Here is a 72,089-nt window from a genome sequence, read left to right on the forward strand (position 1 = left end):
GAGGAGCAAAAAACAGTCTATGGTAGCACGCAGAAGGCAGAGGCAAAGTATCGAGCACTATCTCATGGTATATGCGAAGGAGTTTGGATACAAAGACTTATGGGAGAACTAAAAGTGCCTTATACCGGACCTATGAAGATGTCTTTGTGACAACCAGTGTCATTGTCAAGATAGCACATAATCCATGCATCATGATCGGACCAAACATGTGGAAATAGATCGTCACTTTATAAAAGAAAAAGTACACTTAGGAGAAGTATGCATCACCTACCTACCTACAAGACAACAAGTTGCGACATGTTAACTAAAAGTTTAAATAGAAACATGTATGAAGAACTTAGTGGCAAGTGGGTTTGATTAACATCTACACTCCGACTTGAGGGGAGTGTTGGAATAAGGATAGAAATCGATGGTATTGGAATCCTTATAATTAAGGATAGAAATCATTATAATCCTTGAAATAGAAACTAATCTCGATTCTCGATTCTTAGGAAATTAGGATATCAATTCTTGATTCTTAGGAATTAGGATTTATTTCCTTTAAAATGATTATTTCTCTCTATATAAATCAGTAAACTAAAGCGGTAGAAATAGAATGTAATTTTTTCCTCTGAGTGTTTTTTCATATACTATTTTTAAAAATGTATTCATTAAAATTTTTATTGATGATATGTACAGGATATATTATTTATAGGAGAGAGTGATCCTATGAGATTTTTATTTAATAATTTTATTATTTTCATTTCCTTCTATATTAAATTCTTAATAAAGCAAATATACTATTTTTTAAAATGTATTCATTAATTTTTTATTGATGATATGTGCAGGATATATTATTTATAGGAGAGAGTGATCATATGAGATTTTTTATTTAATAATTTTATTATTTTTCATTGACTTCTATATTAAATTCTTTATGGAAAATATGAAGGCATCCATTGTCGTATAAAGCTAATAAAATACAAAAAAGCTTAACATGAATAATATATTGTAAAAAGGGTACTTTTTTCTCCCAATCATCAATATTTTTTGGTAGAAAATAAACAGCAACTTATGCGATTACAACCACTGGTTTCATTACAATTTCAAGGCTTTATTACAATCCTCTAAAAAAATGTCCTTCACTGCATATGGAAGAGCAACAAATAATTGTAAACTAACAAGACTAGTGGCTTTTTTGGCCAAGCAATTCGCAGCTTCATTCTAAGATCTCGATACATGTCATAATCGGATTTCCCATTCTTGGTGCATCATTACATGAATCAACTGTAATTCTACCATTTTACTACTAGCAGCACTACTAGCCAAAAGAGATTCAACCAATAACACATTGTCACATTCAAGTTCTATTCGTTTAAAACCCTTATCCCAAGCTATGCGTAGTCGTTCTAAAACAGATCTAGCTTCAATTTTAAAAATCAATTCCTTACCCAATAACATGGTATAGCCACATAACCACCTTGCATTCGAGTCCCTCAACTTACCTCCATTCGATGCATTCACATTATTAGATGGCACTGCCCTATCCGTATTTAGCTTAATCCATCCATCCTTTGGTGGTGACCAATGATAGTTAGTGACCATCAGATTTGACTTAAACAGATTAAAACTGGAAGTTGCATAACTCTTTGCCCATATGAGACCTGTATCCACAAGATTTTGAACGCAATGATGTCCATTAGAAAAGACAAAATGATTCCTATTCTTCTATAACAACCAACATATTATGGAGAAAAGAGTCTTCCATTCAAAATCCTTACTTCCACAATGCCCCTTATCCTAAATATTCCAAAGTAACCAATCCTTCAGCTGTAATGAAAAGAAAATAGTGTGAGCGTGAATCGGCACAACTGACATCCAAACCGCCCTTGAAAATGGGCAATCCCGCATAATATGAATCCTAGATTCGCATAAAGTAGCACATCTGGGACAATTCCTATCATTTGATATGTGCCTCCTCAATCATTCCCCATTCATTAACAATCTATTTTGCCAAAAGAGCCAAAGGAATACCCGAACCCTTTGAGGTGTCTTAGTTTTCCATATCAATTTCCACATAGGAGAAGCCTCATGACTCACCATACAAAGATTCATATATTTCTTAAAACTAGAGAAATTCTTTTTTAACATCCATTTCCATGCTAGCTGGTCCAGGCCTACATCAGGAGTAAGTGGCAATATTGTTGTTATCTGGTTAACTACGTTATCAAGAATCAAACTTCTCAATCGGGACCAATCCCAATCTCTATTAGAATCAACAAAATCACAAACATGGAATGTGTCATTTGGTTTACCAATCCCTCTAAAGAAAGCTCTGAGCGGACCAATCTGCCGAAACTGTACATCATTCCAAAAATTAGTGAGTTAACCGTCACCAATGGACCAAAAAAATGTTATTAGTTACCTCTGGCCAAACTGCATTCAATGATCACCAAACGAAAGAATAGTTGCTCGTCGCAATTGAGGTTGGAACTAGCCCTTGAACACGATACTTATTTCTTAACACTTGAACCCACAGTGCATCTATCTTCGTAAGTAATTGAAAACTTAATTTCAATAGAAAAACTTTGTTTTGATCCACCAAACTTCGTAGTCTAAGCCCCAAAATCGAGAGATTTGCAATAGTCCTGCCAAGAAACAAGCGTCTGTCTCCTAGCTTCAGAGCTAGTACCCCAAACAAAGTTACGTGCTAATCTCTTGATCTCCTTACAAATTGAAACTGGTATACGTACTGTACTCATGAAGAATATGGGAATTCCTAGTAAAACAGACTTGGCTAACGTTATTCTCCCCGCCAGTGACAATTTTTTTTGCTTCCCAACCATTGAGTCTGTTCCTTACCTTATTAACCACAAACTCAAATGTATTCATTACAGTTCTTTTATAAAGTAGTGGTATTCTGAGATAACTTCCCAGATCATTAACTCGCACAAACCCCATCTCATTGCAAATTGTTGCTAATAAAGTATCCAAAATGTTATCAGAAAAAACACTTGTGATTTGCTTCTATTTACCTTTTGACCTGAAAAGTAACAAAAATTATTAAAGATTCCATTGATAAAAGTTTCCTACCTCTTATCCACCTCACAAAACAACATGAGATCATCGGCAAAAAATAGATGTGATAAACCAAGACCACTCATTGATAATCTCAACAGGGAGCAAGTTTTTTGTTCCACTGTATTATCAATACAATGCCCTAGTCGTTCCATACAGAGAACAAAAAGATATTGAGATAAATGATCTCTTTATCGAATGCCACGCATCGGTCTAAACACATCCGTCGCTATACCATTGCAAAGAACCTGTAAAGAAGATGATGACATACAATTTAAAATAACAATAATTAACAACCGCGGAAAACCAACTTCAAAAAGAGTATCCTCCAAAAAATCCCATCTAACTCTATCGTAAGCTTTCTCTAAGTTGATCTTCACAACCATCTAACATTTCTTTCTTTTGCAATTCTTCATAGTATGGACGACCTCTTGGGCAATGATGATATTGTCAAAGATATTCCTCCTCACTATAAAACTTGCTTGGTTCTGCTTAATCAAGTTCCCCATCAATGAACGTAATCTATTAACAATCATTTTGATAACAATCTTGTACAAGACGGTGCATAGTCCAATAAGCGTAAACTGAGTAACCAACTTCGGACTTTGAATCTTAGGTAATAGGACAATCAATGTTCTATTCAATTAGGATCCAAGTGTTGCCCCCATAAAACTTGTCGAACGAAAGAGCAAATCGATACACCAACCATATCCCACTGAAATTGATAAAATTTTGCATGGAACCTGTCGACACCTGGAGCCTTAAGTGGTGCCATAATAAATACATCTCTCTTAATCTCATCATTTGTAGCCGTTACCAATAAGCCATCTTGCTCACTAGTAGAGAGTGACATAAATTTGCCCCGAAACAGATACAAACCATTGACCCAGTAATCCACAGTATAATCCCTAAAAGACTCTATTGCATGTTGACTTAACCTCTCGTCCTCAAAACATCATTCATCATTTCCTATTTTCAACCCTTCAATCTGTTGCTCCTACGCCTAGCTTGTTGGAAAAAGTGAGTTTTAAAAACGTAGCGAAAAATAAATTTAGAGAAAAATCAATGTTTGAAAAATTTTCCAAAACAAGATCTTAGTTGTGATATATAAAGTAATAAACACTTAAGCAAAATTGTACCTTTTCGATTCGTCTAGGATGAGCGTTTCGACTGAGTAGTCTTCTCCACTATCCTCAAGCTCATGTCTACTGAGTGTGGGCTCGCTTCGAATTAGAATATTTTTCAAAACAAATTACCAGTAGGGTAATTTTACAATTTCTCTAAACTTTTAGGTCAAGTTGTAAATCAGAAAAATATCTCTAGAAATTTTCTAGAATAATCTCTTCAGAGAATTTTCTCTCTATAACTTTCTTTTGAATTCAAGGGTGTGTAAATAATAACCCAAGGTTCTCTTTATATAGGGAGATTTTAGAGAGTTCAACTATAATTAAACTAAATCACTTTAATATTAAATTAATATAATATTTATCAAGATAAATATTAGATTAAATTTAATATTAAATCTTATTAAAATAATAGAATGTTTATCTACAAGATAAAATTAAATTAAATATTAAATTAATTGCATTAATATTAAATTAATAAAATAAGATAAGTATTAAATTTAATTTAATATAAAGCTATTAAAATAATATTATTTTTGAAATAATTAATCTGCAACCAAATTCTCTGGTAGAGTCCCAGTAAGTGTAACTTTTTGTAACGTAACTTTTTGTAACACTCCTAACCCATGTCCGTCGCCGAAATAGGGTTACGAGATAATACCTATCGAAACACAACATTCAGAATTCATTTCTCAATCAAATAACCCAACATTAATAAATATCATTCAATCATACACACATTGTCCTTTTTAGAGGTCTACGAGACCTTAAACATACATTAGAGAAGGTTTGGGACTAAACTGATCACATATAAAAATTTCTGAAACTTGTAAAAATTTTCTAAGTAACAGAGGTCACACAGTCGAGTCATACGTCTGTGTGCTCAGACCATGTTGCACCAAAATAGACTTGGTTTAAGCCACATTTCTCACCTTTCACATTCATACCTAAACCACATCATTTTGACATCAATTTCACATCTAATAAGCAACCAAAAATGACCATTTCATGTACATTTCATACCATTGTATATCCATTTCTTTACTACTCATCAAATGTCCATAAACTAGCTCAAAGCATTCCAACTCCACATGATTCATCATTCACAACTTACTATCAATTACATTTATCACATGCCTTAAATTAAAACTAAATATCCAACCAAATCATTCAATCTAAAACCAAACCAAGGCATACCAAAGTATCATTTCAAATTCATATTTAAACATACCATTTCTTAAGCCACATTGCCACCACATTTGCATTCATTGTCAAGCCACAAATAACAAAACATATACATGTCACTTACCAAATGTCTATTGAGATATTTGAACCATAATCACACATACCAAGATATACCATTTCACAAGGAAATTTACATACCAAACTAATATGAACATAGCTTATACACATTAAAATTTACATCATTATTAAGCCAAATCTCATGGCTCAATACATATCAAACACATATGCATAAATAGCCAAAGGTCACTTATGCACTTCATAAACCAACTAGCCTATACATGCCACATAACCAAAATCATAAAGCTTTTGAAATACCGAAACAATACCTGGATAGTGTGATGAAATCTCCAACGACTTCCAACCCGAACAAGCCTTCGAAACACTATAAACATAGGAAAGGAAACAAAGTAAGCTATACAACTTAGTAAGCTCGTATGATAATATATTCAACTTATCAAATAACACATATTAAGTATTTACAAATTACAATGTTACTCATTTGCTTTCACCGTTATACCATGAATCCATACCATAGCTAACCAAGGGTCTCACAAGCTTATTCATTTCCATGTTCATATAGATCTAATATATTCTCACCAATTTATTCACATTTACATATGTATAAGCAATTTAAGATATCCTACATTCAATCCAATATTCATTACATATTCACATTCACATTTTTGTCAGAGTTGGGAGATATCACACTATCACAGGTTATAAATGGCATTTATAGCTAGACTCACATCTGCTACATTAGTCTTAGAATCGACTAAACCGTAGCTCTGATACCAATCAAATGTAACACCCTTAACCTGCGTCCGTCGTCAGAATAGGGCTACAAGGTATTACCGATCGAAACACAACATTCATCATTCATTTCTTAATTAAATAATCCAACATTAATAAATATCATTCAATCATACACATATTTTCCCTTTTAGAGGTATACAAGACCTTAAACATACATTAGAGAATGTTCGGGACTAAACGGATCACATATAAAAATTTCTCAAACTAGTAAAAATTTTCTAAGTAACAAAGGTCACACGGTCAAGTCACACGTCCGTGTGCTCAGACCATGTGTCACGAAAATAGACTTGGTTTAAGCCACATTTCTCACATTTCACATGCACACCTAAAACACATCATTTTGGCATCAATTTCACATCTAATAAGCAACCAAAAATGACCATTTCTTGTACATTTCATACCATTATATATCCATTTCTTTACTACTCATCAAATGTCCATAAACTAGCTCAAAGCATTCCAACTCCACATGATTCATCATTCACCACTTACTATCAATTGCATTTATCACATGCCTTAAATTCAAACTAAATATCCAACCAAATCATTCAATCTAAAACCAAACCAAGGCATACCAAAGTATCATTTCAAATTCATATTTAAACATACCATTTCTTAAGCCACATTGCCACCACATTTGCCTTCGTGGTCAAGCCACAAATAACCAAACATATACATGTCACTTACCAAATGTCTATTGAGCTATTTGAACAATAATCAAACATACCAAGATATACCATTTCACAAGGAAATTTACATACCAAACTAATATGAACATAGCTTATACACATTAAAATTTACATCATTATTAAGCCAAATCTCATGGCTAAATACATATCAAACACATATGCATAAATAGCCAAATGTCACTTATACACTTCATAAACCAACTAGCCTATACATGCCACATAACCAAAATCACAAAGCTTTTGAAATACCGAAACGATAGCTGGATAGTGTGATGAAATCTCCGACGACTTCCAACTCGAGCAAGCATCCGAAACACTATAAACATAGGAAAGAAAACAAAGTAAGCTATACAACTTAGTAAGCTCGTATGATAATATAGTCAACTTATCAAATAACACATATTAAGTATTTACAAATTACAATGTTACTCATTTGCTTTCACCGTTATACCATGAATCCATGACCATAACTAACCAAGGGTCTCACAAGCTTATTCATTTCTATGTTCATATAGATCTAATATATTCTCACCAATTCATTCACATTTACATATGCATAAGAAATTTAAGATATCCCATATTCAATCCAATATTCATTACATATTCATAATCAATATAACCATATGGATTTCTTAGAATTATCCACTTACTCATCATGTGAAATTTGATACCCTCAATAAGCATTTATATAAATCAAGCACTTGCATAAACTCAAACCTTTCCATGTAATATACACGAGCTCACATCTATTTATCAATCTTCTTTCATTCAATATATGTATAAGTATCGTACGTACCTGTACCACTTATTTCATTTACACTTTTATTCTCGTCTTGACTTTGCCCGTCGAACCATTCGGAATTGCTAAGGATTCTCAGAAATCTCGTATAACTCGCACAATGTCATATCCCAGATATGGTCTTACATGCTATCACATATCGATGCCAATAGCCAGCTATGGTCTTACACGAATCTCATAACGATGCCAATGTCCCAGACATGGTCTTACACGAATCTCATATCGATGCCAATGTCCCAGACATGGTCTTACACGAATCACATAATGATGTCAATGTCCCAAACATGATCTTACACGTAATCACATCAAAGTATCCTAAGCTATTCCTAATGTTCGTACGAGACTTTCGGATGTCGTAACTTTGTCGACTCATGCTCGTACTCATCCAATCAACATTCAATTCAATTCAATGATAAATGAACATTTAGAACACAATTTAAGAACATTATTTAACATACAAACTTACCTCGTTCGTTGAAACGACGAATTAGGTCGACTAATCCAATACGTAGTTTTTCTCTTGTTTCTAGGTCCAAATCTTATTTTTCTCAATATATATAATAACAAAATTTACTTATTTAATCACTAATTCACTCAATTTAACAAAATTTACACATTAGGGAAATTGTACACTTTTGCCCTTATACTTTCACATTTTTGCAATTTGGTCCTTATCACATAAAATCACAATTTCTTGAAATTAAACACAAACCCAAGCTAGCCAAATTTTTATTATTGCCATAACAACCCACATTTTTCATTTATTCACACTTTTACCACACGATTTATCATTTTTCTCAATTCAATCCAAAATTGACACTTTTACTCAAAATCACTTTACCAAACATGTAAACTATCATCAAAATTTCGTATTTCATCATCAAAAATCAATTAAATCATGTATTTAGAAATGACTACTATCAAAATCTTTAACAGTTTCGAAATTGGAGGTACGGGCTAGCTAGATTCCGAAGCAACGATCTAAAAAACGTAGAAATTATTAAAAACCGAGCAAAAATTACTCACCAAATAAAGCACAAAACTTGGCCTATTGAAGCTTCCATGGCTGTTCATCTTTCTCATTTTCGGTGGAAGATGATGAATAGAAAGATGAAATTTGGTTTTATTTTATTTATTATCATTATTTACCTTTTTACTAAATTAACCTTTAAAATTAATCAAATTTACACAAATGCCAAACCAAATATCATCCACTAACTCACAAATGGATTAATTATCACATAAGGACCTTTACTTTAATTTTCTATAGCTATTTGACACTTTTAGCTAATAGAACACAAGTTTTATACTTTACGCAATTTAATCCTTTTTATCGAATTAACCACTTAAACGGTAAAATTTCTTTACGAAATTTTCACACGAATATTCTATCATACTGTAAACATTAATAAAATAATAAAATAATTATTTTGACCTCATATTGTTGTCCCAAAACCATTGTTCCTACTAACCCTAAAATTAGGTTGTTACACTTTTCCACTGCTCAACCATTGATGACCAACCGCCGCAGCATCGGACGCTGTCATGACCACCAAAGATCGGCGTATGCGGTGATGCAAAGTGCGACACCCTTACAAAGACCCGAGCCGATTAAACATCTGCCGATTCAGTCTAGGTCATTGACGATCCAACCAGTCCAGTCTAGCCACTGGTAGGACAATCGGCCCGGTTCGACCAGTTTTTGGGTCTTGGTCTCGGTTTTGGGCTCCCTAGCCCAATTTACGATCTTAGGTCCAATTTTCAAGTTAAATTACCCATTGGGCCAATTGTCTGACTTGAAAATTAACTTTCAAAAATATCATATTTATTTTAATTGGTTTGATTAATTTAATTTTACATGATCAAAATTAATTTTTTCAAAAATCAATTAGATTTTCCAAATTAATTTTTTAAGAAAATTCTTTAATCAAATTCTCTAGTTGAACAATTCTTACGACCACCTAATTTACTTCCACATCGAATAAATCAACTCAATTAAATTATTCTCAAAGTCGTAGAATTTAATTCTGATTCAAATGCAGTCTGATCGAGTTTTTTTTGAGCTAGCGAAGGGACCAATCAAACATATACAATTAGACTCTAGTGATTGCAATTATGTCCGGAAGCATCGTTCCGATAATTCGCAATTACTTAATCATGGAGTCAGTCCACAAGAAGTACCATAATTGAAAACTTCTTATTGTATACTCTTTACAAAAGCAATTCATCCGACTACTTTGTCCAATGACCTCGTCATGTGTGTGTTACCCTCATATGATATCTTTGATTCCTTTGAGTTAAATCCGTTCACTCAATACAATCCTATTTTATCTCATTTTCACCAATGTGTCTTCTTAATAATTAATATGATCACTGTCAACAAATGACTGTGATAAATTGCTCATTCGAGAACAAGCAACCCGTGGCCATGTTCCATATTTATCAATCCACACAATGCCAATGAGAGGATATCATTAACTTTTTAATTGAGCTATGAACTTCATTATTGCTAGTAAAGCCAGGCCATACACAAGTAATGTATCAACATACCAACTATGGGCCCGATCATCTTTAGAGCATAAGCCTCCACTTATATCAAAGCAAAGGAGTTGCATACACATAGTTAGTGATTAACTCAAGATTTAGGTAAATCACAACATGAACGTCATAAGTGAATTAATTCACAAACGGATTCAGAATTAATTCATTTTGGGTCTAGTCCAATGTATCATTCTACCAATGAATACGTCAATGTCTCTACTCGTGGAGTCAACTGCTCCGATAGCCAATACTAATCATCTCCCAATTGGAATTGTAGATGACATGATAATCCTTTTCAGTATTTGAATCAAATAATCACTTTAATTCTTTTACTTGATTACGGACTCATCTAGATTATCTACTGAAGTAAGTTGTCTTCCTCGTAATGTAAACGTTCTTTAGTTTGAACTTTAGACAATCAATGAGCTAATATTTGTTTGTCACAATTTCGCTATACATGTAAAATATAAAAGACAGAAAATTCAAAAGACATAATAGTGAAATGTGAAATTAACTTTATTTATTTATTTATCGTTCAAATAAATAGAAAACAATTACATGTTTTGTAACACCCCTTACCCGTATTCAATACCGGAATAGGGTACAAGGCATTACCAAAACACATGCACTTGTAAACGTATTTAACCGAGTTATAAAATTTCATCTAAATTAAAACTTTCAAAATAATTAACATGCTCCTATAACTTTTCACAGTATATCCTCAAAATGTTATAATCATAATAATTAGGGCTTACGAGACCCGATACATACTCATGCAATTCAATGCTTCATTTCCATTTCCTTCAATTCGCAATTTCTCAAGCTCACGATTTAGATCATATCACTAGCAATTTCCATTTAATTCACATACAATTCAATGACATCAAGTTCAACACTAATACGTATTTACCATTTAACTCAATGTTTATTGATTATAACATTCAATAACACATTTATGAAATTCTCAATTTTGTAATGAAAATATCACTTTAGCTTGAATAACAACATCGTCCTGATATAAATACACTACCACTTATCCATTTACTTTAATTCTTTTGGGCCCATTTGTCACTTACCATCCTTAATCAAATTAGGGAACGGTTACAGACAATTGAGTACTTCACTTTCACTTTGCCATAGAATAACTATGGTCTTACGTATGATCACTTATCACTTGTCCCTGATCAGATAAGTGTAGCTAGGCTACCACTTATCACTTTGTCACTTGGTCAGATAAGTGTAGCTAAGGCTACCACTTATCACTTTATCTCTTGATCAGAAGTACTCAAATCCGGCGTTCCGCTTAATTTGATCATTTATTCGATTTTTCACATTTTTATTTTATTCTCATTTCAAAAATGAATACATTTCATCATACATTGTATAATTCATGAAATTAACATTTAATCATTAAATTTCAGCCATATGAACTTATTATTTCATTATCTTTCCACACTTGTTTCTATGCACATCACACAAGATATAAGCATATCATTCAACCATAGTTGCAAGCTAGTGTATTTAAACATAACTCTTTTTGGAACTAACCACACGATAAACCATTTCAATGCATAACTTATAAATTTAACGTGGCATAGTCTAGCCACTACTTGGCCAAAGTCTAAGCAAATACACCAAATATGTTAGCCAAATACACGTATAGCATAAGCATTATAAGCATGGATGAGCACAACATTTATTCATGTATCAGGCTTACCAACATGTGTTAATTCATAAACCATTCATGACATTATTTCATGCCAAATCATATACCAAATATACCATACACACATACTATGAAACTTTTATTTTCACACATGAGCTTAAACCATGACCAATAATGCACAAATATAAGCATCATTTCTATTTCATCGTTTATCAATTAAAATCAAGCATATGACCAATTATACACAAATCATTCATATATTTCCCAATTTTCCTCCTCCTCCTCTCCATTCCACATCCTTAACGTGTATAACATACTTAAACAACATTAGCTATAATTTCACTATTCACTCACATGTATATTCAAAACTGTTTATCCGAGTCAGAGTCACTAAATTATTTTTATCTGGAGCTACAGAGCTCCAAACTAAGATCTGTTAATTTTCCCTGAAACTAGACTCACATATCTTCAAACCATAAAATTTTCAGAATTTTTGGTTCAGCCAAATAGTACAGTTTATTCTTTAAAGTTTCCCCTGTTTCGCTGTCTGACAGTTCCAACCACTCTTCACTAAAAATTAATTATATCATTGTACAGAATTCGGATGATGTTTTTGTTTGTTTTTTTCTAAAAATAGACTCATTAAGGATTCTAACCATATAAATTATAACTCATAATCATTTTTTTAAAATTTTTAATGATTTTCCAAAGTCAAAACAGGAGAACCCGAATTCATTCTGACCTTGTCTCACAAAATCTATTATATCTCATGATGTACAATTCCATTGCTCACACCGTTTCTTTTATAAGAAACTAAACTCAATAAGCTTTAATTTCATATTTTATTCATCCTCTAATTCAATCTCTAAAATTTTTGGTGATTTTTCAAAGTTACACTACTGCTGCTGTCCAAAACTGCTTTAGTGCAAAATGTTGATTTCCATTTTGCCCCAAATTTCACAGTTTATACAATTCGGTCCTTTCTCAATTAACCCCTCAATTAATCTAATTTTCTCAATTACTACTTTACCTAGACATTATAAGTTGTTACACAACTATTGAAATTCAGAATTTCCACATATAACTCTATCTTCAAACTCTTTTACTATTAGGTCCCAAACATTCACTTTCTATTCAATTCTTTCAATAAAATCAGCATATGAACAATTTAAAGCTCTAATTGCATGCTAAATCATCATATAATTCCAGCACATATTCATATCAACTTTCAACTTCTTTCATAAAATCAAAAACTACTGAATTTAACAAGTGGGCCTAGTTGTAAAAGTCATAAAAATACAAAAATTTCAAGAAATAGTCAAGAATTGAACTTACTTGTAATAAAAATATGAAGAATCAGCTTGAAGAAGCCCTTCCATGGTGTTTTAGCTGATGAGAATTCAGAAAAATGAAGAGAAATCTAGATAATTCCTCTTTGGTTCTAACTTTATTAAGCAAATTTTGCAATATTCCAATTTTGCCCTTAATTCTTCTTACTTTCTTGCTGATTTCATGCCTTTGCCGTCCAGCCCAAATAGACCTTGGGTCTATTTGCCTTTTAAGCCCTCTTCCTTTTATCATTTAATCTATTTAGTCATTTCCCAAAATTTTGCATTTGTTACAATTTAGTCCTTTTTGTTCAATTAATTATCGGAACTTTAAAATTTCTTAACGAAACTTTAATACTAACTTTTAACACTCCATAAATATTTATAAAATATTTATGGCTCGGTTTAAAATCCCGAGGTCTTGATACCTCATTTCGATTCTAATTATTTTAATATTTATTTCTAGTGCACTATTCACTATTTCAAAAATTTTCCTAACTTCACATTTAACTTATACTTACTAAATTAATAATATTTTCTACCAATTTGTAGAATTTAGTGATCTCGAATCACCGTTCTGACACCTCTGAAAATTCAGGCCATTACATTTTTTTTTCTCGTCGAATTTTGGTCCCGAAACCACTGTTCCGACTAGGCCTAAAATCGGGCTATTACATGTTTACTACAATATAAGCACATTTCCCAACACTAGCCATGGTACAATTATGGAAGTACTTCGTGTTCCAATCATCACTTGCAAGCCACTTTGATCTTGACTTTTGAAACCATTACAACTCTTTATGTTTCAAACCTTCATCAATCTCTTGGCGTAGTTCTAATTCAGAAGCTCGGAATCACGATGAAAATCTCAAATCCAGCACTTTTTGCACTCGTTCCAGTTCAGACACTAGCTTCTTTTTTTGCACAAAAATATTGCCATTAAACCCTTTTATTCCACAACTGAACTACATGCTGAAAATGTTATAAATTCAAGCCCACATTCAAATCATTCTTCCAACAATCTCTGACAAGAGATTTGAATTCATAATGCAACATCCAACTTGCTAAACAACAAACAGCTTATTACCTTCGTTATGCACAGGACGAAGTGAAAGCAAAATTAGACAATGATCTGATTTTAGACGATGAATATTACACACCGAACAACTAGGCGCAAACGAAACCCAACGAATTACAAATAGCCCTATCCAGGCGTTGTGATAAATTCCCTCTGTTCCAAGTAAATCGTGGACCACAAAACCCCAAGTCACGTAGACCACTCTAAAAAAAGAATGACTGAAGCCATCTACAGCCCAAACGTGAAGAAGTACTACCCCAACCCTTTCTGAACCATCCAATACAGCATTGAAATCGCCAGCTAAAACCCAAGGTTCGACAATTGACTATGCCAAATTCTCCAAATAAAACCACAATTTACGTCTCAACACAGGATACGGGCTGGCATAAATTGCAGAACAAAGAAAACTAGTGCTGCCTTGCTTGCTCCTAACCTTCATGTGAATCATATGCGGATGTAAACTCAAAATATATATCCACCATAATATCATCACTCCAGAGGACTCAAATCCCTCCTGCAAAGCCATTAGCTTCAATTCGAGAAGAATTAGGAAAACCTAATTTTGCAACGATGCCATCAACTCTACTGCGTACTAATCCTTGTTTCAAACAAACAGACGAGTGTCGGACCAAACTCTCTCCTATATTCCGCCAAAAAAATTATGAAACCAAAAATGTCCAGTTACTTCACAATTCCAAAAAAGTAATTTCAAATCCATAAACAAAATATTGCCAATATATTAACGTTAATCAAAGTAAACTTGTCATATATTACCAATATTAAGGATTATTTTATATGTCAATAAAATTTTGTTTGGCCAGTTAACTTTCAAACATATTACTCTAATTAAATATACAAGTGCACATAATTATAGTGCCAAATGTTAACATATTATGATGACAATTAAGATTATTGTCTTATTTACTTCCATAGCTTTATATATAAAAGTTAAAATGGTATATAAGCTGAATATTATGTTTTCAAATTTTCAAATTTTAAATTACATCAATTAAATTATTTGACCAACATTTTTCGTCTTTGATCGTTACAATATTGATGTGACGTTAACAACGTTGATGTGGTACTTTAAGCTAGTGGCAATTGTTAGTATGGCAATGCCACATCAGCTACCACATGAGCAAAAATAAAAAAATTCAATTTTTTTAAAACTACAAAAAAATATTTGAAATTTTTTATTGGAATGAACCTAGACAAATGGTTGTCCACGTTCATTAATTTAAACTTAATTATTTAAAATTATAAAAAATATTTTTAAATTTTAATTAAAAAGTATAAATTTGTAAAATATTATTCAAATTTATAAAAATATTATATTAAATTAAATTAAAAAATAAAATTAATAAAACTATTTAAAATTAATTCCAAAATAAATTTGCACAACCATTTAAATAGATAACTACAATTTTTTTCTGTAAATTAATAATTTAATAATACAATAACACAGTTAAAAATCCCAACTAAAATAATGTTGTGGGGTGTATTGTAGTTGTCTTGGTTGAAACAAATCCAACCACAACCTCTCCAAAACTCAGTGTCCTAATACAAAATTTATCTCAATTTCATTTTTTATTAGAAACTTTAAAATCTATAACCAAATGTTACAGAGATGATTCACTATGCATATCATTAAGCTTAAGATGTATTGTGTATTGCCAATAGTAAACAGGAAAAATTAGAGCAACTCAGAGAGAAGTCTCATCTTTTTTATGCTAATGGAACTACAACTACATGCATATCAAGATTGTTGGGAGGAAGCCGCAAACGAAGAGGAAAAAGCTCCCCATTCAAAGGACTGCGAGCACACACCACAACATCCTCAAGCCCAGTCTCTTGTTTCAATTTGTGAGTTAGTTCATCTACACCATTACCCTTGAAACTAAAAGAGTGCCCTTCCATTGCCTCATCGTCAACCTCACCACTATCATCTGCTACATGGTAACATATGGTCCTACCTTTGGATTTCGGTGGTGAATCTAAGTAAAAATCACTTGACTGCAATAAGAACATAAATGATTACTGATGGTGTATAATTGTTAGAGATAATTTATAAATTAACTTAACAAATAATTTAAAGGTTTTGTGTCATTTGGTTATTAGTGTAATAACATGAGGAAAAAAACTTATTTATTATGTATGTATTATAAAATAAAGAAATAGTTGGTACAAATTTAAACTTGAAACTAGAAAGATAATAATAACTCTTGTAAAAAATAAGACTCTTTAATTTAAAATAAGTGAAAAATTTTCCTTCTCTTTGCTAAAAATAAATTATAAGAGTATTTAAATATTACCAATTGAATTAATTTATTGTTAATTCAAATATTAAAATATATGTAACAAATAATGCTCTTACTTTAAATAACTGTAAATAATTACAGTGGCCATACATGATGACACATTACTAAAAATAGACACTAAGACTTAATTTAATTTAATTTATTATCTTATTCATTAAGAATTTATATTATAGTGCATCAAATTTAAATTTTAGTATCTATTTCAATATTTTTATTTGAATATTTTGTTAAATTCTCCGAATCAATCAATACTATTTCTGTTTTAGTATAGATAATCAAGTAATTTGATTTTATATTAAGATGGAATAAGAAGCTAAAACCAACAAGTTAGTATTTAATTAAGAAAAAGAGTTAAACCGTAGTACCAATTTGGCCGACTCCCGCGACCCTGTTGGAACCACAGAAGACCTTGGGGACTTCAACGAGGACACGACTGAAACCGGTGACGGAGGGCTTGAAGCTAAGCTATCATCGCTAAAAGCCTCCAAAACTTCTTCAGACTCCGGAAAAAAGCTCGAAGTTGACAACAAATACTCCATAAACACACGAGAATAGCTCAAAGACTCAGAGTACTCTCCTACCTCCACATCCCATAATACCCATTTATTCGTAGCTCCAGTACGAGATTCACCGTGAGTGATGGAGTTCCTCCATGGCGGCGTCCCCCCGTTTGCACGTAAAAATTTCCCGCACCAGCTCTTAAGCTTGATTTTGAACCCTTCTCTTATAGGCTTCCACTGGAGTTTCCAATCCATCTTGTCGGGCACCGTTTGTAGCACCATTTTACCCGTCATGCCTAAAAGAAAAGGAATATCAGTGGCTGCCAGGTACTTCCCATGGCAGCTTTTGAGGCGGATAACGTATGGTTTATCAGGGACAAGCTCGACCAACCACCTAGCTGTTTTCCCTGAGCTGTTTTGGCTTTGACGGACGGTTTCTTGATCATCGTCGGCCACTAGGTATTTCTCAAGGTGGCTCCTCAGTTTCACGACCTTTGCCTCTGTAAAGAGCTCCATGCACTTACAAGACCCAGTTTCAGTGGCTATAACATAAACAAAACAGAGCTCAATGCCAAAATGGCCTTTTATAAAATAGATATGGACCATCTCTTAATTTACTAAAAATAAATAAACTTGTTAGCTTTGAATCAAAACTACAAATAAATTATTTGTTTTAAGAAAAGCATGAAATAAAAAAAACTTTAGAACCTGCAATAATCATGCATCAAATAAAAAAAGGAAAAAAGGTTTCAATCTTGAGCATGAAAGTTCCAAGTCAACGCCCAAAATGTGGAAGAGCGTGAATTGGAGGCACAGGCAGCACAACTACAAGAACTTGAGGACCTTTTGCAACATGTTTTTTGCAGTCAAGATTTTAAATGCTATATAAGAATAGAAATTCTGTAAACAAAAATAATGTTATCCGACTTATAAAGCATATTTTACTACATGAACCTTGCCGTGAAGAGTTATTATATTTTGCATCAAGCTTGTCTAAAGATTTGCTACAAGTGTTTTACTGCAATTACTCCATGAAACAAAAAGTTTACAATTTTGAAATGGGGAAATAGTTGGATTGTTTTTAATAATAAAAGGAGGCCATAAGACTACCAGCACTAAATACCCGTAATTTAGGTAAAATTTATGGAAGTTTAATGGCGATAGTCAGAAACATTCCATTGTTGAATTCATAATTCCTCTATAAAAAGAATTCCTTCAAAATAAGCTCAGATCAGTTGAAGTTTAAGGTATGTTCTATTATAAATCTTTTTCTTTCTGGATTTTAAATATTTATATTTTTACGATTTTGTGTATTGAAATATTTTATTCGTTAATCAGTAATAACATGGTCGGTGAATCTTCTGGCAACTGGATTCGAAGAAATTTTATTCAACAAATATGGCAGAGAAAACTTGATTGAAGATATAATGAATTATTATTTTATTTAAAATTACAAAATGTACAGAATCATTTATTAAATTTTTAGCTTTGAATGCATTTAAAGGATTGTTTTCTCACGTTTTGCAATAACTAAAATTTAAAATATCAATAAAAAATTTTTAGTTTAAAAAATAATTAAAAAATGTTTTAAAAAATATTCCCGAAAGGATAGAATAATTTAATATTAATCATAGCTATAAAAAAAATTCATAATTAAACTAATATTTTTTTTGTTAAATAAGGCATATAGGTCGATTTTGAAATTTATTTAAGTTTTTAGGCCGGTTTTAAAATTATTTAGGGAAATAGGTTGATTTTGAGGGAAAACTCGTCTAGCTAGGCGAGCTTTCTGGAAAGCATGTCCAGTTGGGCGAGCTTTCCATACACGTGTTAAGAAAGCTTGCCTAGCTAGACGTGCTTTCCCTTTAAGTTGTAATTTTTGACTTTTTTAATTCAATTAATTTTTATGATTGGAGGGTTAAATGTTGGTGGTTTTATCCTTAAGTCTTAGGTTTGATTCTTGTCCCACTCACAATTATATTCTTTATTTCATGTTGTTTTAAGTTTCTTTTTTTTTAGTTTCCTTACTTAAATGATTAAATAATAATGATTTCATCCTTCAGATCCCATTTCAATTCCTCTTTTCTAAACACATTTATAATTTTTATTTCATCTTGTTTCAATTTTTTATTTTAAATTAATAAATATATATTTTTAATTTTTATATTTTAATTCATCATTTTAATTAGTAACTCTTTTATTCATAAAATTAAATAGTAAATATGTAATTATATAATAAAATATATACTTTACATATATCATTATGTTAAAATGTTTGAAATTAATAACTCTTTGATATATAATATAAATATAAACTAATTTTTCTGATATATTTTCTTTATATATAATATTTATATGTCAAATATTTATTTTCTCCATGTATATTGTGGGTACGTTGATTTCTAAAATTATAAAATGAAATAATTATTTCAAATATAATATTTTTTATATGTAAAATATTTCAAATATCATTGTTTTTCATCTACATTATGAGTATGATATTTCAAATATTTTATATGTGAAATATTTCAATTAATTATTTGAAATATCATTGTGTTTATATGTGAAATATTTTAAATACACATACAAAAATATTTACTAATTTACTAAAAATAATAATATTTGTATAATTATTTGATTTTATGAACAAAAGAGTTGTTAATTAAAAGATGAATTAAAATAAAAAATTGAAAATAGTATATTTATTAATTAAAAATAAAAAACATTGAAATAGTATGAAATAAAAATTACAAATGTGTTTAGAAAAGGAATTGAACTTGGTCTCTCAAGGATGAAATCATTATTATTTAATCATTTAACTAATGAAGCTAATATGTTAAAATATTCATTAAAAAAAGAAGAAGAAACTTAAAACAACATGAAATAAAAAATATAAACATGAGTGGGAAAGGAATCGAACTTGAGTCGACAAAACTACCAAAATTTAACCATCTAACTAAAGAAATTAATTATATTAAAAAAGTCAAAAATTACAACTTAAAAGGAAAGTCATTTGACTACAGAAACAATTTTAAAATCGACCTAAAAGCCTAAATAAATTTCAAAATTGGCCTATAAGCCTTATTTAGCCATTTTTTAACAAAAGAATTAATTAATTCAATTACTCAAGGAAAACCATAATTACTTGTCAATTCAGCTACTGCACATTTATTTGCCTTCATAGGTGATGCCTTACACATCAGGAAAAGAATGGAACGACATGACAATGTCATTGTCCCTCTGAACTGCAGATTATTCTAAATTATCTAAATCATGGTCATTTTAATCTCAAAGTTGTTTGTATTTATTATCGACCTTTCGATACTGCTTCGCACAACATCCAAATTTGGTAGTGCGTAATCTCGTAGTGTACGTTCTTTGTGAGCCATGGGTGGCTTTATTGGCAAAGATGGCTATGGTGGTGGCTGCTGCTTTAGTGGTTTTTCGTACAACGGGTTGTCACGTGGTGGGTTATTTTGCATTTGTTGTTGTTGTTGCTATGTCTGCGGTTATGATGGATGATTCTTTATGGATTTGATGCTGGGCTCTATAGGGGTGCCCCTAATTCGAGTCATACACTGCAATCCATAGAGAAAAAGAGAAACAAGTTGATGAAAATTGAAATTGTATCTATAGTTCTAAGACTTCCTACTTATCCTATTAAGATGCAAAAGCTGAAGACTAATCTAATACCGAAGCCTTCCGGGCAATAGTGCCAACAACTTGACCGCCTCTTGACATGCTTAAGTTGAGAGTGAAAAATACTGCTACAAAATTTATGGAATTAGGCGATGTCCATAAGTATATGGGTCAGGTTGTAATATATATTGTTACAACAGAACACGGAAGTATTTTGAGGATCGTACCCAAATGAGGCTTAATTAAACTAGTGATTAATCTCTACGATAACAAGTCTAAGCAGTAGTGAATTAAAACCATATTACGATAAAGGATATGAATAGATGGATGAAAATAAAACATGTAAAGAACATTAAATAACAGAAATAAGTGATTGTAAATCTATCAAGGATAAAAACAAAAGACTAACTCACTTCAGTGTTCGTAGCTAACTTCTGACTGAGGGTTCTATTCAGTCAGCTAGTAGTTAACCTAGTTATTACCTCTTGGCCTCTAACTAACCTAACTAGTCGGCAAGAACTACTTATCTTTTGACCCCACAGTTTAGATCGGGACATGCTAAGTGGTGCTCAGTAGACTATTCGCTCGACCTCATCTGCCTAAATGACTTACTAGGATTGTCAGGCCTAGGGTTTAATCTCTTTCAACCCGAGCCAATTGATTCGACAAGAAACCCTAAACAATTGTTAACTATTCCCACATTCGCTCGTTACTCTCCTTCTAATTTTAGTTACTCATGAATCTAATTAACATAATCTCGAAATTGAATTGAAACATTAATAGAATATCATAAGACAAGATAGAGAGGGAGAAAAGAGATTTTGAATATTAATGAAGTCTAAAACTCGAAACTCGTAGCAATAGTTGAACATCACAATTCGAATTAAGAAAATGAATAACTAAACAAGAACTGTAAAATACTGAAAATGAAATTGCCAAGGTAAAAACCTAATCTACGAATTGAAACTTAAATGAAAGGGAAGAAGTCCCCTTTTGAGTTTTGAATAGTCTTATTTATAGGAGTCATGTTAAATAACTCATTTAGACTTAATACAAGTGACTTAATTCTCACCATTTTTCATCACTTTCCATCAATTTCTTTTAAACCCATCATCATTAAACCTTTATTGAGCATTATCCCTCATAATCTCCATCATTCAAGTGTTTAAGGTTTGAGCCCTAATGTGAGAAAATGTAATAGAAAGTTGAAAAGAGGTATTCAATGTATAGATTTTATAGTTTTCATTTCATCCATGCTTAGTCTCATGTTTATTGTGTGTTAATGGTTATTTATTGTTCATGAAAGAAATTGAAGAAAGAAACGAGGGTGCTTGCAAGGAAAAGGAAAAGCTTGTTGATTAAGGTAGATTTAGTCTTCTCCAACACTTTCGAAAATTTTAGTGTTCTAAGATATTTGGAAAACACATTAATTTACTTATTTTGAATTAATATTTCTTCTAATTGAATTGGTATTATCATCAATATGATTATGTTATGGCATGTTAATGTCTCAATGCTATGAATGTGTGGTTAATGACAAGAAAACAATTTTATAAATGATTTTCAAGTTAAGTTTCTTGTAGATAAGTTAATATGAGATTGACACTTGATTTAGTAACTTAATGCTATGATTGGAATTATTATTTCATGATATAGTGTTTACTGCCTCGAATATTGTTTCAAACTATACACTTGGTTGGAGATTTTTAACACTGGTATTCCAGAGATTCTGAAACAAGGCCCTAGTAGCTTAGTTAAATGGTCTGGATACGATTGGCATGACAATAGGGGACTTCTGTTACTAGTGCTATGATGTTCTGTTATTAGTACTTTGATACTTCGATTACTAGCACTTTGGTGCGATTCTGATCTGGTCTTCGAACACTCACGCTTTAGCATTTCTGTTATAGTGGCTCTGCCCAATTAGTCCTTAGCATCCCCTCTTTATTTATCTAGGCTTACTATGGGCTGAACTCAAACTGTTTCTGTCATTGTATAAATGATTTCTTGAACTTGGCAGATGTTATTATTTATAGACTATCATTTTGAAAACTAATTAGGTTTTCTGATTTCTAAATTGTTGAATAGATATTGTGAGCATTGTTTTTCAAATGTTTTACAAATTATTTATAAAGTTCGAATCACCGTTTAAAAGGTAAGTATATAGGGAATTTCCATATTATCTTACTAAGCTTTATGCTTGATGCGCCATTGTTTTTTCGAGTAGGTCTTCTGAATCAAAGCTCGATGCTTTTCGAGAATCACAAGCAAACACCATTATCAACATTGGATGGTTTGAAATATTTGTATTTGCAATTGATACCTAGTGGCATGTACTAGAAAAGTCATTTAGGGATGCATATATAAATTTTTCATATAAAAATTAGTTGTAATAGTTTTAATTTGTTTATTTTTATTGACCTTGAGCCAAACTCTATATCTTTTGAATGTATGTATACAAGCCTTGGTTTTCCATGCTTTAGATTGATTTTTGGGTGATTTTATATAGGTTTAATATGCTAGCTTAATATATTAGTTGTTATGACATGTTATACCTCATTTTGAACATATTATATGATCATAGATTGCGACTTTTAATCTATTTTTTGAATGTGGTTTGTAAAAGTCTAGTTTGGTGGTGTTTCAGTGTTTGTTCTTGACTAATAAAATGTGACTTTTAAGATCCCAAAGATTGGTTTTTGTCATGGTGTAGTGGTTGAAGGCTTAAGAAATTAGTTACAATTCAAGAAAGGGTGAACTTGTAAAAGGTTGCAGTGCCGCCTAGGTGGGTCTTGTCGAACAATCACTTTTAGTTAGTATCGCCTAGGCGGTGGCTTGAGCCGCACCTTAACATAAAGAAAAACTAATAACTCCAATACCGCTTAGGCTAGAGCTTTGACCACCTAGGCGGTAACTTAAGGTACTGTTGTTGCTCTTTTGGTTTTACTTAATTTCTTATAAATTCCTTTAATAAATTAAGTAACATCATTATATTTTACAAATTACCTAGTACTTTTGTTTTAATTGACACTATAAGATTTTTGAATTTCTTTTTGAAAGCATAAAACTCATTTTGAATTGAATTTAAATATTTTTATATATTTTTATAAATTTTATCATTTATTTTCTTAAATAAAGTATTGATTTTACTTTGAAAATATCCTGTTAGTGTCTCATGCTTGTACCGGCCATCGGGACAGGCGAGGGGTATTACAATATTTTTGGAATAAGATAAGTAAAAATATTTTTGTTTGAGACAATTTTAATTAAATAATATTGAAAAGGAATAAAAATATTAGTTAAAACATAAAAATAATATATTTGGTTCATAACTTATAATACAAAAATTAAAATTAGTATATTTATAATTAATTAGCAATATGCTAAAAAGTAAACATCAAATCTATATATTTAAGACTATAAATAAATCATATATTAAGTAGTACATATAATCATATTTATAAAATAGAACTAAATTGAAATAGAGATTAAGTTAAAAACATGAGAAACTATGAAGAATCAATTCAAAATTATCTCATTTTTTCCAAAAAATACATGGATCCAAGCAGGTTGACATGCGGGTCCCTTTAAGTTTTATTCAAGAAATGGTTTACATGTTAGTTTCGTTCCTAGATTTATTATTATTATTATTATTATTATTATTATTATTTATTTATTTAATTGCTTATTATCATATGTAGGAAATAGTTTGAAGTTTTTTGGAATTGTTATTTTAAGTACATGTGATAAATATGTTTTATACAATTTTGTAATTAACCCTCAAAATTATTGGTTACTTGTTCTTAGTGATAAAATGTTGTCAAATTCAAGTGAATAAAATTTTGCTTTTTAATAAAATTAAAATGTTACATTTCACAAATTTTCAATTAAGTAAATTCATGTTAAATTTAATTCTAGGGGTGAATTTAAATTTATAATATTCAAAATTCAAGACAACATTAATTTAACAAAGTATCAATTTTAGGCGTCATGGGAATGCATACTCGATTCTCAAACTCGAATTTTCTCCAATTTTGAACGTAAACCTAGCAATTGTCATTTTAAACGAATTCTTCAATTTCTTTTTAAAAAATAATTTTGTAGATATCTGATCACATCTAACAAAAAGAACCAATAACGACCCTCTTGTTTTTAACTAATTTCTCGGTAACAGCTACAAAATACAAACTATGAACATATTAGCTCAAAATAATTTGTCTAAACAACGCCCAATGTTTGTTGCTCAAAAAGCTAAAAACTGAAATAAAGATCATAATTTAGTTGTGCTCACTCAAATATCCCAATTCAATCTCAACAATGAGTTGGGAGATGTATAAATATATTGAAATTTTAAGTAAATAAACATTATGTGTGACTATGATTTTCATTTTAGCCCTAATATTATTTTACCTTTCAATGCTTTATGCATCATTGCAAAAATTAATTCAGTTTGAGTTGTAAATTATTGATTAATTTGGAAAACATTAAATATAACTAAAAAAGGAAGAATTTTGAAATTCAAAGAACTATCTTAGAACTCAAGTTTTTATATATATGCTCTCATACGTTCTTTAAATTTTTATATATATATATATATTTTGTAATTTTATATTGATCTTTGCTTTACTTTAATTAATGCATGTAATTAACTCTTATTATATTTGAAAAATATAAATTTAATTTGATAAATATTATTAATGTGTCTTTTTAAAAAACTATATTTTAAATTGATTTGGACAACGAGACTAATAAAGCGAATTCTTAAGAAATTAAATTGATTTGAAGTAAAAATCAATGAAGTAATTTTAGTGTGAAATTGTGGGAAAAAGACTAAATTGAATGAAATGAAAAGTATAGGGCTAAATTCCAAATTTTCCATTTGTAGCTTAGAAAGGATTAAAAAGCAATTTTACATGGTTGTATATTGTTATGAACCTTTATGAAGTTATTTGGGGATTTAATGAAATGACATATTTGATATAATAAAGTAAAGTGATAAAAGAAAGGGACTAAAGGTGCAATTTCCCATTAAAGGATACTTTGGACATTTTGAGAATTTTATATGGAAATTTTAAAATTTATTTTGTATGTGTAAAGATGAAATAAAAAAATTATTGGCCATAGATTTTGGACTTCAAAAATCATAAAAAAGGGTGGGCCACTCTTTTGATTTTTTTTGGGCTTTGACTTTGACAATTTTTATGAATAAAAGAAAGGAAAGACGAAATGTCTTCTCTCCTCATTTAATCTTTTTCCTCCCTTCGTGTCTTCCACCTTCCCTAAAAGAGAAGAAAGTTTTCTCTTCTCATCTTTCTCATATTTTCTCACATTACATCCAAAGTTTACACCACCCAAGTCATTTTCTTGTTAAAAGCTTGCAGAGCACACATTTCTAAGCCTAGTTCCATCGTCATCTTCTTCATGGAAAGCATGAATTTTCATGAGCTAGAGAGAAAAAGCTTGAGTTAGTACGAAAAAGCGAAAATAAAGTAAGAAAATGTATTTTGTCATCTTTATTATGATTATTTAAGATTATTTTACATAAGTTCCTCAAGAACATGATATTTAGGTGTTATGTATAATATGTGTTTTAAAGAGAAAGAGTTGAATTGTGGGTTGTGGGGATTGAGCATGAAAGAGGAGTATTGGATTAGTAAAGTAGAGGATTTTGGTGCTTTTTCTCATTCAAAGAGAGGTAAGATCATAAGTGAATGAAATAGTTTAATCAAAATGAAAGTAGAGATAAGTATGAATGTGTCATGGTTTTAGACTAAAATGTGAAAATAGATTTTTATGGTATTTTGGTGAACATTTAAATGAAAAGTTGACTTAAATGGTGGAAAAAGACAAAGTTAACAAAGTTAATAATTTGATAAGGAAAATGATAAGTATAACATAAAAATGAGCAAGTAAGTGAATATGAGTGAAATCTGATAATATGATGTTATGTCATCATAGTAAAAAGTTTTGATTAAAGTCATTTTAACCTATCTCGTGTAACAAGAGAATTTAATGTGAAATAATATGTATATGTGGCTCACGAAACTTTGATGAAACTTTTATTATAAAATGTTAAGTATATGTGAAACTATGTGAAACAATCACGATTATTAATTTTGAAAATCTCTTTTAAGCATAAGAGCATGAGAATATGAACTCTTGAACAAAAAAAAAAAAGTGAATGGCTGCCCATTGGTTATTTATTTATGAACATGGTAGGTGAACCATACTTGAGACCTATCAAATGGAATATATATATGAAAGAATATGTGTACATATATGGATTGATATTTATGTGATTATGAATGTGTTATAATAAAATTGAAATTCGCTAATTGAGCTTTGTCCTTGTAAACTTAGAGAAGTAATTAGAATACGACTGGCATGTCAATAGGGATAAATATGTACCTAGAGTTTTGTATCTGGATTTTTGTTGTCTTCGAGCTTTGCACATATTACATGCAACATATATTGTCTGCAGGTTATGCAATCACATGCATATTTTGAAGTCTTAGGGCTTAGCACTTCGGTGCTCTCTTTGGCATGGTAGATGTTGGAAAAAACAGGTTTAGAAAACGTAGCGAAAAATAAATTTAGGGAAAAACTAGACTTTTAAAATTTTTTCAAAATAAGATCTTGGTTGTGATATCTAAAATAATAAATATTTAATCAAAATTGTACCTTTTCGATTCGTCTAGGATGAGCTCTTCGACCAAGTATTCTTCTCCACTATCCTCAAGCTCACGACTGTCGAGTGTGGGCTTGTTTTGAATAAAAAAATTCAAAAAATTACAATGGGGTAATTTCATAATTTTTCTAAACTTTTGGGTCAAGTTGTAAATCAAAAAAATATCTCTAAAATTTTTCTAAAATAATCTCTTCAGAGAATTTTCTCTCTACAACTTTCTATTAAATTCAAGTATGTGTAAATAATGACTCAAGGCTCTCTTTATATAGGGAGAGTTTAGAGAGTTTAACTATGATTAAACTTAATCATTTTAATATTAAATTAATATAATAGTTATCAAGATAAAAATTAGATTAAATTTAATATTAAATCTTATTAAAATAATAGAATATTATCTACAAGATAAACATTAAATTAAATTTAATATTAAACCATTAAAATAATATCATTTTTGAAATAATTTATCTGAAATCAAATTCTTTGGTAGAGTCCCAATAGGAGTGTAACTCTTCCACTACTCAACTACTGACGTTCAATCGTCGTCGGCCACTGGGACACTGCCCTGTCCGATGATGTAGGAGCGACACCCTTATGGCACCTCGAGCCGATTCGATTGTTATCGGTTTAGTCCGGGTCAATGACGACCTGACCGGTTCGGTCTAGCCACTAGTTGGATTGTCGGCTCAGTTTCACATACCGGGTCCAGTTTGACTAATTTTTGGGTCTTGGTCTCGATTTTAGACTCTCGAGCCTAATTTATGATCTAAGGTCTAACTTTCAAGTTCAATTACCCATTGGGCCAATTGTCTGACTTGAAAATTAACTTCCAAAAATATCATATTAATTTTAACTAATTTAATTAATTTAATTTTACTTGATCAAAATTAATTTTTCCAAAAATCAATTAGATTAATTAATTTTTCAAGAAAATTCTTTAATCAAATTCTCTAGTTGAACAATTCTTACGATCACCTAATTTACTTTCACATTGAATAAATCGACTTAATAAAATTATTCCCAAAGTCGTAGAATTTTTTTCTAATTCAACTGCAGTCCAATCGAGATTTTGTTGAGCTAGCGGAGGAACCAATCAAACATATACAATTAGACTCTAGTAATTGTAATTATGTCCAAAAGCATCGTTCCAATAATTCGCAATTACTTAATCATGGAGTCAGTCCACAAGAAGTACCATGATTGAAAACTCCTTTTGTATACTTTTTACGAAAGCAATTCATCCAACTGTTTTCTCCAATGACCTCGTCATGTGTTGTTACCCTCATATGATATCCTTAATTCCTTTGAGTTAAATCAGTTCACTCAATACAATCCTATTTTATCTCATTGTCACCATTGTGTCTTCTTAATGATTAATATGATCACTGTCAACAAATGACTATGATAAATTGAGCTATGAATTTCATTGTTGCTAGTAAAGCCATGCCATACACAAGTCATGTACCCAACATACCGGCTATGGGCTCGATCATCTTTAGAGCATAAGCTTTTACTTATATCAAAGCACACGAGTTGCATATGCATGGTTAGTCATTAACTCAAGATTTAGGTAAATCATACCATGAACGTCACAAGTGAATTAATTCACAAACGGATTCAGAATTAATTCATCTTGGGTCCAATCTAATGTATCATTCTACCAATGAATACATCTATGTCTCTACTCGTGGAGTCAACTACTCCGATAGCCAAGACTAGCCATCTCCCCAATTGGAATTGTAGACAACATAATAATCCTTCTCAGTATTTGAATCAAATGCTTACTTTAATTCTTTTAGGGGATTACGGACTCATTTAGATGATCTACTGTAGTAAGTTGTCTTTCTCGCAATGTAAACGTTCTTACAATGCCACTTATCTTTATTTTGAACTTAGACAATCAATGAGCTAATATTTACTTGTCACAATTTTGCTATGCATGCAAAATATAAAAGATATAAAAACAAAAGACATAATAGTGAAATGTGAAATTAACTTTATTTATTTATTGTTAAAATAAATAGAAAACAATTACATGTTTACTACAATATGGACATATTTCCCGACAATCTCCCATTTGCCCTAGTGAAGTAAATGTGTCTCGTTTCGTATTCCCATATCTTCAACGTGTTTGTTAAAACTCCTAGTTACAAGAGTTTTAGTAAACGGATCCGTAAGGTTACCTTCAGAAGCTACTTTCATCACATCTACAATTCTTTTAACTACTACCTCTTGTATCAAGTGATACTTCCAATCAATGTGTTTTATCCTCTTATGACTTCTCATTTCCTTGGTATTTGCTATTGCAGCACTGTTATCACAATACAATGTTATAGCTTTTTCCATACCAAGAATAACTTCAATTTCGGTTAAGAACTTTAGAAGCTATATTGCTTCTTTCGTTGCCTCAGAAGAAGCCATATACTCGAGCTCCTTATTGGAGTCAGCATTGCAAGTTTGTTTTACACTTCTTTATACTATGGCTCCACAGCCTAGAATAAATACATTTCCTGACTTCGATTTCCTCGAATCTTTACAGGTTTGAAAGTCTGAGTCTGTATATCCAACAGGAGTAAGGTCCTCCTCAAAATACACAAGCATATAATCCCTAGTTCTTTTAAGATACCTTGATATATGCTTCACAGATTGCCAAAGCCTGAGCCTTGGATTTGCCTAATATCGACTAACCATTCCTACTGGGAAACAAATATCTGGATGTGTGCAAAGCATCGCATACGTAAGCAATTTAGGTCTCTAATTCGAAAGTCAATAAACCACATGGAAGTCAACCAACTACTCTCTGTTATCATATTTGATAGTTGTGTAGTTTATTTTCTTTACAATTTAGTCTTTTGCAATTTTAGATAATTAATTAGTATAATCACACTCCTGAATGGCCTGTCGTACTATAGTATCTAGCTAGTAATTGTTTAGACCCTTTATTTGCATGTTTGTAGCTAGAAATACTTAATTGCCGACTCCTTTGGGTTCAATCCTTGGAGTACTCCTGCATCTCATTGCACAAATTATATTACAATTGACCTAATACACTTGCAGACACCACAGATAATGTAACACCCCCTAACCTGAATTGTCGTCGAATTAGGGTTACGAGGCATTACCGATCAAAACACGGTTTAGAACAGTCATTCATTACAATTCAAGCACAAAGTAATATAATCTCCTTTACAATATTTTTCTCGAACTCAACTAATAACCATCCTCCTATTCCTACTAGTCAAATTCGTAAAATTGAATCACATAGTCATTATTTACCAATTAGAACCGTACCTAAATAACCAACCAATCAATCATAAAACATATTCATTTTTTGCCATCATTTAATCATCAAAACGTCACCTATCATAATAGGCATGCTAAACAAATAGCTAATATACATACACTTCACTTACCATGATTCATCTCATAACATAATCCTAAACACAAATTTATCATATATACCATTTCCAAGCCAACTCACATGGCTAGAATTACAATTCAAAATATACCAAAAGTTCACTAGCCTATACATGCCATATACTATATATACAAAGCTTCAAAAGTACAAACAAGATGATCGATAGTGTGATGACGGTTCCTAACGATCCCCGATTCAAAGCTAGCTTCGATAATCTATAAAACAATGTTAATGCATATCGATGCCACTATCCCAAACAGGGTCTTATACGAATCATATACGATGCTAATGTCCTAGACATAATCTTACACATTTTCTTACTTTGATGCCAATGTCTTAGTCTTACACGAAATCACACCTCTGAAGTCTTAATATCATGTTTTCAATATCAAATACATTTTCTAAGGTTCATTCAGAGCTATCGAATTCGTAATTAAATTTTTTGCTTTTTTGATCTATGAATCTCTAACTGATATATTTCTTCCGAAATTCAATATGAAAGAACTCCCAAGTAACTCGTTCCTTTGGAACCACTAATACTAGTGTATTCCACCAGTGATATGCAGTGTCCATTAACAAAGATACAACACATTTGATACATTCATCAGGAGTACAAGATAATTCATCCAACACCCGAATCGTATTATCAAGCCAGAATTCAGCTTGCTCAGCATCATTATCAATAGTAGCTCTGAACTCTTCGACCCCATAATTTCTAATTTTATCAATCGGAGGCTTATTTAATCGCATCGGATCAGTAACTTGAGGTATCACAGGAACTTGCAGGGGTGAAGGTTGTTGAACAACCGGATTCGTTCGAATGAACTTTGTAAACCACTCATTCATCATTTGGAGAAAGGCTTGTTTTGTCTCTCCTTCGTGGCTACTAGCAATAACTCTAGAATCAGATTGCACTGCCCCTTGAGTGGGAGTGGGTGCATTACTTTCCACATCGTCAGCTACGGCTCTATCGGGATCCATTTACTATACAAAAACACATTTTAATTTTAGGAATCATCAAACTATCACAGTTTATATATATGACATGTATAGCTAGACTCACACGCGCTACGTTAGTCCTAGAATCGACTAAATCATAGCTCTGATACCAATCAAATGTAACACCCCTAACCTGAATCCGTCACTGAAACACGGTTTAGAACAGTCATTCATTACAATTCAAGCATAAAGTAATATAATCTCCTTTACAATTTTTTTTCCGAATTCAACTGATAACCATCCTCTTATTCCTTCTAGTCAAATTCGTAAAATTAAACCACGTAGTCATTATTTACCAATTAGAAACGTACCTAAATAACCAATCAATCAATCATACAACATATTCATTCTTTGCTATCATTTAATCATCAAAACGTCACCTATCATAATAAGCATGCTAAACACATAGCTAATATACATACACTTCAATTACCATGATTCATCTCATAACATAATCCTAAACACAACTCTATCATATATACCATTTCCAAGCCAACTCACATGGCTAGAATTACAATTCAAAATATACCAAAAGTTCACTAGCCTATACATGTCATATACCATATATACAAAGCTTCAAAAGTACCAATAAGATGATCGATAGTGTGATGACATTTCCCGACAATCCCCGAATCCGAGCTAGCTTCGTTAATCTATAAAATAGTGGAAGAATGCACAAAGTAAGCTTTGGAAGCTTAGTAAGCCATAAGCAAATAAATCATTTCAATGATATTTATAATTCAATTCAACTAGGTCGAATTCAAATATATCTCAAACACATATACATTTAACTAACTTATATAAATTCATATTATTACATTAAGTACTAAAATTACCTTTATATTTCATAAACATATAACTTCTCACATACCTAAACCATTCAGCTCAAATTCACATTCAGATTTGTTAAGAACACACAGAAATCATATAAAACTCATACAATGCCATATCAGGGATATGGTCTTACATGTTAACGCATATCGATGCCACTGTCCCAGACAGGGTCTTATACGAATCATATACGATGCCAATGTTCCAAACATGGTCTTACACATTTTCTTACTTCGATGCCAATGTCCCAGACATGGTCTTACTCGAAATCACACCTCCTAAGTCCTAATATCATGTCTTCAATATCAAATACATTTTCTAAGGTTTATTCAGAGCTATCAACTTCGTAATTAAATCATTTCATACTCGAAACCAATCATCCAATGCTCAAATGACACGAGTCACAAAGGCCCAATTCAAGCTCAAGGACGTGATGGGCTCAAATTACCACAAGGCCCAATAACGAGGTCAAAGGCCAGACAAATGCGTTCAAAACTAAATGGAACCATTCAAGAATTTATTAGCAAGGCCTTAGATGCGTACACAAAGGAAAAAGAAAATCAAGATTCATTTTCTTGTTTTCAAGAAAATCAAGAAACCGAATCTTGGTCCAATTTTGCTGTTTTGAGCGATTTCAAGAATTAAGAAAATCAAGATTTCAAATCTTGGAAATCTTGGTCCAAGAAATCGAATCTTGCAGCTAAGGTGCATTGGATCTTAATTACGAGCATCAACGAACCAATTTCGGGAGAGAACGGATTACAAGCCCAAATGCTTGAAGAAACGTCCCAATAAGATGTTCCAAGCCCAATCAAGAAATTTAAATTAGACTTAGTTGAAAATCAGGCCAAATTGTCAAAGTGGCCCAATTTGTTAAGTTTTAATTCTTTAAATACTTAGTTTTAATTTTTAGACTTTATGAATAAATTTCTATGTAAAAATTCAGTCCAAGAGGCCCATTTAAAGTCCTTGGCCGAATTTCCCCTTGAAAGTAAAAAAAAATTAGGTTTTTTTTTAGTATTCCTATTAGGACTAGGAAAATAGTTAGAAGGCCTATATGTATGGCTGGCCAGCCACCCTTATACACATTACACTTGAATAATACATTGAAATCAGATTTGTTTTGTTAAGTGAAAATTCTCTTTGAGTTCTCCAAGAATTTTCTCTTGAGTTTTCTTTAGAAGGAGTTTTAACAATCTTTTCGATTGTGAGAGCCATCTTCAACCTTCTTCTTGCCATTGTTCTTCATTGGAGGGAAGATTAGAGCCGTTTGAAGGGAGTTGTGAAATCTTTCTAGATTTCAAGGCTTCTTAGGACTTTCTTTATTTTCTTGGTGTTCAATCTTTTTTTAATTTTCTGCTTGTGTCGATTTCATTATCTAACTTGTTTAAACTTTCTTGTTGCATCTCCAGCCCCGTTCAACCTTCAAGAATCTATTCGGCATCAACCTTAGACAACAAGAAATGTTTTTGATTCACAAATCCCCTCTTTCTTGCCGTCCAAACCCTAGATCTAGTTGATGTCGTGATCTGTTGAGTTTTTTTTGAAATTAACTTGTTGTTTTGTGTTCTTCTTTTCAGATTCGGCTGTTTGGAGCCTATCTTGAATTCAATTTCGTGATCTTGGCTTCCAAGATTAGCTATTCATAAGTGTTTTTATTTCTTGGCTGATCTTTTATTGATTTGGGTATTTTCGTTTTAGATCTAATTGATTCTAAGCCGAATTTTCTGTTTCGTTTCAGATCCAAGCGTTTAGCGTGGTCATAGGAGTTTCCCGTGACTTGACAACTAGATCTTGGTCTGCGCGCAACCCTCTATCATTTGGTATCAGATTTTGGGCGTTTTGGGTGTTCTTGGGTGATTTCTAAATTGATCTCCTTTTAAAAACATTAAACAGTAGTTTTTACCCAGAAAAATTTTTAGAAAAAAATGCATTTGAGTGGGTAAACGTTTTTCAATTGGTTTGAAATTTTACATGCATATTTTTGGCACTGTGATAGAATATTAAAAAATATTTCCCGCAAAAAATTCAGTAGAAAAAGTCAAAAAAATTGAAAAATACGAAATCAAGTAAAAATTAAAAAAAATATTCAGCGGATTGAGTTTTGGTGCCAAAACTTTCCAGATCAAAAATAAAATATTTAAGGACATTCCAGTTTAAATTTTGTGATTTTTGGAGATCAGAAACACCTCGAACGAAGTTGTCAAGTTACTCCGCAGTTTTTCGGGTTTTCGGGTATCAGTAATTTTTTATTGATTCTTAGCTGTAGGTTTTCATTTGTTTTGCTTTTATTCTTCCTTTACACTATCTAACACCTTCTTGTTTCTTGTGTTAGTAAGATTTAAAAGTGTGCACAATTCTTCCTCTGTGCAACACAAATCAATTGGTGTCTCGTCACTTTTTGGATTCATAGTGCAATTAGGATTCTTTGGTAGTTACGGTTCATATACTTTCTAATTGATTGATATAGACTCTAATAAAGAACTCACAAGATTGAATTCTACCTCTTTGAGAATTTGATTTTCCTTTTTGAGTGATTAACGGTGAGGTTTGTTAATTTTTTTTCGAGTGTTGATTGTTTGTTTTGCAGGTTTTGAAATAAGATGTCTAGAATTGGTCAAGACGATGATGAGAATAATGACCATAATGAGGTCCTTGTAGTCCGCCGCACCCTTAACATCCAAATGAGAGACGATGTTGATAATCAAAGGACCAATATTTTCCATTCTAGGTGTTTTATAAAAGGTAACTTATGTTCACTTGTTATTGATAGTGGGAGTTGTTCGAATGTAGTGAGCAGTTATTTGGTGGATTCTTTAAAGTTACCTTGTACCGAGCACCCTAAGCCGTATCACCTTCAGTGGCTTAATGAATGCTCGAAAGTTAAAGTTACAAAACAGGCGTTGATCACTTTTAAGCTCGTGAATTACGAGGATAAGGTATGGTATGATGTGGTCCCAATGCATGCGACACACTTGCTCCTTGGACGGCCTTGGCAATTTGATCGTGATGTTACACACCAAGGCAAGCTCAATAGATACTCTCCTGTGTTTAAAGGCCAAAAATTCACTTTTGCTCCTTTAAAGATCAATTAAAGATGATGAAATTTTGTGAGGGGGTGAGGGAGAAAGGAAAAATAAAAAAGATAGAGAGAAAAGAGGCTAGTAGTGAAAAAAGTCAAAATTTAAATAGCCCAAAGGTGAGTGAATCCGCAAGTAGTAAAACTTGAGTGAAAATTTTGATGGCAACAAAAAAAGATGTGCGGAGAGCCCTACTCAATAAACAGCCTTGTATCCATGTGAGGTTTAGGCAAAACTATTTATCTTTATCTAACATTAACGAAAAATTGCCTAGTGTGTTTCAATGTCTTTTGCAGGATTATGAGGATGTTTTTAGTGAGGCCCCTAAAGGTTTACCACCTTTAAGTAGGATAAAACACTTTCATTGGCCACATATGAAGAAGGAAGTCAAAAAGGTTCCCAAAAGACCAAAAGATAACTTTCAACTTCAATACCTTTCCGATGAAAGACGCTTTCATACAATCAACATAGGCAAAGATGAAATCACACTACATGAGCCTGAAGGTAAGTGAGGTAAGGAAATTTTAGCAACCGAGTCCCGTGCAGATTTGAAAATTATTGATAAAACTTTTCGTGACTGAGTTCTTAAAAGATCCCCTCATTTCGATCCGATTAATTGTTATTCTTCGATTGTGATTGATAAAGTCATTACAAAAGGAAGCGTGAGTTTTTATTCTCTTGATTTGCCTTGTGTAAAATCTGAGAATTTGTGCAAATCTATTTTGGTGAATAAAAAAAGTTTTGAATGTATGTTGGTATGTATGCGAAAATCCTCATGGTTTAACTTGATTGGTTTAATGAAATCTTTGTTACACTTCGGCATGACTAATCAAAATCAAGTTTTTAAACCCGAAATCTGTTTTGGTATATTTTGTTGGAAAATTAAGCATCATCTATTGTGTGCAAATACTTTTTATTGTTTTGATACTTGGTTTTTGAATAAGGTAACGAAATTTGCCAAATTTGTTTTCAACTTATATTCATGCCTTAAACAGTTTCTGTGGTTATACATGAAGTTTGAGTTCCATTTGATAAAGTTAACTCAACAACGGAGCTTCGACTACACTATGCTTCCGATGAACAAATGTTTGTATTAAATGGAAAAGGTAAAATCGACCCTTATTCTTCTGCTTATAAAGGTAAGATGCTTGAAACTTTTGAAACACCTTTGTACTCCTCAGATATTGACAAAGATCGAGTTGATGATTTAAGTTTTGTAAAACACTTAGATCAAAACGTGTTTGACTGTCCTATTTTATTTATTGATGATCTATCTGTTTTGATGGTTGATAAAAAGATTATTGTTTTTGATAATTTTTATGATGCATGTGTGAGTGAATCTATAGTCTGTCGATTAATGCATGGTATGATTGTGCAACTCTGTGAACCGTGTGAACTTTTTCAAATACCTACTTGTGATGATTACGTTTACCATTTGATTTATTACTCGCGATTTATTCATGGTTTGTGGAAACAATTTGAGATGATTGAATGCATTAAAACATGTCTATCTTTGTTTCAAATATTTGACGAGGAATTTGCGAGTAAATTAGCTTATTTGCATGGTTATCTGAATCTGTCCATTCGCATGCGTTACACTTGTTTTGTTATGCTTATGATTGGACTACAAGTTTGTTTGCGTTGCTATTTACTAACTAATGACTATTCTTTTCAGTGGACTCAATTGCCATTAGTCCCGTTCGATTGAGGAAAGTCGAGTCCATTTGATTTTTCAGATTCGAGGACGAATCTTTTTGAGGAAGGGGGGAATGATACGAGTCACAAAGGCCTAATTCAAGCTCAAGGACGTGATGGGCTCAAATTACCACAAGGCCCAATAACGAGGTCAAAGACCAGACAAATGCGTTCAAAACTAAATGGAACCATTCAAGAATTTATTAGCAAGGCCTTAGATGTGTATACGAAGGAAAAAGAAAATCAAGATTCACTTTCTTGTTTTCAAGAAAATCAAGAAACTGAATCTTCGTCCAATTTTGCTGTTTTGAGCGATTTTAAGAATCAAGAAAATCAAGATTTCAAATCTTGGAAATCTTGGTCCAAAAAACCGAATTTTGCAGCTAAGGCGCATTGGATCTCAGTTACGAGCATCAACGAACCAATTTCAGGAGAGAACGAATTACAAGCCCAAATGCTTGAAGAAACGACCCAATAAGATGTTCCAAGCCCAATCAAGAAATTTAAATTAGACTTAGTTGAAAATCAAGCCAAATTGTCAAAGTGGCCCAATTTGTTAAGTTTTAATTCTTTAAATACTTAGTTTTAATTTTTAGACTTTATGAATAAATTTCTATGTACAAATTCAATCCAAGAGGCCCAATTAAAGTCCTTGGTCGAATTTCCCCTTGAAAGTAAAAAAAATAGATTTTTTTTTTAGTTTTCCTATTAGAACTAGGAAAATAGTTAGAAGGCCAATATGTATGGCTTGGCCAACGACCCTTATACACATTACACTTGAATAATACATTGAAATCAGATTTGTTTTGTTGGGTGAAAATTCTCTTTGAGTTCTCCAAGAATTTTCTCTTGAGTTTTCTTTAGAAGGAGTTTTAACAATCTTTTCGATTGTGGGAGCCATCTTCAACCTTCTTCTTGCCATTGTTCTTCATTGGAGGGAAGATTAGAGCCGTTTGAAGGGAGTTGTGAAATCTTTCTGGATTTCAAGGCTTCTTAGGACTTTCTTTATTTTCTTGCTGTTCAATCTTTTTTTAATTTTCTGCTTGTGTCGATTTCATTATCTAACTTGTTTAAACTTTCTTGTTGCGTCTCCAGTCTCGTTCAACCTTCAAGAATCTGTTCGGCATCAACCTTAGACAACAAGAAACGTTTTTGATTCACAAATCCCCTCTTTCTTGCCATCCAAACCCTAGATCTAGTTGATTTCGTGAGCTGCTGAGTTTTTTTTTTTGAAATTAACTTGCTGTTTTGTGTTCTTCTTTTCAGATTCGGCTGTTTGGAGCCTATCTTGAATTCAATTCCGTGATCTTGGCTTCCAAGATTAGCTATTCATAAGTGTTTTTAATTCTTAGTTGATCTTTTATTGATTTGGGTATTTTCGTTTCAGATCTAATTGATTCTAAGTCGAATTTTCTGTTTCGTTTTAGATCCAAGCGTTTAGCGTGTTCATAAGAGTTTCCCGTGACTTGACAACTCGATCTTGGTCCGCGCGCAACCCTCTATCATCAAATCAATTCAACAATATATATATACATATTCATATACGAATCAGATTCAAGAATGTATAATCATATACAAATCAATTTGGCAATGGATAACCATATATGAATCAAGTTCGGGAATGTATAATCATATACAAATTAATTCAGCAACTTATATCCATATACAATTCAATTTCAACAATGTATAACCATATACAAATTAATTTCAAAAAAGTATAATCATATACTGAATCAATTCAAGAACTTATCTTCATATACAAATCAATTTCGACAATGTATAACCATATACAAATAAATTTCAGCAATGTATAATTATATACGAATCAATTCGCAACTTATCTTCATATATAAATCAATTTCGATAATGTATAACCATATACAAATAAATTTCAACAATGTATAATTATATACGAATTAATTCGGCAATGTATAAAACAATCAAATTCGACAATATATATATCTATAATTAATCAAATTCGGCCACGTATATAACATTTACATTTAAATTCAAAAACATTTTTTTTACTTATGAACTTACCTCGTTTGGAAACGAACGGATCAGAATGACTATTCGACAACTTTCGATTTTCCCCGATTCAAATCTAATTTCTTCCTTTCTTGATCTAAATCAATTCAAATTTAACTTATTTAGAGACATATTCATTCAATTTAATCCAAAAACACATAAAAGAGCATTTTGTACTTTAGCCCCTAACATTTCACATTTTTACAATTTAGCCCCTATTTCACAAAATCACAAATTACACAAAATTTTAATACACCCATGCTTAGACAAATTTATTAGAGGTCCCTAGCAGCCTAAAACTTGCATTTATTTCACATTTCAACCACTCAATTTACACATTTCTCAATTTAATCCCTATTTGACATTTTCATAAAAAATCACTTTATAAAATATGAAAATTTAACATTAAATATTCATATTTCACCATTAAACATCAAAGAACACATAAGCTTGTCAATGGCAACTATCAAAATCTTTAACAGTTTTGAAATCGAAGACACGGGTTAGATAGTACTAGTTGCAACGACTCCAAAAACATAAAAATCATTAAAAATGGGACAAAAATACTCACCATGCACCCAAGGATACCATGGCCGAACCTTGATAGCTTAAATGGTATTCTTCCTTAGCCAAAATCGGTTGAAGATGGTGAAGAAAGATGATAACTATGTTTTGTTTTATTTAATTTATATTTATTTACTAATTTATTTTAATGCCATTAATGAAATCATTAGAAAATCATATAATGGATGACCATTTATGTCATTATCCACTAACTATGGTCTAATCACATCATAAGGACCTCACATTTAATTAATCATAGCAATTGAGCATTTTAACAAATAATATGCAACTTTTGTATTTTACGCGATTAAGTTCTTTTATCAAATTAACTAACCAATCGGTAAAATGAAATCATGAAATTTTAACACATATCAAATAACATCCTCTAAACACAAAAAATAATATTAAAATAATTTTACGACCTCAGTTTTGTGGTTTTGAAACCACTATTCTGATTTAGCTAAAATTGAGCTGTTACATATAATTAGTTTAATTTGATTGTTGTTATTAGTGTTGGTTCTCTCTCAATCATGGTGCTCGCGCGCCGAGAATTGGCAAGGCGGTCATTTATTTAATGCCCTCATACGCTATGAGTTTATATTAAATCATAGGACTATAAGGAATTGAAAAATGATTAATAAACCATGTGACTAAACTAGTTCAAGGAAATTGACATACGAAAAGTATGAGATGAGAATTTAAACCACATTTATGTTAATTATAATTACACTGTAAATTAGTAAAGAGTGAGTAAGGCCTTAAAGGTGAATTAAACCTCATAAACCTCAAGCTAAGTTGAGTATCTTCCTTGATTTCTTACACATAGATTAACATGTTGTTTCTTACACATAGATTTGATTGTGGATTTTGAGAAGCCACGTTCGTTTCGAAAGATTTTATCACCTTTGCGAAGTTGAAGAGTATGTTTTAATACTAAGTTCTTATCTCTTATAGCATGGCATGTACATAAGTTAAGTTTTAGTCAATATTAAGTTTATAAGTTTGATTTTTACTTAATAGAGTCTATACTATTTTAGAGATTTCAATTTAAGTCTCAATGTTTTGTAAAAATTGTATAAGTTCCTCAAATTACAAATTGTGTTATATGAACTTTGAAAACGATACAAGTGTCTTATGAACTCATGAGTATGATTTATTGATGTTTGAAGTAAGTTCAAGAAGGAGTTCAAATGTTTTCAAGTATTCTTGAGCTCTATTTTGTGCTTACATGTAAATGAGATGTTTCAGGATGATTTTGGTGTGTTTTAATATTGTTTTTAAGTTTCCCTACTTCAAATCTCTAGACACGCATGTTCTTAAGACTCAAATTTTGCTCCGAAGGTCTAAGGTCTCAAGACTTGCACCCAAGTCTCGAGATTTTTAAACATCAAAGTCTAAATCCACAATTCTACACACAAGTATCGAGATTTTTATCCCAAGTCCCAAGACTTACATGGTAAGTCTCGATACTTTGTTGGCTAAGTCTCAAGACCTGCAATCGCTGCACCCATACAATATTTTATCGGTTTGTGCCCCTAGCAACCCGTTTTATGTTTTAGGGATGTCCAAACCTTAAAGAAATATTCCGAAATGATTTTTAAAATGAAATTAAACTTCTTGAAGGTTGAAATGTGGTTTAAGGGAAATTTTATTAGATTCTTAAAAGAAAAACTTTGAAACCGGAGGTGAAATGGGTAAAGGGTGTAACACACAAATAACTCTGTAGATATAATACAGCCTTCGAGAATTTGTGATTCCCGCCAAAATTTAGGCTTGGTTATTGGCTGAAGTTTTTACAAATTGAAACCGACTATTTTTAATGCTTTGAATAGGAGAATTATTGATCATCCTCTCCTCAAAATCTTATATAGACATATATTATTTGCGCGTAACTGTGAATATGTATATGATACATTTCCCTGTTTCTCTATGGCCAAAATTATCCCATTAAAAGAAAATTAAACATGATATATCATCCCCACCTCCAACGTAGATGCATGGGGTACACTTAACGCATAGGTTGATAGTCGGCTGTTTCTCCTCAAGAATTCATACCCATAGTTAATTACAAGCTTTTTTATCAGGCTAGATCCTTGCTTGGCTTTGACATATGAGTGCCCTAGTATGTATGCTATCCCAGCTTCCCTAGCTTCCATTAGTTCCTGCAACTCTTCCCTTGCACCAGTATCTATCTCCGGGCTCTTTGGCACAATAAACCGTACTCTTTTTCTCAGTTTTATTACAGGAGGTGGTGACCATATCTCCTTCAACTCTGATGGACCAGCTGCCTCTATGTTGTCTGCATCATCCTCCCTCATCTGAACCCCTTCTGTATGGCTAGAACATGTTCCGACGACTGTCATTTTATCATCATCTTTCACCAGATCTTCATTAACACTACCAGGAGCAACACTTTCTGACCGTATAAACTCCGCTATACTGCAAACAAGATCTTTCTCAAACTCCATGTCATCTTTATGAACATCGCGATACCCGTATCGTACGATGCACCTATAAAGCCTGTACTCCCTAGGTCCAATATGACCGACTAGAAACCGTTCCTCAGGTTTAACATGAGGAACTGGGACAGATTTGATGCAAAGAAAAACTAGGACCTGATGGAAGGCTGGAAGGTTGGTGACAAAGTGGGAGAAGATTGCAGGGATTCCGGATACGAGCTCAGTGTGGACAAGTCCAATCCCACGAACCCGTACTATGCCTAGACTCGGACCCAAGCTAAGTAGCCAGTTGATGGATACCTTGTTTTGAACATCGAACTCATATTTTTTCAGTGTGCCATAGTGCCAAACACACATGATTATAAGGAAGATGAAAGCAAGGGCAATCGGAACCCAGGCCCCTTCAAGGAACTTGGTGAGGGAAGCAGTGAAGTAGAGTGCTTCGATTGTGCCAAAAAAGAAAACAAAGCCTATTGCCAAGAATACACTCTTTTGCCAGCATAAAACAATTACCAAAGACATCAGGCAGGTAGTGACCAGCATCACAGTTATAACAGCCAAACCTATCCAAAAAGAAACACGAAGAGTCAAAATTACTAGTACAAATGCAGATACAAAAAGACTATCCAATTTACGTTTCATAATTCAGAATATGTTTTCAAGGAAAGACGGATATCAAATATGTAACATTGTTTCTCAATATTAAAATAATAAATGAAGCAACAAATTCCCTACTCCTGTCTCCTATTGCCTCAAACACCAATAATTTAGTGCCAAACTTTCAGGCAACTTTAATTATATCAAGACCGATCCATGTAGAATTTCCTTAGATTTAGGAAGAGGTGAATCGTTTTCCATTTCTGCTTTCAGTCTCGCATATAGGCAATGTCATGATCTCATATCCACATATATGGCTGGAAACAGAAAACATCCTTGTCTATGTTGCACCAGTATAGATGCTCACAATTATTATAAATTGTTGGCACTTTAGTGGTTAGTAGAGTTAGCATGGAGATTAAGAATTTAACCCATAGCTGCTAGAAAATAGACTCTTTATGATTATGATTTGTTGGCCTCACCAGTGCTCCCGAAGGAGTGAAAACCAAAAGATGAAGGTGATGAACTGGCTTAATAGGATAGGCTAGGACTTCCCTTTTACTAGAATGTCCATCTACTGGAACTACCCTTGATGTAAGCTACCTTGCTTAACCAATTCCACTAATCTTACTAACTCATATCTGTTCCCTTCTTCTGTATCTCCAGGACCTGCCCTTGCCATTTAATGAACTCCAGCCCTTAAATGAAGTATGAGATTTCCTTTAGTGGATGCCATGCAACTCTTAAAAGCAGATGCTGAGAGAAAAGGAACTGATATTGTTGCAAATGGGCCTGATGTAGTTTAGATCTCTATCGTACATGGGGAATTTTCAGACATACAAAATGCAATCTATCAGTAAAGTACAGGTTTTGGTGGGTCCAAAAGAAATACCATGTGTTTCCAGTTTCCAAATATGAAGACATGGTTCAGGCTAGAATATCAAGCTAAGACACAAGATGCTCTGAAGCCCCAAGTTATAAAACCAATCAAACACATTTTTGGAGTGGATTTTCATACCTGATGCATTACCCATGCGCCTCGTGTCTCTAAAGCCAACAGTAACTGCCAAGCATAACACCATCAGGAGCCAGTTAATCTCAGGAATGTAGATCTGACCATGGATTTTGGATGATGTGTGGATTATTTTGACTCTTGGGAAGCAACCAAGGGAAGAGCACTGTTTGATGATGGAGAATGTTCCAGTTATAATAGCTTGGCTTCCAACTACTGCGGCAAGTATGGCTATAACCAGAACGGGCCATCTTAACTTTTCTGAAGCGATAATGTTTTGATAGTTGCAGTTAGCTGAAAACTCACCTATCATCCAAATTAGACTGTCAAGAACGACTTAAGGTACCTACCTGGTACAGATACATAAAATCCAATTCTGTAATCACTTTCGATAATATGATGCTGAGATAGATAGGCAGCTTGCCCCATGTATGCAAGAATCAAGGATGGATAAACCAAAAAGGTGAAAGCAATCTGCAGAAATGAGAATTCCCATTAGATAAAAGCTGTTAATCACAGCATAATTCAAAGGTGAACAATAACCAGCAAGCATGCAACTATAGAAGTTCTTTTGTCTAAATTAAATGCTTCTGATGCCTAAAATTTCATAAAAGAGTAATGAAATTGTCAGTTGGTAATTGAAATGCCTGCATGTGTTTCCTAGAAGATATGTAGTTTTCTCCTGAATGTCAAAACTACACCACGAAGTAAAAAGTAATTAAGATGACATTGTCAACCAAAATCATAATTCAATAGTCCAAACAACTTGCAACAGAATATTTGTTTAATCATCCATGAGACAGAACAGTTGGCTCTTCTCAACAACTCCTACCATGGCAACTAGACTTGTCAATTCTAATCCTAAACGCCGGTTTTTTGAAGTTTGGCTTTGAAGTTCAAATCTCTTTGGTATAGAAATTGAAAATTGAGATGACTTTGTTGAATTTGATTGAAAGCAAACGAATGACTACAAGGAAACTTTAAGTAAAACGTTTTAGTTCCATAAAATGTAAAAACGTATATTTTTTTTTCCAATCATATTAGACAATCAACTATAATTTAAAGAATATAAATTAAAATGTTTAGATGTATTTTTAAATATAGTGTTTTCCCTTTTACCTTTGAATTAAATTCTAATAATATATAAATTGATCAGATTTTAAATTAAATTAGATTTTATTTTAAAACTCAATAATCTGAATTTGAAAAGACCCAAATTCAAATAATCTAAGTGTCCAACCCAAATTATCCAAGCCCAAAATGCCTTGAATCTAGAGATATTTAAACCCTAAATCATATGAACTCAAAATGATCTAAACCCAAAATTGACCCAGCCCGCCTATTAATAGATCTAAATGCTAACTTAGTGTGAAGAAGAAATCCTTAACCATGAACTAAGCATATATACCTTTATTGACAATTGTGAAAAATGTCCAAGATCCGCAAACATAGCCTCTGAACCTGAACAATGAAAATGTAAATAAACTTATAATCAATCTTTTTATTCTCAAATGGTAGCAATACACACAAATAAACATATAACCAAAACCACACGCACTGACCTGTTATACACAATAAAATACCACCCAGAGACATCCAACCTCCTCTCTGGGTTTTCCTAAAAAATTTGTACATGTAATATGGAGAGAGAGCTTGATACACATGAGGATTCCAGTGAATGATATTATATAATCCAATGGCACTGATGCAAAGAAGCCATACTAGAACCACAGGTGCAAACAGAAAACCAACCCTGTGTGTGCCATAATGTTGAAGGGCAAACAAGCCTATCAGTATGATACATGCGACTGGAACCTCTACGTCTGCAAAATTTGTTGAACCTTCATAAGAGGCAGTAGAATGCTATATGGATGACATAGGAAGCGAAGAAAGCTGGTATAAAATCTCAAGGATCAAATAAAGAACGATTTGTATGGAGACATGCACTTGAAAGAGAAATTACAATTAGCAGTCACGGTTAGAAATTCTGCTAAGACCAACTTCCAGAAGCATTTCAACGTGGTCTTTATTTTTAACATTTCATAGGAGCATCAGTAATAGCTTATCTGAAGTGCAATTAATATACTTTGGGCAAAAAGAAGACTATACAACTAAACACTTAGTTGCAAAGCTAAAACGACACTTTGAAGACCACGAATTGTTGTTTAGTGTCAACCTGACGCTAGGGTCCCAGCTAGCACATGAGTACAAATTCTACATGGTTTGAATAAGTTGGCTTATTTTAAAACTAGAATTATTAAGTAGGTCCTTTCTTTAGGAACTATAATTTATCATGCAGGAGCATATTAAGTAACTTGATGCCAAAGGGTGTACTCCTAATGTCTCATATGATTTCCCAAGGTGGGTCAGTGGTTTTGATATAAACTGAAAGTTTCAATTGAAAGCAGAGTATGCAGGCAAAAATATCACTAAAGAGATTCAATCTACTAGTTTGGGTGGACTATGTAACTGTATATGACCCAGTTTAGAATGTTGATTGGAAAGTCTAACCAACTTGAGGTGAAAGGTAAAAACTATGGGTCCCACAATACATATGCTTAATGTTATGAGAGACCAAGATCGAAAAATGAAGATAATCACAGAAATCATGTGCCGTATAGATTAATTGTTGAAGAACTCAACGCCAAGAGACATAATACAAACTTAGAAAAGTCTGGACAACCATCCTAAAACTTGAGAATTACTGAAGCAATCAAAAGGACCTACAATCTCACTTTGTGCTAAAATCCAGCAACGCCAACAGGGATTGGCATCATGGATTATTTATCTAGAAAAAGTACCAAGAAACTTAGCCTACAAGCCGAGCTTTTGTTATCAGCCATGAGTTGTCTTCTCTGGCTAACCAAGAGTATATTTAGAAGCTATAGTTATGTGCAGCCGAAGCAAGTGAAAGGAGAAAGCATCTTACATTTATGATGCTCTTTTGACATTGATAGCTCGAGCCCAGACACCGCAGAGAAAACTGCACAAACAACCCGAACAATCAAACAATCCAGTTTATGACATAATTACCACAAGAAACCAGGGAAAGAAAACTGTAATCACCCGAAATAGCTGGTGTGAGGATACCATCACCAATTACCATACAGGTCCCAATCAAAGCAAGAACAAGCAAGAACCTTTGCAACACCCTATGCTTCTCTAAAGAGGATTTCAACCTTGACCCAAAACTTGATTGTGGTGCCAAACCGATACTATCCTTCTTGTACTCAATCAGCTCTTCATCTGCCAATTGGCAATTGGGCAGTGAGTTGACTCGGGCGTGTCGACACAGCAAGGAGTACAAGGCAAAAGTCCCTCCTTCACCATTATCATCAGCTCTAAGTACTATAAACACATATTTGAGCAAAGGCACCAAAGTGAGAGTCCAGAAAACAAAAGACAAAACCCCATAGATTTCTTCATTTGTCTCCGAGTGTTGAATATCTTCCTCAAATGTGCTTTTGTAAACATATAGGGGGGAAGTGCTTAAATCCCCATAGACTACTCCAAGGCTTTGGTATGCCAAAATCAATACCGTTCTCCATGATTCCTTCTGCAACAATATTAAAAAATAATCCAATTAGAACCCCGAATTAATGTTACTCATTTAACTCCTTGAACGAGTTTTCTTTTTCATCATTCAGTATTTACTTTCAAACTCAAATTTGTGTTTCCCTTTAATGAAAGAACATAAATGGGTTCTCAGTGAAAAAGACAAGCGATTAATACGAATTTGTTAAAAAAAGCATCTTACCTTAGCAAAGTTTTGATAAACACCAGTCTCCAGATCCATGACCGAAGAGATTCAACGAATGCCCATTTGCTAAAGAAGACTCCTCGAGTATATACACAGGGATACAGATACAAACAGATGAAGTCAAGGCCAAAGATCTTTTCTTTTTTTCCTTTCTTCCTCTAGTGACAGAGTTGTATGTATGCAGACAGCAGTTGACCACTCATCAATGGAGACAACATAAACAAGGAAAACTTTCAAAACCCAGAAAAACAGAAGTGAATAACAAGTATAATACTTAGTAGTAAAAACTTGTAGTGATCTAAACAAAACATGAAAAATAAGGACTAGGTGCTATGATTGTTTTGCGTATGAGGCTTCTGGAGAAAGAAAACAAGGAGTAAGAGAGAGAGGCTTGTTGTTTGCTGTGTAGTTGGTGAGGAACGTTTCATGGATTTCTGTTTTATTAATAACTACTAATTAAATAATTTAACAGATGCTTTTGTATGTTTTAATTTTAAATTTTTAAATAATTGAGTATTAATACACAAAAAGACAAAATGTATTTTCTTTTTCCTCCATCCATTAAAACGTAAGTTTTAAAGCCACTTCAAGGCCAAGATAGAGCTCTTATCTTTATTAACTCATCTAACTTTAGTGGTTAAATGCTTAAAAAGTAATTTTATACTAACAGACCTTGAATAAAATACTTCCAGATAAAAAATAGTTTAATTGTTAGCACTATTAAAATTTTTTATTAAATTTATTAGAGGTAACACTTTGAAGGAAAATAAATTCTTATGCAACAAAAAATTAACATTATAATGAACCTAAATTTAACAAAAAAATAATATTAACAATTAGACTTATATTTTAAATCCTAAAATTAGAGGAATAAATTTCAAATGTATGAATAATACAGGGACTTGGAGCATATTTTAACCCAAAAATAAATCTTAAAAACTACACATGAATATTGACCACATGAACTTTTATCCAATACGTAATTTGATACATGAACTTTGATTTGGTTCGATTATACGAATGAAACTTTGATTGTAATCCGAATATATATATAACTTTAATTTTGATTCAATTGTAAGCATTTAAAGAAATAAATATAACACTTTATTTTTATATTAGATAAAAATAAATGCAATGTAAAACGCAATGTTGTATTATATCGATAATTATGTTAGTGATTTGTGAAAATTAAATTAAATTAAATTAAAATTTCATGCATAAAATTGCACAAAACATAATTCATAACATTGTATGTAGGAGGAAAATTATATCAGATTTAACTTTAAAAATTACTTTGAAGTTTCAAGGGTAGCATTTTTTAACAAAAATCTCTAAATTATTTTCTACTTATTTATCCTAATTTAATGTTATATATTTCTATTTCTCTGCTTTACAAAATTTGAAATGTTAACTTTTATTTATTTATTTAATTTCTGATGTCATATTTTATAAGAATTAAGAAACAATTGTAGTTGTCAGTAAACAAGTGAATTTTCTTAATTTATTGACTATTTCTTTACCTATAAATGGTTGAATTATTAATTTTAAATACAAATATCATAAATTGAAGTAGAAAAGCTAACTTTTCATATTTAGCAAAGTAGAGGAATGAAATAAATAATTAGATATATTTATAGCTATACCATAATTAATTAATTTTGTAAAATTCAATACTTTATTTTTTTCATCCTTAAATTAGTTTGGACTATGAAAACAGCTTATTTGGTTTGTTGAAATTATTATTTTTATCTATATTTATTATTATTTAAAGCTTTGGTTAAGGGTGTTATTTTTAATTGAGTCTTAATTTAATTGTGAAATTATCAAAAGTCTATTATTTTTATAAAACAATAAATATAAGTTATGAAGGTTTTTTTGTCTTTTATATATAATTTAGTAAAATATATGCACATTATAAGATCTTAAAATATCTCTTCTCCCAAATTTACCGTCGAAAAAGTCAATTAGTCACTTTATATAAAGGTAAATTAATTTGTACAATTTTAAATTCTTGATCACATTAGAACCTAGATTGAAATATAAATAACAATTTTATTCTTACTAAAGAACAAATATTATCAAATTTTCCTTAAAAGTTGAATATTTTGGCAATACAATTATCTAATCTCTTTTTTTAAGAGGAAGAAATAAAGAGGAGAATAAATGAAAGTAATGAAATTGGGAATCATAATAAAGGGAAAGAAAAAGGAAAGGCGGATAACAATTATAAAGACCCTTTTGATAAGAGGGAAGCTTTTTTTTTTTGATAAATTGATAAGAGGGATGTTGGTTCATATAATTAAAGCTTTTTATAAAGTGAAAACAATAGGGAGATGAGAAAGGAAGAGCAAGTGATCATTTGTGATTTAAAGCGGCCTGTATAGATTAATTAGAAGGTTGTAGAGTTCTCTTTTTTCTTTTTAAATTTAAAAGATTGTTGAATTTTCCTTTTATTTAAATTTGGTTGTTTGTAATTTGAATTCCAACAAATAACAAAATTTAAGGGATTCAACCCTGGCCCACCATATACACCTCTAACTGATTAGTAATTAAGAATTTAAAGAAGATTTGGAAAAAGTTTGAAGAAACAAGGCAAGTTGTGGAGTTGCCCATGTTTTCCTCATTTTATACATGGACAATCACATGATTATCACATAACAATAATAATTAAAATAACAATATAGGCTACTTCAGGAATTAAATTATACCTTTTTTATTTCTTTTATAGAAACATTATAAATATTATTTATACTAACAAATATATTTAATAAAAGTGTATACAATCATCAAAGGATGCTTCTGTTGAAAACATAAAGTTAAATGTTTAGAGTTTATTGCTACACATTTTATTATGATTCAATTTTATTCATTTATAATATGTAAAAGGCCAAAAGCACTATCGTAATAATATAATTCACTTTTTATCTAAAGAGTATTTTAGTAATTTTCCAATTAAGTTAGTATTTGAGTGATACCAATTCAATCAGAGGTGTGATATAAGTACTAAATCATATCACAACTTTAATATGGAAGAAAGAACATATTTTATGTAAAAAAATATTTTCTTTTAAAATTCATTTAACGATGATTATAGTTGAAGTGGTAAAAATTTATATATAAAATTTATTAAACACGTGTTCGGTTGTAGATATATGATCTTTAGTTCTTTTATTTAAGGATTTTATAAAAGTATAAAAGATAAAAACATCATCATAATAATACTAGTTTTCATTAAAAGAATGAATATATTATTCTTTTATCTTTTAAAAGAAGATTAATATGTGACACTTAGTCAAGAGTTTTATAATAAACTAGATTATTACCAAGGTAGTCGATATCGCATCAAGAGAAACGTCATTTTTCTACTAGAATGGGTACGTATCAATATCCGTCTATTTTGGTGTATTATTTCGGTTTATCGATATTTTTTAAATATTTAATATATATAAAGTACTTACAAATATCAAATAAATGATGCTGGATAAATTTCAAATTTAAAATATTCCTCAATTATATAAAATACTCATTAATAAACTCTACAAATAAATATTCAGCATTCAATAAATTCAAAATTAACAAGAAAAAGGAGTCAAATGTAAGGGTTTTTCTTTTTCTTTTATAAAAGAAGTTGAAGGATGAGTCAGGATTTTTTCTTTGACAATCGAGAGAGTGAGTTTTTTAATTATATTTTAAACATGAAAGTATGTCCAAATTTTTAAAAAAATGTTAAACTTTACTTTTTAGTGTAATATTTTTTATTATTCAATACATTCCGATTAAGTTCTTAGCATAATAGTAAATAGTTAAAAATTTTATATTTTTTAATATTATTCATGCATGGTTGGTGCATCATGTTTCGCCCAGTGCGACTGAAATTGATCAGAACTAGCTAAACCAGTGCGAAACCGACCATCATGATTATGGCACACCCAAAACGTAGATGAAAACATTCATGTGATAATTTTATTAACATTGATATAAAAATCAAATGTGACTTCGGTTGAAATGGTAATGTTGACTTAGTGAAACTTAGAATGGCTTGGATTTAAATCATATTATTCTTATTATTAATATTTATTTTCTAGATTTATCAAGATACAAAAAAGAAAAAAACATAAATATCCTCAAAATAACATTTCTTACTTTTTAGAAGAAATAGACTTTTGGTAACTTCTTAACTGAGTTAAGACCCAAAAGATGGATGGCATCAACTCATTTAACCCTTTAATAAATAGATAGATAATTTAAAAGTAAAATAAGATAATTAATAAAGTTTTCATAAAATCATTATAAATAAATAATTGTTTATCTATATTACTATTTATAAAAGGAAAGGGTTACATGTGGCGCCCTAAATCTGGTTGGAACGGTTCGACCCAAATTTCGAACGTCACATTAGCTACCGAAGTGACTTTCCACTCTCCACTCAACAATCACCAAACAAACCAACCAACCAATCACACCTCACAATTAATTAATCATTATATAAAATCCTAAATCATACTTCTCTAATAAAAATTATCACATATTAAGCGAACATGCTTCAGATGTACAATAATTTCACAAACATACTTTCCTTGTATCAATCGAGTTCGCTCGACTCTCGTAGAGTCAACCCATACATAAGGCAACAAAAGAAGTTAAATACACACAATGTAAAACAATTTAGTTCCTGCGAACTCCTAAAGTCTAATGTTTTAGGCTAGCAGGTTACCAAGGTTCTCACCTTGCGGACTCTAACTTCTCGCCTACCACTTTGCAAATGGCATTTGGTGAGCCCTACAGAAGTCCACTTTGTGAACACCCACTAGGCAAAAAACATGTGAACCCTTTTTAACAAACTGATAGCGTTCTCAAACCGATCTTATCCCTTTGTTAAGCATCCCAAAGTGTGGCGATCATTCTTATACCTTCGGTTCCTATCTCAATATAGATAGCGGGTCAAGGTTCCATCCACACCTAAACTTTTCGATTTTAAACAACCTTATAGAATTCGGGTCGTGTTGATATATAAAATCGGTTCTTTTCTATATAACATCGGTTCTTTTCTAGTTCATTTATATTTGAGAGTTATATCCAAAATTTATCATTAGTTTCCCTTTTCTTTCAATTTCATCCAAATCTAGTGCAAGTACCTATTTAGACGATCGAGCACATAAAATCATGAATCAACCCGTAACCAAGTTCACGTTAGTTAATATCAGAGCTACCGAAATCTAAATCAGGTACGTACGTTACCCTGGGTTTTCAAAAAAAAATTAAAAAAATTGAAATAAAAGAAAAGAAAAAAAGGAAAAAAATGAGTAGAAACTAAAAAAAAAGTTTGGAAATCCTCCGATAAAAATTTCTTCCGTTTCATATTCTGGAGCTATTTTACGTTAGTTTGTGAAATTTAGCGATAACAAAAAATTTTCGACCCAAAAAATTCCCATTTTACTCTTCTACCCGAAACACCCCTAAACACCATATTTAACCCATTTTACATCATTTTGATACATTTGGTGAAAGTAAATTTTCCTAAAAGAATACCCAAAATACCTTTAAATGCTTTTTAAAGCCTATTTCTACCCTTTTGTCACAACAACTTCAATTTCTTGATTGTGTTCTATTAGTTCTGTTAGAATTGAGGGAATAACTTTTGAGAGGTAAAAGGCGTAAGTGAGTGAGATTATTCGAGTGGGAAAAGAAATTCGGGTGCAAACACAAGTGGAACGATTTCTTTTTTGAGAGAATCTTGTAAGATTTGTTTTTGGTAAGGTACTCATTTACTATTTTTTTAATTTCTCTTTTAATTAATAATTTGTTGGTGAAGTATGTCTCGAAGTCTTGAAAGAGAGATTCCCAATGCGGGAGCTTAACCTCTAAACTTGCAATATCAAGTGTTGCTACAAGAGATGCGACAAATGATGCGAGCCAAATTGGAGCCTATTCATGAAAGGCTTGACCAAGTAGAGGAGTGTTCTCAACGAGGTCGTTCACCATGAAGGCCTAATGTATGAGGTGGTTGTGTTCCCATGAGAAATGACAATGGAGGATACTATGGTACTGATGAGGTTGATAATGATCGTGGTTCTATTGTTAGCATAAGATGACAAGGAAGGAAAATACATGAAAGAGTCGATGATAACCCTGAAAGTATTAAGCTATAAATTTCACCATTCCAACGCTTGAACGATCCTGAAGCCTATTTGGAGTGGGAAAAAAAGATTGAAATGATTTTTGATTACCACAACTACTCAGAGTTGAAAAAGGTAAAACTTGCTGCTTTTGAGCTTATTAAGTATGCTATGATATGGTGGGGTCAACTAACCATATGAGTAGGAGATGAAATGGAGAGTGTCCCGTGGAAACTTGGACCAAGATACATGCTACCATCTGAAGAGGTTCGTTCCTAGCCATTATCGATGAGACCTTTATCAGAAATTACAAGTCATGACTCAAGGCAACCGAAGTGTTGAGGAATACTTCAAGAAAATGGAAATCGCCATGATTCGAGCCAAAATTGATGAAGATCGAGAGGCAACCATGGCTCGATTTTTAGCTGGACTAAATCATGAGATAACCAACATTGTAGAACTACAACATTACGTAGAATTAACCGATATGGTGTATATGGCTATCAAAATAGAGAGACAACTTAAGCAGAAAGGTTTATCAAGGCCTATGAATAATACGGGGCCGTTTTATCAGTGGAATCTGAATGCCAACAAAAAGGATGTGAAGCCCCAAGTGAAGAATCAATCCAAAGCGTCAAAAACTAATAAGCCTTATGTTTCCAATGATAAAGGCAAGAATGAAGTGCAACAAGGTTGAACTCATGACGTGAAGTGTTTCAAGTGCTTGAGACATGGTCATATCGCTAGCCAATGACCTAATTGAAGTTGGATGATTCTTAAGGATAGTGGTGAGATTGAGTCTGAATATCAGGATGAGCAAGAGCCAATTCCACCAATGAAGAATCGAGCGATGTGGAATTTCTCGTTGAAGGAGAACTCCTTGTTATCAAGAGGAGTTTAGCCATTCTATCAAAAGAAGATGAGCAACAACGTAAAAACATATTCCACACTTGTTTCCACATTAATAGAAAAGTATGTAGTATGGTTATTGATGGAGGGAGCTGCACTAATGTGACTAGTTCAGTTTTGGTCAAGAAGTTGGGTTTGCAAACTATGAAGCATCCACAACCGTATAAGCTTCAATGGCTTAATGACAGAGGAGAAATTAAGGTGACGAAACAAGCATTAATTACTTTTTTGATTGTTATGTATTTCGATGAGATTTTATGTGATGTGTTTCGATGCATGCCGATCATATCTTGCTTATAAGGTCGTGGCAGTATGATTGAAAAGTGACGCATGATGCATACACCAACCGATATACCTTAAACCTTGATGGCAGTCCATTATACGTGCACCAATGACTCCAAAACAAGTGTATGAATATCGAATTCGAATGAAGGATGAACGTGCAAAATACTTCAAAAGAGAGTGAAATGATGAAATTGAGTGACAATAATGTGAGTGAAAAAGAAAATGAGAGAGAGTAAAAATTTATGAAAATGAGGTGTTAAAAATTATAGAGAAAGAGAAAGGTAAAAATATTGAGACAAAAAAGAGAAAACGTCCAAAAAGAAGTTAAATTTTTTTCTTAAAAAGAGTCGAGTGTACGAGTCCTTTAGGAATAGATTCAGTAATAAGAGAAAAAGAATGTGAGGAGACATTTTATGATAAGCATATTTGAGTTAATCTCTTTGTCCTTTAAGAACTTTTTGAACTTATCCAGAACTCATTCCTATGGTGTTCTCAAATCGATCTTATCAATTTTTTAAGCATCCCAAAGTGTGGTGATCATTCTTATATCTTTGGTTCTTATCTCAACATAGATAGAGGGTCAAGGTTCCATCCATTCCTAAACTTTTCAATTTTAAACAACCTTGTAGAATTTAGGTTGTGTTGATATATAACATCGATTTTTTTCTAGTTCGTTTATATTCGAGAGTTATATCCAAAGTTTATCATTAGTTTACCTTTTCTTTCAATTTCATCCAAATCTAATGCAAGTACCTATTTAGAAAAATGAGCACATAAAATCATGAATCAACTCGTAACCGAGTTCACGTCATTTGGGGTTGAAAAACACGTCAACATACTAAAAAAATTACCTTGCGATGGGTCACTCGGAAGGTTCACTTTACCACTTTTCCTAGAGCTATTTTTCTACAAATCACATATAAGGAGTGTAAGCTTATTGAAGCTAAGTGAATGCTCATAGTATACCACAATTGAACACACTAACCTAACACACATTATTAAATAGTCCGCATACATTCTCATATGGTCATAACATGTAAACAAGTAGTTCGCATAACCTTTAGGAAACCTAATAACATATTGTAACTTAGAAGAATGTATATAGTATAATACATATCATAATCATAACATATTATACTGATATATTAGAAATTTGTGATGGTGAAACATAATCATAAGTCATATGCATTGGATAAATGGGTTTCCAAACACACCAAATGACTCAAAGAGTCCTCCTATATCTTCAATAAGTGTAGCACGAGTGCTAACACTCTCCAAACACACCACATCATCTCTGGTGAATGGAGCTAAGCTTTACACTCCCTTGTCTCTCCAATGCTATCTTTGAGCCACAATACCCTATCACAATAATAAATGTGAGTACTCACAATCCTATGACATGCCAATGATATCCAATGATTTCAAGGATTCATAATGCCAATATATCACATTTAACACATTCACAGTTCGCAATTAATATAGCTCGCAATTTAGCAGAGCTCACAAAATGGCGCAACTTACAATATATAGCTCGCATTACCTATAGTTTGCAATAAGACATAATTTGCAAGACACATAGCTTGCAATACAAATAGCTCACATATAACATAAATTGCACGATAACATAGCTCGCGTAAATAAAACACAGTTTGCATAATCATAGCAGAGCTCACATAGTATACTTTACATGTTATCATAACTGGCATAGATAGAAACACTTACTCTAAGAACTTAAGATAGGTGTTTAGACTACCTAAGCTCCCCTTATCGTGCAAATTGGTGCTTAATTGCAGTATTCATGACCACTCACCTTTGCTATTTTGCTGCTTCCTATCGAACCTAAGTAAGCTTTTTCTTGCTATTATCTTTGTTCGATGAGGCTTTTCCTAGATTTGTCACTTCACACACATATAACATAATACACATGTATTATTAACAATAATAACACAATCAAAACACTTTATCCTACTATCGCTCTTAAGCCTCGTGAGCTCTTTAAAATAACAACGAATTTTGTCGAATTTATAATTTCACCACTTAGATATCATTGTTAAACCTTAATTTTACCTCTAATAATTAGAACAACATCTAATTAAATATCTTCACCATTAATTCCATTCAATTTCCAGGTTCTTTATTTCCTAAAAATCAAGCTCATCAAGAACATTTGAGTAAAAAAACTTGTCGATCCATCAAGATTCATTGGAGATTTGTTAATTTAAGATTAAAAACCTCTTAAATACATCAAAATGAGTTGAAAATTGTTTTTAAACAGGCACTTAGCTTACAATGATGAGATCTACCGTTTTCAAGTAAAAACAAGCTTTAAATCATGAGATCTATTGAAATTTCAATTAGATTAAAGTATCTTATTTATTTTAACCATGAAAAAAAAGATTATTACCTTAATTTGAAGAATTCCATGAGATTTGGATTGACTTGAGCAAAAATGTATTAAGAAATAATAGAAAATTGAAAGAGAAAAGATAAATTTCTTTTGAAATTGGAGAAGAAAATTGTGTATGGAAGCTTAGAAAATCAAGATGGTTGAGATACTTTTGAGAGAAAACTTCTAATTTGGATTTAATGAAAATTTTCAAATGAGTAGAAATATTGAGGGAAGGGACGGTGGGTGTTCTTATATAGCCAACAAATTTTTAAAATTTGGTTTATTTCCTTTAAGTCCCTTTTCTATTCCCTCCCTTTTTCTACCAAAATCCCATTTCAATTAAAACTTCTTATTTTCACATTTGATCTTTAATTTTGATATCTAACTCGAGCCCAAGACTTAATTACCCGGTTCTACTAACTTAGTTTTTGGGGTGTGACACTAGACCTTTCTTACATGACCCTTCTCCATTGTTTGATTTTTTTACATGATAAAATTAGGGTTAAATTTCAGTTATAATCCCTTTTTTAACTACCATAAGATTATGATTAAATTCAATCTCAAATCGTGCCAAAATTAACTAATTTAGATTTGATAGTTAAAAAACTATTGTTTATTTGAAAAGAAATTATGATAATTATAATTATAATGTAATCTATAATAATTAGTTATTCTAAATATATTATGATAGTTTTATATAAAATATATATTATGGTATATATTGTTAGACCCAATTTCCTTTGAAACCCGAAAATTAGGAACCGCTAGTGGTTAAATTAGAACAGAACGTAAATTGACGGTCTCTACTGGAAACTTTGAGAAAGATAGTAACTGGAATTGGACAGGGTTGAGAATCAAGTTTGGTTCGATTGGGTTAGAACCAATTGGTCTCTTAGCGGGAGACATAATGATTCTAAATGGATGAATCTTAAACGGTTGAAGACCATGTGAAAAGGTTTATAAATAGCCGATAAATGACTTCTCAGGGGACTTCTTTTCCAATCTATTTCATTTTTCTTCTTCAAATTTCTTCCTTAGTAGCTTTTAAAGGAGATGGATACAAGAAATCTCTGCATGGAGCGATGATCGGGAGGTATAAGTCAGAAAAGTAGAGAAACCAGTAAGTTGGTAAGGTTTTGAGCCCTTCGGTGCACGTAAGACTTAAAAAAATAAAATTAAGAGTTTCTAGAAACCATTTTAAGGATTCTGCATGTTTCTAGACAACTAAGTTTAATCTGGAATTTTTTAGTTTAACCTAGAAATTGGTTGTTTTAGCTTCCAGGAGAAGGGAAGCTCTGACGTTCGGAAAAGCTAAGTGGACAAGGTAAGGAAGTATCAAGTGAATTTCTGCACTCAACCCTTGAAATGCTAAGTATGTTGTAAGGTTGCTTGGGTTATAAGTATCCACCATCCTAGTTCAAAATGCATAATTCTATTGTGTTTATAAAATGCATGTAATGCATATGAGGGAAACATTGTCGGGTTTAGGTGAAGTTAGGAAGGGAAAATAGGAAAGAAGATTCTATTAGATATTGCCAAATAGTGTTGCTATGTGCACCCGTGATGAGCAAAGATTTGTACCTTGCGGAGAGAATACTGTGGTGTTCGAGCATCAATGTATAGGAATAGTAAATTGGAAGAAGAAAAGGAATGCAATGGGAATGATACGTAAGAAAGATAATGGCGAGACCATGGGACCGATCGGAGGCTATATGCCTAAAATGAGTAAGAATATAGTTGAAAAATGCTATGACATCATGATAAAAGATGAGTAAGACTATAGCTAAATGATGCTAGTGCATCATGACAGAATAAGACCATGGTTGAAAGACACCATGGCATCATATGAAAACATGTTAGAATGGCTAAATAGAACTAATACCATAGCTGAAAGACGCTATGGAATTCTTCGATAGTCTGTCGGAACAATACACATGGGGAATATAAGGCGTAAGACCATAGTTGGACTATGGCAACCCAGATTATCCGATGGGGCGATAAAAACAGAATAATTTGGTGAGATAATAAACATGAGATAGTCTGACAGGATGTAAACACGGGGTAGTCCATCGGGACAGTAAACACGGGGTGGTTTGCCAGGACATTCAAAATGGACCCATAAGGTACAAGACATTAGCTCGGCCAAGGTAGAGCAGAACCTCCACCAAGACACTAATTGATGGGATGTGTATAGTAAGACCATAGCTTACCTATGATAATGCATGACAAATTATCGAAACATAGATACAAGGTAGTTCGCTAGGACAGTAAACACGAGAATTGCGAGGTGTAAGACCTTAGCTCGACCGTAGCAATTGATAGAGTTTGTAAGGATATCAAACATGAGATTGGTTGAGTAATACCATAGCATGACTACGATAGCTTGTAGAGTCAATTGAGACACTAAACACAGGGTAGTCCACCGGGACAGTAAACACAGGTGGTCATTGAGATTGGTAATAGTGGGGAAAGACTACTCGAGTAGTAGTCATGAAAGTTGGTAGGTCATATAAGTGGTAACCCGGTAAGAAGTAGACATGAGAGTTGACGCACTAGTGGTGCCTGATGAATAGGCGAACGAAAGATGGTCTAATGGAGGATCGTAGTAAGGATCTGCTATTATAAACTGCTGGGAGATGCTTAGTGAACTGGTAAAGATAAGGTTAAGTTCATAAGCACCCTGACAAAAAAGGGTCAGTTGGGGACCCAAGATAGAAAAGTACTAAGAAGGAGGATACAAGTGACAGGTATGCCTATCAAGACTATTCCTCTTAGAGGGAAATTAATAAGGAAATGCCAACAAAAAAGGGCTAGTTTGGTAGGAACACGGTAAGGAAGAGAACTCGGGAACCCAAATGGACACTCAGCAATAGTGACTGATTATTATAGGCCTTAGTGGTCCATAACAAAAAGTTGTGCTACGTTTAAGGATAATGTGAAATGATTAAGGCAGATTACAAGGAAGTAATTCGGCCGATATTTACTCTAAGTTGGATTTGGTCTGCTAAATTGGCAGGGGACCCAATAGTCCTACCGAAAAAGGAACGTGATTAAGACATATAGGATTAAGGTGAGGAAAGTGTTCGTGATGGACTAGGTAAATTGAGAATACTAACTAAGAGCCTTTAGGAGAGTAAGCTGAAAGGCTGTATAGATAAGGCATAATGGTAGGAAAAAGAAACCTACTTTGGGGGATAAGTGGAATAAATAATTTAGGAAAAAAGGAAGGTTAGAGTCCGCAGAAATGGCGAGACAATAAGAGAAACTACCAAGGTTAATCAAAGGCTGGTAGAATGGTCTGAAAAAAATTGCTCAATAGCCTATTCACCAATGGATAGGGGCGAAAATAAGACGATCCATTACAATGAGTTTAAGAGAAATGTTACTAAGAATATAGAGTTTCTACACTGATTACTATTTATTTTAATCCTCGATAAGGTGGGGTTTGTTTATGAATAATGAAACTTACTAAGTACATTCGAACTTACAAACAATTTGATTTATAGGTGTAGGATTCATGGATCAAGGAACTCAAGGAGAGACCAAGCCAGATCATGTTAAGTCAACGGGTATTGAAGGAAAGTGTCATGTACATAGGAATGGGGTACCTTAAAAGACTTCGTCAATGGGTCTAATATATATTGAAATCAAATAGTTCCCTTATTATTAGGAGTCGAGGTTGAGAATTATTAATTTATTTTAACCTATTATCTATGATGTAAAATATTTTATATAACTAAAAAATACAATATGTTTAAACTTAGTGAGGATTTGGTATGATCAATAACCCAATTCAATTATGACACTTTACACCCGAGCTCAATGAATAAGTTGGGTAAGGGTGTTAAAAATTTAGTGGTATTAGAGCAAAACTTTAGGCGGTCATCTAGACCTATGAATGTGTAGGAGTCAATCTGGCTAAGTCTCTCAAGTATTTATTTATTTATATTGTTAAGTGCTGAGTATGTAAATGTGATGACCTAAATTGGTGGGAAAAATGAAAGTAAAAGTATGCGAATAGGGAAAAAGACATAAAGTAAGGATAAGTAGATATATTGATTGAAAATTTCAAGTATTGGAAAAATAAAGATATTAAAACAGATATACAAGAAAGGTAAAATATAATTATCTGCAGAGGGAGTTGGTTCCTTAAAGACATTTCCATCTAAATCCTATAAAAAAAGGTGAAAGGATGAGTGTGAGTCAAATTTTGATGAGGAGGGAGTCGTAGGGATCATCTTCTAATCACCTCGTCAGAGCTGGGGGTGAGCATGGGTAAAACCCTAGTTTTGGCGGATAGCTTCTTATAAATCCATGGAGCTATATTCGATGCAGTCTGCTAGAATGACTAACCTCTTTAGGATTAGCCCGTCTAGCTTCACTTCCATTTTGAAGGGTAGGCAAGAATGTAGTCTCCTTGTCGATGGTTTGAAGGGACACCAAGGCTGATGTGGTGGGGTAATGAGCGATGCTAACATGGATTTCTCGTAGTGTTACAGTAGGAAATGTGATAAGTCGGGCCCTGAGAGAAACTAGAAAGTTGAGGGAAGAAACTTACCCAAGTTTTGAGGCAAAAACTTGATTGTTCTATGTTGACCGAAGATGGAGACGTATAATCTCATATGGTAGAACATTTCCTCTATAGGGAAAACGAAGTAGTTGTAGTATTTGGTGGATGTATCCTTGTAAGATAGTAATTATTGCTTTACATGTATCCTCTACGAATGATTTAGTTAGTGGATCAGTAATGTTGGTGGAAAAAATGAAGGAGCTGCTCTCAAGATATTAATGCTAGAATAATGAGTGGAAACTAGACCCAAGAATATATATAGTCAAGAAAAAGGAAGATAGGAAGAAAAGAGGTAAAATATAATAAGAAGATTGGTAAAATCAATGGATGGTAGGCTTATGAACTTCTTTCTCGGCAATCTGGTTTATTTATAACCCAAAAGTGTGTATGGAAAGTTACGAAAAATTTAATGAGTGGTAAGTAACCATTTGAAACCACCAATATATGAAGAACACTTGTCCGCATATGAAGAAGAGAAACCTTTTAGAATTTCCAAGGTGAGAAATATTGACCAACCGTTGCCCAAAAGAACAAATCATGAGACTGATCAATGACAAGTCTTTTAGAGAAAAAATGATAAGAGTAGAACTCTAAAATTCGAGCGTTAACCATGACACTTCACCAGGGTAAAGATGAAAACATGTTGTAGGCAAACCTAATTGCCTTGTGACTAGGGAATTGGCCTATTGGATGGGCAGGAGAATGTATAAGCGAATCTAGGATTTACGAAACTATCCACCAGCATTAGAGATAAAGATATGTCAGTCAGATGGTGTTCACTTAAGAGCATTTGACAAAAAATTAGATTTATGAGGCGTTATGCAATAGAATACGACGGAATGGCCAGGTATCCACCAGCGAGCCGGTGCCTACGTTTTGGTAAGTATAGATAGATCTGTAAGTTAGGCGAAACGAGTAAAAAGGTGGAAAATGTGAAAATAGTATCAAGTTGAATATTCATGTCACGGTGAAAGGAAATTATTTCCATGAACCATAGGAAGGAAAGAATAACAAAGATATTTACTAAGTTCGCCTTTAGGGCTAAATGTAATAGGTAATTTTGAGGACGAAATATTTTTTAGGGTGGGAGAGTTGCCACACCCGATTTCCTTTGAAACCCAGAAATTAGGAACCACTAGGGGTTATAGTAAAAGAGATTGTAAAGTGACGGTCTCTACTGAAAAATTTGAGAAAGATAGTAACTAGAATTGGGCAGGGTTGAGAACCAATGTAACGCCCCAAAATTTTAATTTTGGAAATTTTGGGTATTGTGAATGTGTGACACAAACATCTATCAGCTTTAGTGGTTATGTGTTCTGGGAGTGTTTGGGAGGTCCCATGTTCAAGTCAGGACTTGGCCAAATTTTGGTATTTTTATGAATAAGCCTTATCTTTGGTCAGTAGGCTTTTAAGTAAAAGTTGGCAAATAATTAACTGAATGGGCCTACTGGTCTGGTGGATAAGTGAAGTGTTGGTGTGAGGGAGGTCATGGGTTCGAATCTTTAGGATGGAAAAGGTTGTATTTTTTCTCTTAATTTCGGCAAGAGTTGTACTGAACTAGGTTTCTGAGTGCTGGATGTGTAGTGGGAAGTGAGTGAGCGATTTTAGGAGTGAATTAGGGGATTATGGGGGAGAATATCGAAAATCTGATCACCTTTTCCCCTTTTGAAAAAAAAAGAGTTGTTTTATCTCCCCCATCTCTACCAAATTTTTTTCTTCTTTGCTTCTTACTCGATTATCTTTTCTTTTCTTTCCTCTACTACCGAAATTCCCTTGGTTCCCTTAAACCATTCTTTCCTCTTGATTTCGTAGCGTTTAGCAGCGCTTGTGCTAATTCAGTAAGTTGTTGGGTATCATTTTAAGAGATTATTTTATGTTCAATAGTCTAATTTTGAGGTGTTGGCAGCACATTTCGCGAGGATTAAGGCTCTCATCATGATTTTCGTAAACGTACCGATTTGAAGTTTTTGCGATAAGTGTTCATCTTTTTAGGAGGAAGTATTTTGGTTTCGGGATTTTGATTAATCGCGAGGTAAGACTAATTATGGTGTTATTTGTTCAATTATAGGCTTTAGAGTGCTCGGGGGCTATTTTGCATAAAACAAAACTAGGTGTGTACCCAAAACACAAAAATAAGGGATTCGAAGAAAAACTGAAATTGCTTGCTGTTTGGATAGTAGCAGTAGGCTAAATTTGAAAAATCACCATAAATTGTGGAAATCGAATTAGAGGATGAAAAAAATATGAGATTAAAGATATTTGAGTCTAGTTTCTCATAAAATAAACGAAGTAAGCAAAAGAATTTCATATTATGAGGTATTTGAATTTTAGTGAGACAGGGTCAGAATGATTTCGGAATCCCTTGTCCTGAATTTGGAAAATTATTAAAAATTGTATAAAAATAATTATAGGTTAGAATTTATATTTTTAAAATCCTGAATGAGTCTACTTTTACGAGAAACAAACATCATCTGAATTTTGTACGAGAAGATAATTAATTTTAGTGCAGAAAGGTCAAAATTGTTAGACAGTAGAACATGAGAAATTTTAAAGAATGAACTGTACTTATTGGCTAAACCAATAGTCCTAAAAATTTTATGGTAAGAAGATATGTGAGTCTGATTTCAAGGAAAATTTACGGATCTTAATTTGGAATTTTATAGCTTAAGAAACTAATAATTTAGTAATAGTGACTTAAGTAGACAACTTTGAAGGATTGTATAAGTAAATAGTGGAAACACATATGAATAATTAACTAACACGGGTTACATTAAAATGGATCACAAGACCAAGGCCAATTTGGGTCATGTAGGCTACACGGGTGTGTGGGCCCACACGGGCGAATATTATGGGCTTGTAGGCCCATTTTCACTGTTTGACTGATAAGGTTGCACGGGTCGCCCAAGTCGACTGTGAACCTACTGTAGGGTCGGTAAGTTTACCTAGATCCTTAATTGACTGAAATGACTGTATGACTGATATGATTATGCGTAATGATGTCCCACTGATTTGATACTGTATGCCCTGTTTACATGCATGATATTATGTTATAGCCTATCTGTATATTGCATTGCATTGGGTTGGGGATTATAATATTCGGAGGAAGTGTACTGAAAGGCCTCGAGCCTAATTTACTGGCAGCTCAGCTGCAAATTATTGTCTAGTGCCGCATTCGGTACTACTTGGAGTGTAGGGATGGGAGGGTTGATTATATCCCCACATGAAGTGTAGGGTTGGACGGAGATGGTGAGTAGAGGCAGGATAGGTAGGATTTTTGTGACTGCATATCTATTATTGCTACTGATACTGTGATGGGCTAAAGACCTACTGCATGACTATTTTTGTACTGAGATGGGCTAAGGCCCAAACTGGACTGATACTGATACTGATACTGAAAAAGACTTAAGCCCAGACTGTGATTATTTGTTTACTGTCTGTTCATTTGTATGGGGATTACACACTAATTTTACGTAAACTCGCCCCTTCTGTTTAATCTGTACAGGTAATCCCCAGGTATAGGTGGATCGGTATAGCGGAAGACTCAATGGTGGCCAATGACTTTTTTTACACTGCTTTTTACCTATTTATGATTTTACTTATATTTGAGAGTATTTTATTATAATTATGGCCTTTACGAATTTTTGTTTAAAAGTTAGATTTTATACGGTTTTATGATTTAAATCTACTAGTGTTAGGTAAAACTCAGGTTTTTAAATGAAATTAATGTTTTACCAAAAATACCACGAATAAGCAAACTATTTAAAAGCTTCCGCAATAAAAATAAAAAAAGTTTTGAAATTGAATAATGATTTGTAAATGAATAATGTTTTAAAAACAAACGACAGGATTTGAAGTTAACATAAGATAATAAAAAAAATGGTTAAATAGAAAAGAGGATTTAGCGACGACATATTTTTCGAAAAACACTACCATATGGCGTCGTCAGATTCGGCCATTGAGTAAAACCTTGACATCATGGTTGAAAGACACTATGACATCATATGAAGGGCTCATAACCTTACCAACTTACTGGTTTCTCTACTGTTTTGACTCATACCTCCTGATCATCACTCCATGAAGAGCTCTCTCATACTCATCTCCTCTAGGAGCTACTAAAGAAAAAGTTTGAAGAAGAAAAATGAAACAGATTGGAGAAGAAGTCTCCTGAAAAGTCATTTTTCGGCTATTTATAGCCCTTTTCACAAGGTTTTCAACCATTTAAAAGCCATCCATTGAGAATCATTATGTCTTCCACTAAGAGATCGGTTGGTTCTAACCCATTCAAACCAGACTTGGTTGTAACACGTTAGAATGACTAAATAAAACTAAGACCATAGCTGAAAGATGTTATGGCATCCTTCGATAGTCCGCTGTAACAGTAAACACGGGGAATATAAGGTGTAAAACCATAGTGGACTATGACAACCTAGATCGTCTGACGAGACAGTCTTATGGGACAATAAAAATAGGATGGTGTTAAACACGAGGTAGTCTACCGGGACAATAAACACGGGGTGGTGTGTTAGGACATGTAACATGGGTCAATAAAGTACAAGACCATGGCTCGACTAAGGCAAAGCAGAAAGTCTGCCAAAACGCTAATTGAGGGGATGTGTAGAGTAAGACCATAGCTCGACTATGATACTACATGACAAACTATTGGAACTATAGATACAAGGTAGTCCGATGGGACATTAAACTTAAGAATTGCGAGGTGTAAGACCATAACTCGACCGTGGCAATCGATAGAGTTCGCAAGGACATCAAATATAGGACTGAGTGAGTAATACCATAGCATGGCTACAATATCTTGTAGAGCCCGTCGAGACACTAAACATGGAGTAGTCTTCTAGGACAATAAACATGGGTGGCCATTCAGATTGGTAATAGTGGGAAAAGACTGCTACAATAGTAGCCGTGAAAGCCGAGAGGTCATATGAGTGGTAACTTAACAAGAAGTAGACATAGGAGTTGATGCACTAGCGGTGCCTGATGTATAGGCGAATGAAAGATGGTATAATAGAGGACCGAAGTAAGGATCTGTTGTTATAAACTGCTGAGAGATACTTAATGAACCTGGTAAAGATAAAGTTAAGTTTGTAAGTACCCTGACAAAAAGGGACTTGGAATAAAAGGTCAGTTGAGGACCCAAGATAGAAAAGTACTAAAAAGGAGGATACAAGTGTCAGGTATGCCCGTTAAGACTATTCCTCTTAGAGGGAAATCAGGAAGGAAGTGTCAGAAAAAAAGGCCTAGTTTGGTAGGAACACGGTAAGGAAGAGAACTTGGGAACCCAAATGGACACTCAGCAATAGTGACTAAGTATTATAGGTCTTAGTGGTCCATAACGGAAGGTTGTGCTACACTTAAGGATAAGGTAAAAAAATTAAGGCGGATTACAAGGAAGTAATTTGGCTGATTTTTAAACTAAGCGATATTTGGTTTGCCAAAGTGGTGGGGGACCCAATAGTTATGCCAAAAAGGGAACGTGATCAAGACATATAGGATTAAGGTGAGGAAAGAGTTCGCCATGGACTAGGTAAATTGAAAATACTGACCAAAAGACTTTAGAAGGGTAAGCTAGAAGGTCGCATAAATAGGGCATAATGGTGGGAAGAAGAAGCCCACTTTGGGAGATAAGTGGAATAAAGAATTTAGGAAAAAAGAAGGTTAGAGTCCACAGAAATGGCGAAACAATCATAAAACTATCAAGGCTGATCGAAGCCTGGTGGAATAGTTTGAAGGAAATTGCTCAATAGCCTATTCACCAGTGGATAGGAGTGAAAATAAGACAATCTGCTACAACGCGTTTAGGAATGTTCCTAAGAATAGGGAGTTTCTGTATTTATTACTATTTATTTTAAACCCCGATAGGGTTAGGCTTGTTTATGAATAATGAAACTTACTAAGTTCATTCGAGCTTAAATAGTTTGATCTATGGGTGCAGGATTCGCAGATCAAGGAACTCGATGAGGGACCAAGCCATATTGTGTTAAGTCAAGGGACATTGAAGGAATGTGTTATGCACATTGAAAGAGGGTACCTTTAATGACTTCGCCAATGGGGTGAGTAGATATTGAAATCAAATAGTTCCCTTAGTATTAGGAGTTGAGGTTGAGAATTATTAATTTATTTTAACCTATTGTCTCTGATGTAAAACATTTTATATAAATAAGAAATACAATATGTTTCAACTTAGTAAGGACATAGTGTGAGTAATAACCCGATTTAGTTGTGACGCTCTGTACCCGAGCTCGGCGAATGGGTCGGGTGAGGGTGTTACATATATTATGGTAGTTATATTAAAAAAAAGTATGATAATAGTTATATAATTTAAATTTATTAGTTATATAAATAGTATATGTATGATAATTCTATTAAAAATGTGATAATTTTATTTTATTAATATAAAATAGAGTTATAATTTGAAAACTAAGCATAAAAAGTGTAAGTGTGAAATAAAGATTGATCTAGATTAATTATCACTTAATCAAGTAGCATCTAATAAAAATCATCTATAAAAAAATAGAGACTCCTAGTATTAATAAGTATCTTAAAAGAATGAAGCATTAAAGTTATGATTCTTTGAAAAGAGTCGGAAGATAATTTTAAGCAATTGATTCAATGATATATAATATTATGATATTATTTTCTAAATTTTTTTAAGTTGTTTATATTGTGTGAAGCAAACATTTTTTTATCCTTTCCTTTGTACCTCCTCCTCCTCCTTATCATCACCATCATTATTATTATCAGAGAAAATATTTGATACATTGCTAGTGGAGTTTTTTGACTCCATAAGCAGGTGAGGGGGTTCACAAATATCCTATAAGATTATAGCATAATATTTTGAATTTTTTTTAAAAAAAGAGACTCACGACACATTTTTTAAGACTGCTTTGTTGAACAAATAAGTATCTTACTAATGTACTAAATACTAATCCTTATTATTATTTATTTGGTTTGGGTGAAAACATTTTCAACAATAATTATTGCTCATTATTATTAAATGTGTTTATTACTTTATTGTAAATATTTTTGTATTTATCATGAATTATTAAATTTTGTTGCATATTATTTTACCTAATTTTTAAATTTAATATTATAATTTATGTAGTTCCAAAATTTTGATGTTTAATTGTTTTTTAGTTAAGCATTTATTTTATTTATACAAATATTTTACAGATCAAAATAATAAGATTGAATAGTAGAATATATTGATCTGCAACATGTTTATCTTTCAAATATTAAATACATATATTCACATGAAATACAAGTGACATAATTGATATATATATATATCAATTATGCTAATTAGCTATTATTTGAATAATATTATTTTGTATTAATTACATAGAATAAAATCAAATTGTAAATTGAATATATTAAAAATATTTTAATTATGACTTCAAATTTACTATAATAATATTTAAATTTTAATAAGTTAATATATTTTAATTATATTTAATAACTTAAAAATATTATCTTATATTAATTATATTAATTAAAAATATAATATTTAAAAATTAAACAAGTAAAATTAGATGAAAACTACCTTATGTATATATGTTTAATATTATAAACTGATACTTTGAAATATAAAAATATATTATTTGTGCCGTCCATTATTTTTGAAATGTAAAAATATATTTCTGTTAGGGGATAGAAGAATGAGTCCAAGGTTTAGTAGGTGTGGAAATTGGTGAAGTTTTTAATTAAATTTGTAGAAAATATAAAATTGGAAAAAGAGCCATATGATTAATAAGATTTGGTATGAAGCTGATACACCATTCCACATCGACATAATAAAACCAAATTAAACTGTATTTGGCTCGCTAAATACAACATCACCATTTAATACAGTTGGTACATATATATATATATATATATATATATATATATATATATCTAAAATTAAAGAAGAAACCGAAGATGGATTTTAGCGGTGGGTGATAAAATGGGGGACTTTCCTCATCAAAGAGGGATGTTCAAATTACAAAAGGATGGCTCCATTTCTTTTGCATCATGTTGCTCAACACAAGGAAAAAAAAACGGAATAGCTTAATTCTTACAAAAATTTTGAATTTGTTTGTTATAATATAAATTTGAAGTTGAAATTGAAATTAAAATACTTTATTAAAAAGGGGTAAAGTTTACCTGTACTCACTAAGGATGGAACTAAGAATTTTGTTAAGGACTGAGATAAAATTATAAAATTTGGAAAGGGATAAATTATGTTCAAAATACTTAAATTTAATGTTTTGTTTTTAAGAGGGCCTAAAATAGTAGTTATACCGTTTGATCAAAGGGTCAAGGCCCAAACAATTAACATGTTTCTGTTTTGATCATCAAACTATAAAAACTTTCAATTTCATCACTAACGTTTTCAATCATTCTTGTTTTGATCATCTTTTGTTAAATCGTTATTCGATTTTTAAAAGTATCTTTCCAAAGAAGTTCAAAGAGATTACTTTAGATTTTTTTTTTCAGGCAAGTCAACACACTCATTTTAAATAAAAGAGATAACGATTTATGAAAGAAAATAGCTAAACGTTTTTCGCACCATCATCATGGCCAATGTGATCTTCGAGATTTGGTCATAATGTCTTGGCTGAGTTTAGGGGGTTATACTATTAACTCATTTGTATTTGCTCAGCCCTAGGGCTTGTTTTAAACTAATTCATATAATAGTTTATACATTTTATCTGTCGTAATATACATATAAGCTAAATATATCAATTCATCAACATTCCATATCTTCTTATACTATTCTGGTCATCCTGGGTGGCCCGGCTGTAACAGCCTAATTTTTTGTGATGTCAAAAATAGTGGTTTCGGGATCACAAGTCTAATGAGTAAGTTCGAATAATTAGTATTTAAATTATACGAGTCAATAATAATTTTTATATTGAATTTTGATTTGAGGATTTTAACTAATTGAATTAAAAGTTAGTATAAATGGTTCAGTTCAAAAGGCAAATGGTTATTGAAAATGAGGTATTAAGGCATCGTTTCCATAATTCAAAGATGTAAATATTTTATTAAATATTTACAGAGTCTTATTATATGTGAATTGAAGTTTGGTCCAAGAATTTTGATGATTTATTGCTTAATTACGGTAAAAGGATTAAACTATTAAAGATGTAAAATTTAATTGCTTTTGATTTAAAATAGTAAAAGGTTCAAAAGGCTCATTTAGTCCTAATTAGTTTAAGATGAAATTGAAATTAAGCTTGTTTAGTTAAAATTTAAAATAATTGAAGGACCAATTGTGCAATTAAACCCTCCTTAATTGGTAATTATACCATTTGAATAGATAGTGGATGGTTTGCAAGGCTAATTGCATGAAATTTTATTGAAATTATAAGGTTATCATAGTAATTTATGAAATTAAGTAAAATGTAAATAAAGTAAAAAACTAAATTGGTTATCATATTTTTATTTCTTGCTTCAGAAAACCAATTGCACCATTTTCGAAAAGAGAAACCTTCGGCCTAGCTAGGTTTCATCGATTAAGTAAGTAAACCCTGCCCGTTTTTAGCCATTTTTATGTTTTGAGCTCGTATTAGTTTAATTTAGCTAACTCAGAGGCTAATTTGTAAAACTGTCAAATGTTATGGATATTGCCATTGATGAGTTTGAGTTGTTCTTGAAGTTTTATGATAGATTATTAAGCTTGGTTGCTAAATAGGATTATTTTGTAAAGTAGTTTTTGTTGATTTTAATGTTCAAGGATTAAAATGTGAAAATAGTAAAAGTACAAGGAATTGATTCAAAATAACAGCAAGTATGGGATATAATGAGGGGGTAATTGATTAGATAAGCTTGGATTTAATAGAAAATGGTTAAATTGCATGATTTGGACCTAGAGACTAAATTGCATAAAAATAAAATT

At 32.2% G+C, this 72,089-nt stretch overlaps 2 protein-coding genes and 1 long non-coding RNA gene across 3 annotated transcripts; all 3 read right to left on the bottom strand.

Moving 5' to 3' along the window:
• Positions 1-4,783: 4,783 nt before the first annotated feature.
• On the bottom strand, positions 4,784-13,334 carry LOC128039699 (uncharacterized). Its single transcript, XR_008194172.1, has 4 exons — positions 13,270-13,334; positions 7,178-7,244; positions 5,753-5,808; positions 4,784-5,128 (listed from the first exon to the last, which is right to left on the bottom strand). It is a non-coding gene; the product is annotated as an uncharacterized LOC128039699 (long non-coding RNA).
• Positions 13,335-15,744: 2,410 nt separating this feature from the next.
• On the bottom strand, positions 15,745-17,733 carry LOC105785550 (uncharacterized). Its single transcript, XM_012611656.2, has 2 exons — positions 17,024-17,733; positions 15,745-16,353 (listed from the first exon to the last, which is right to left on the bottom strand). The coding sequence occupies exons 1-2, from the start codon at positions 17,672-17,674 to the stop codon at positions 16,066-16,068; spliced, it is 939 nt and encodes a 312-aa protein (XP_012467110.1). The 5' UTR covers positions 17,675-17,733; the 3' UTR covers positions 15,745-16,065.
• Positions 17,734-41,949: 24,216 nt separating this feature from the next.
• On the bottom strand, positions 41,950-48,353 carry LOC105785552 (potassium transporter 6). Its single transcript, XM_012611657.2, has 8 exons — positions 47,923-48,353; positions 47,232-47,721; positions 47,095-47,148; positions 45,728-45,988; positions 45,574-45,626; positions 44,516-44,639; positions 44,172-44,426; positions 41,950-43,119 (listed from the first exon to the last, which is right to left on the bottom strand). The coding sequence occupies exons 1-8, from the start codon at positions 47,959-47,961 to the stop codon at positions 42,056-42,058; spliced, it is 2,340 nt and encodes a 779-aa protein (XP_012467111.1). The 5' UTR covers positions 47,962-48,353; the 3' UTR covers positions 41,950-42,055.
• Positions 48,354-72,089: the final 23,736 nt, after the last annotated feature.

This window comes from Gossypium raimondii, chromosome 1, assembly GCF_025698545.1.
Source record: "Gossypium raimondii isolate GPD5lz chromosome 1, ASM2569854v1, whole genome shotgun sequence".
In the NCBI taxonomy this organism is placed as follows: domain Eukaryota; kingdom Viridiplantae; phylum Streptophyta; class Magnoliopsida; order Malvales; family Malvaceae; genus Gossypium; species Gossypium raimondii.

Excerpts from the sequence above, each read along its gene's own strand:
- LOC105785550 (XM_012611656.2), bottom strand. The coding sequence starts at position 17,674 with ATGGAGCTCTTTACAGAGGCAAAGGTCGTGAAACTGAGGAGCCACCTT. Across the intron at positions 16,354-17,023 it reads CGCGGGAGTCGGCCAAATTG|TCAAGTGATTTTTACTTAGA; the intron begins GTACTACGGTTT and ends TTCTTATTGCAG.
- LOC105785552 (XM_012611657.2), bottom strand. The coding sequence starts at position 47,961 with ATGGATCTGGAGACTGGTGTTTATCAAAACTTTGCTAAG. Across the intron at positions 45,627-45,727 it reads TATTTTATTGTGTATAACAG|GTTCAGAGGCTATGTTTGCG; the intron begins GTCAGTGCGTGT and ends TTCATTGTTCAG. Across the intron at positions 44,640-45,573 it reads TTTCACAATTGTCAATAAAG|ATTGCTTTCACCTTTTTGGT; the intron begins GTATATATGCTT and ends TCATTTCTGCAG.